The following is a 59,273-nucleotide window of genomic DNA, read 5'->3' as shown; positions in this document are numbered from 1 at the left end:
GTGTGGCCTGGCCTCCGCCGCTCCCTTCGGGTCGGGTTGTTTCCCGGGGTTCTGCCTCTGGAGGGCAGGGGCCCTTCCCCTGCGCTCTGTCTGGCCGGTGTAGCTGCTCGTGCCGCGGAGCTGGGAGTGGGGTGAAGCTGCCAGGTGAGGTCATACGGCCCACAGCGGGGTTTTTACCAAGGCCCCTTAGGCCTGCTCTCTGTGGGGAAAAATCTGCTGGCCTAGTTCCTCCACTCCCTGTTTCAGCGCTGTCGGGATAAAGGTGCTTGGGATGGGGGCAGGTTCCACAGCGAAAGTGAAGTCTTGTGGCATTCCAAAACCGTAACTGTACCTCAACTTATAAGTCATAGTTTTCTCCAATACTGGTGTTATAGACAGAAGAGCATCATCTATGTGTGAATTTGCCGAGATCAAGATTGGAAAGCATTCCATGTTATTGGCCACTAGTGATAGAAACAAGTATAAATTTCAGTTAAAACACTGCAGGTCTGTTTGTGCATTCTTGATGTTGCACATCTGCGAGTACAAGCAAGTAAGTGTAAGTGCAGGTTTCTGTGTATCACCTGGGGAAAGTTGTATCAGGAACTATCTGCTTCAGTGCCCTGTGCATTACGAGAGCTGCTGAGTATGTCAGAAGCAGAATAGGAACTTCAGTCTTGAGGTAAAATAACATCTTTCTTAATATTTTATGTTTCTCTTTTATCTATTTGATAGGTATATATCCTGTCACTTTACTTAACACATTAAGTTTTTGATGTTTAAGTGGAAACAGAGAAGAAATTCTGTTGTTGACCTTTACGTACATTTCTGTTCTTTAATGTCTTTATATGTATTTATATCAAGAATAATTGAGTGAGTTGTAACTGCTTTTCCAGTGTTTCCTTTTCTTTAATTATAAATTGTACATCCTGTTCATTCTTTATCCGCCCTCAGGAAGGGTCTTATTTTATATAGCTGTGCCAGAAGCTAGATCCAGTCTTTAAAGGCTCAGTAAATAAATATGTTCTTGATCCTTTTGATGTTTGGTGATCCCAAAGTGCCGAGGGTGAAAATGGAAACTTTTTTTTCTTCCTACATTCTTTTAATTTAGTGTTCTGATGGCATATTATTTGTATTAACTCCAGGTATAAGAAGCATGAGAAAATGATCTTAATTTGTTCAGAGCCCCTGAGAAAAGACTACCTGACCCTGACAGCTAAAAAAAAAACCTAGCTAGGTAGGAAAAATCCAGAGCAGCTGTAATGCAAAGAATCTGTGTTGTTTTCAGACTTGTCTTTTGAGTGTTGGCTTATATTAGTAGTGCATTCCTCAGATGCCAATAAACTTGAGTGGTGGCATCTTACTTGTACATTACTTGTTGTCTCATTTATTAGGTAAGTGATTATGTTGGATTTCTTCAAAGGTACAACTGAAATACTCTGGGAAAATAAGTATAGATTCTGTTTGGTCTCTGCTAACTTGTGAGAGAACAGATTGACTAAAATTATTTATGTTCCCACAGGTGAAAATTAACTACTTCAAACAACCTGAAGTTCTTGCAAGGAATACCAACTGGGTGACCAGTATGGTGCTTGTCTGGCTTGTTGACCTGTAGTGCTCTCTCTGTTACTGTCAGTAAACTTGTATTTTGAAACCCATCAATAATGTTAACAAGGAAACTGAATGAGGCTTTCCTTAGCAAATACCATCCATTTTTTTTATTAACTAGTCTTCATCTTCTTCCTCTTGCCAGATTCTGACCACACACAGTGTCATGCATCTGGTTTTTTTATATTTTGAATGAAGATTCTCTTTCAGATTCTGCTGCCAAGTACTGAACTAGATTACATAAAGAAAAAATTGTATTTACAGGCTTTCTGATGACAGCTTGAGAAGAAACTTTGTTACTTACAGTGCACATAATTCCCATGTGAATCATCTTACTACCTTGCTACTTGCTGAAGTGAGGCAGTGATCATAGTTTTCACACTAGTCAAACACTGTTGATATAACAGAGGCCTTCTTGGAAGCTTACTTTTGCAAAACCTTTATAACAAACTTGCTGCTTAGTGACCCATAGTGGAATTCATTCATGGCTGCATATAATTTCTGTGACATCATGGGTAGTAGATCCTTATTAAGTGGTGATGTATGCTTTCAATTTTGGTGTATCAAGTAAGTTACAGTTAGGAGGAGCTTTTCTTACAGAGATTGTGGGGAAACATTAGAACAACATGAAATTGGAATGATGTAAAATCTAAGTAGTTGTTTTCTAAAGCCGTTGTATGATTGCCTTATCAAACAAGCTAATTGCCGAGTGGCTAGGTAACACATGAGCACATTATAGTGAAGTATCTTAAGGAGCAGCTATGTGGGGAAAAAAAAAAAGGAAGAAAAAAAAGCAACTGTGATGTTAAACTTAGATAGGAGAGTGAAAGGGACCAAGAGGACTGCTCCTGTATGTAGTATCAAAAGAAAGGAGTGTAAAGAGGAATGAGAGTAGATAGGGGTGTCATAAAGGTAGGTGATCTGCTATCAATACAGAAAGGGAAAGATTGGTACCTGGCTTCATGATCTTCAAAACCAGGCCTGAATGTTGCCAAGTCCGTGGGCAGCACAAATCAGGTTTGGTTTGATGCTGGGCCTTCTGTATGGAGATGATCCATTATCCATATTTAAATAAATGTAAACAGAAATCATAAGGTATGAAAGGTCAACACTTTGTGCCATGTGGCTTCACAGAATCCTTGATATGATTGTTGATGTGGAGCCCTAATACTCAGTTGTCATATTGAATGTCAGTTCTGTCAGACCACAGGGCTGTGCTTATTGGTGGGACATGCAAGCTAGGAGAGATGAGGTGGTGTCAGCAATTCATGCGTCAGAAACAGGAGGTGCCTGAACAAGTGGATTAATTAGATGCACAAGGTCACTTGAACTGGATAATGGAAGTCTAATAATTCTGAAGAAATTTTGAAATAAAGCAGTTCAGCTGCCCCAGTGGTAGCATACAGGCTTACTGAAATGACCTGTTGTCATCTCAGATGCAGGAAAATGGCTGAAAAGTCTTCCTGCAAATGGAGCTGAAACATCTAAATGAACCTGATACATTGCAGGCTGACTGCATAACTTCTGAACTTAACTGCAGAGTCAGGCCATCTTCTGACACAGAACCTTACAAAATGCTGCTGGGAAGTCAAAGTAATTGAGGCCTTAGAACTAAAATACTGTTCTAGAATGAGGACATGGTAGAGAAAGGGAAATCTTAAAACAAGAGCAGATGGCAAACAGGGTGATGGTAGAGGCAGGACAGACATCTCCTGAGTATGTACCCTGATTGCTAGCTGTTGCTGTAGAAATAGATAGTACTGTGTGCAGTTGGGTTAAGCTACTGTGGGCATGTCTAGCTGGACTGCAATGCCAGCTTTGTTTTGTTTTGATGTCCCTTATTGGTAAGACAAGTATTTGTGCTTAGGAAGGATTGTGACATTGGCTGCGATGGTCCCAATGTCATGTTGCCTTGGATAGTAACAAGTGTTCTGGCATTGACCTTTTCATGGTGTAGTAAGGCCAGTAGGTTGTGAATTTAGCTACATGGCTGGTGGTGTGTTAACTGTTACAACTTCTTACGGAAGCTCTGAAGAGAATTTAGCCCTGTGCTTTCTTCTCGTGCAGTGTTTTCCAATCTGTCCTTTATTTCTGGGCCCTTTAACATTTTCTAATGAGAGTATGGATGCTTGTGTAGTAAATGCAAGCCTGCTGGCAGTCTTGCTTAGTTACCTTTGCAAACATTTCGGACTGTGAGTTGATCTGTTAATTGACTACTGTGACCATGCATGGGGTATGGGATGTAGCCACTGCTCTCCTGCTTCTGGCTTTGTCTGCAGTTGAACTTTGCGGCTTTGTCTGCAGTTGAACTTTGCCGTATTCTTGTCACCTGATGATTTTCATTATGCAAAGTGGGTTATCTCTGTTCTAGATGATAGTTTTTTTAGAAAGGGAGGCCAGGCTGATCTCATGAGAAGCTTTCCATGTCATGGCAGAGACTTGAAAGAGTTACAGAGTTAATTGCAGAGAGCAGAGCTTGGCAGTGTTGTGTCCAGTGACTTGTGCTGGCAAACCAGGGGTATGCTGTGTTATGCATCAGTCCTAGCATTTTGTAATACAGGGTTTGTAGACTTGAATTTTAAGAATAACGTAAGTTTCTGAATAGGTGCTCATGATATTTGCTAGATTTTAGTGTATTTCTGATCTGCTATAGATGGAGAGGGGACACATTTTTGCCACTGTAATTTAACTAACATTTAATGAACTAAATTCAGAGTGTACATTAGTAAACACAGTTTTGTTGCAACTCTGAACTTGCCTTTCAGGAGCCGGAATGGGTTTATTAATTATTAAACTTTGTAATAAGAGATTTTATACAAACAAATCTCTCTATTTTCTACTCCCCTCCTTTATTTAACCTGAGAAATAGGAAGAATACTGCATCTGGTTTGCCTGATCTTTCTGGAGAGTGTGTCTTGGAAGCAGTGTGGACTCAGGATGTTTAGTAAAAGCTGTCACTGAGTAGTTTAAGCAGATTTACTTTTTGTATTAAAGCCTGCTGTTTCCCGATAGGTGCCAATGAAAACCAGACAGAAAACACCTCAAAACCTTAATTAGTTTGTTCCATAACATGTTTGCTGCAGGTTCCCACCTTTATGCTTTCCTATCAAGTACCAAGGAGAGTGTCTGTCAAATAGTGACCTCAACTTCATGGCAATTCTTACTCTGCTGCAGTTTAAGATTGTCCTTTTCCACAGAAGGCTCAATCATTCATTGATTGTGTTAATTTAGGGAGAAATTATTTGGCCCTGTTCAGCATGGCAAGGACTCCCTGTCTCCAAAGTAATGAGATTATGAGCTATGATCTTTGGGTCAGCAGAATTGATTTAATTTTGAGCAAACTAAAAAAAATGTTACTCTCTTTCTGCAGGTGAAGTTCTAAAAAACTTAAATAAGTTCTACAAAAGAAAAGAAATTCAAAGACTAGGAGCAGAAAATGGATTAGATGGTAAGAAAATATTACAAGATGGTTTTTTTAATGCAAAATTGCTTTTATTTGCATACGGTATTAGGTAGATTGGATCTTTTATGGGTCTCATGACACTGTTTGTTTAGATTGTCTGTGTAACTCGGTTCAGATAACCTTTATATTTACTTGTAATATCTCATATTAAGGGATAGGTTTCTAATGGACTACATCAGTGTTTTGTCGGGTGTTTACAAATACAGCAGATACAGTTTTGTGATCCCAGTCGCATTCACTTTGTTCCTTTTTTTTCTTGCAGCTCGCCTGTTTCACCAAGCATTTATAAGCTTTAGGAAGTATATCATGGAATCCAGTTCTGTGAGTGCTGATTTGCATATTATTCTCAATGATATATGCTGTGATGCAGGCAAGTATCTAGAGTGCTTGTAAAATAAAATATGCATTTTTTTCTTGTTTTTGATCTATATGCTTACTTACATACCTGTGGACCCTCCTACTATGCTGTAAAAGAGATTAAAAATTACTGCTTCCCCTTCAGAAACATTTGTGCCTATCCTGTGGAGTGTTCTGTCCTTAAATCTTCTGAAGTGGAAACAAAAGAGATGGAGGTCTTAGCAAGAAACAGCCTGTTTTATAGCATCTGTTCATTGCTGAAGTGAAAACAGTACTGTTCAGTTTATACCTTTCTTAAAAATCCAGTAGTCACTAGGGGGCACTTTGAGAGCTTTCTCCTGGCCAGGTGGCTTAAGGTATTTGGGAATACAGCTCTGTGACTGTGCTCTGTCTCCGTGTGGCACTGATAGAAACGAGCGTTGTTTGCTTCCGTACTGCATCGTGTGTTGTAATCAACGGCATGTAACTAAGTGGTGATGCTAGCTGGTAACAGCAGAACCAGCCTTCTCCACAGTTTGAGCTGCGGAACTTTTGCGCGTTTTAGTAATGGTGTTTTAAAGGTTACAGTGGCCGTTCATTAAAATGTAAATGTGTAGATTTTAAATGTTTACTATCTTGCGAAATTTAAAGTGTCTTTTTGTATTAGTTGTGGATAAAATCTTCCACGTGATTTCCTCACTTCCACTCCTTATTCACTTATATATGAGCATTGTTTATGTATGCCTTAAAACTCACATATATAGGAGTGTAAAAGGTTGTTTATTGTTGGAGTTTTGAAGTTTTTTAGTTGAGTTTTGCTTGTCCAAAGAGGATAATTTAAAATACTACAGTTTTTAATTTCTTTAAATTTTTCACAATAATTTTGATTCATTAAATACTAATTCTCAATTTAAAACCAAACAGTGCTTTTTTCCTGTGTGTGTGTGTGTGTGTGTGTGTATTTGATAGTAACAGTTTTTTAGATCCACATAGTTCTTTGAAATTCTATGAGAGCTGGACATTTAGAGTGTGACCTGAAATGACACCTTTAAGGCCACATGTCTACTCTGCAAATATTTAGAAGAGTGAACCTGTGTGTCTCTTCTGAGTCGATTTGTCAGGTTTTGTTTTCTTACCTAGCAATTCTAGCAATTGTAGGATTACAATTTTGACCCAGGATCCCAAGTCTTAGTAGCTTAGGGAAGCTGCAAACTGTTCTGTTTTTATCTGTTTATTTATAAAAGCATTTTAGAAGCTTTTATTTTACTTTATTTGAAGGAAGCACATGAATTTAAGATCAAAAGGCTAAAGTCTTGAGACAGAAAAGCCATTTCTCATTCAGCTTTTCCATAGCTTCTCATTTTATTTAGAAGTTCTCTAGACATGTAGGCTAACCAGAGTGAATATAGTGAAATGAGATATATTTTTTTCATACTATTGTGTTTGTATTACATTTCTTAATGAGTCCGTGTACTCAAGTTAGTTTACCTTTCTGCCATTGAGATAATTACTGAATTTTGTAGAGAGCCAGAAGTTGAAAGAATTGCATAAGTGTGTGATGGAAGTAGTAAAAATTTTTTAAAAAGTTTATTATGAAGACACACACCTTCAGACAAGCATGCAAACTTTCTTAAAAGGGTTTGTCTTCTAGGTCACGTGGATGATCTCTTTCCATTTTTCCTGAGACATGCAAAGCAAATCTTTCCGATGCTGGACTGTATGGATGATCTGCGCAAGATCAGTGATCTGAGGTTGCCACCCAACTGGTCAGTGTGCTTACATGGTTGCAGTGTTTTCTTTTCTTAGTGTCATAGAATTTTGTAGTCTGTGGACTTAAGCTTTATAATGTATAATTGCACTATGTTTTAAGTTTAATTTATCTGTTTTTACAATAATTTGTGTCAGGAATTCTTATCTTTGTAACAAAGATATTTTGCAATCAATTAAAAGGAAAATAAAATTATATCAGCTATGAAAGTCGCTGAGTTGGTATTGCCTTGCCAGAAAGCTGTCTTCTGGCTGTATCAGTTTGGGAGGTGGCATGCCAGAATATTAAAAAGTTAATATACTCAAGGAGAGAGACCACAGTAATGAGAGTTATTTAAAACACAATGTGTGAATTCCACTCTAAATCTTTGAAAGCCTTGTATGATGTAGAAGGTGAATGTGTAAGACACAGTAACCTCTTTATACTGTCTCTATTTAAGAACATGGTGTCCTGGTTTTGCTGTGTAGAAAAGCAAGCAAAAAGGGTGAATCCACCCAAACCACCACACGTGGTCTTTCTGCTTTCAACACATATGAAAAAGCCTATTAATAAGTAAATATTTAAGATAATTTGCAATTTCCCCTGAATCAGTACCCAGAACACTAGATAAAGGTTCAACAGATCTGATTTGTTGTGTATGTTTTAGGTATCCAGATGCCAGGGCTATTCAGAGAAAGATAATATTCCATGCTGGTCCTACAAACAGTGGAAAAACTTACCATGCTATCCAGAGATTTTTGTCAGCAAAATCTGGAATATACTGCGGTCCACTAAAACTTCTGGCTCATGAGATCTTCCAAAAGAGTAATGATGCTGTCAGTATGTTATATTACTTACCTACATCCTTAGTGCTGGAACAGTGTCATGAATGCATGTTTGTAAAGTACCGTAGTTGCTTGAATGGGTGCCTTTGCTGTGCAGTAGTGTCAGCTCATGTGAATACCAGTCGTGGATTTCTGCTTTAGGTGTGTGGAATGGAACATTGTTTCCCCAAATGAAGCTTCACTTTCCCCAAAGCACATGCTGTGCAATCATCCCTGTAACCTACCTCAATTTTCCTGTAGCTTTTCTCTCCCTGGGTTTAGCCAGATTCTACTATTAGCTTTTTCAGTGTGGAAACTGTGGCTTCTTTTGCCCATGACTTTAATTATTGTAGCTTGTATGCAAGAAATTACCCTTGCTTAACTCCCCTCAGCCTTCTGCATCAATGTTTAAATATATTTCACTCAACCATCTAATAAAAAGCTCTGCAGCTTCAGATGTGTTGAGTTGAAAGCAGTGCCCTATATCAGGTCCCCAGAGGAAGCTTTCATTAGTACTTTTCTCATTGCTTTCAGCATCTTTTTGAAGGTTCCTCACCAGTGTGTTTCCAGCTGCACAGAACTACACCAGTTCTGAAGCATTACAATAACACATCACGTTAGTGCAGCATAGTGTGTATGTACAGTAGAGTTTACCAAATGATCTTGTGATTTCTCTTTTTTTTTTTTTTTTGCTAAGTCTATCATGCAGAACTTCTAATTCTTATCATTGGTTTATCAAAGCAACACGTAAGAAAGACTGGCTTGTCCTAGGAGACAGGAGATTCACTGCATAGTGAACGTGGATACCGTGTAGTGATGTTCCTTGTTCATAAAGTTACTGCACTGTTTTTCCCATGTGTTTAGTGTGTGTGAGGGCTTTTCATGTGGCAGTGATGGATCACTTGGCTACTCATGGATCATACGTACCCCTGGAGGCTTAAACAGGGCTTCCTGCATGGCTCTACAGCTGGCTGTAGATAGGCAAGGAGTAGCCATCTGCCTGAGATTCAGTGAATGTAGAGCTGTCAGAGGGTGGTGGCCCCTGCTTTCTCTCACAGCTAGTCCTCATGAACTCTTGCTGTGTGAACGTAAGGCAGCAGGTGAGACACCCATCAGGGCCATCACCTGATGAACTGGAGGAGGCTGGAGCTTGCAAAGCTCCTTCACTGCTGGGCCTTGCTTTATGAGCCCCTTATACTACAGCTCTTCTGACAGTTCTTTTGTTGCAGATGTGACAGCTCTGAAATGCTCAGTGGAAGATGTAATCTCCTGCAGGAGTATGAGAGGGTGTCTAATTATTCAGTCTGATGGGACTTAAATACAGGGCACAAGTCACAAAAGGCTGAGTAGTTATTCTCTGGGTAGCTTCCATTATACTGTCTTAGAAGCTACTTTAAGAAATTGATTTTTTTTCCTGTTTGGAAAGGGGATTCTGTTACATTAAAGAAACTTAACATGAGTTTTCTGAATTCCTTTAGAATGTGCCGTGTGACTTGGTGACAGGAGAAGAGCGTGTATATGCCAATGAAGATGCCAGACAAGCTCCTCATATTGCTTGCACCATTGAAATGTGCAGCACTAACACACCTTGTATGTATACATAATTGTTTCTGTCATATCTGTAGTATCTTTATGTGTGTTATTGCTTGGGCTCTGAAGTAGATGAGCTATTCCTTTTCATTTTTATTTGAACAATTTCTGAACTATGTTAGAACAATTAATAAAACCTGGGTCATCTTAGAATAGCTTATTGGTGGTAGAGGATTAACTTGATTTGAGCAACCTGTTCTAGAAAGCCTTTGAGTTCCTTCCTGTGTTGTATTGCTGTTCTAGGTGCTCTTACTTGGTGCATCATATTTTTCTTTTTTGTTTTAAGATGAAGTTGCTGTGATTGATGAAATTCAGATGATCAGAGATCCTGCCAGAGGCTGGGCTTGGACAAGAGCCCTTCTAGGTAAGCTTGTTTGTGATGTCTCTTCATATGTCTTCTCACAGTGAGTTAGAGAATTACTCTGCCTCAAAGGATTTGCCTGTATGGCAGCAAGTTACCTGTCAGGTTTTACTTAGTGTTTTTAAAAATTTTTATTCTCTTAAGTTATACATATGCCTCTTTTAGTTTTGCCTCTTTGGATAATACAGAGTCTTGGTGTTGTTACTGTGCTCTGTCCTTTTACACTGATTATTTTCTAGAAATATGCTTTTTTTGTTCAATTAAAACAACACAATTTTTCAGAGATTTTGTTATGAAGAGATATTGTTAAATGTATGGCAACATGGCAAACATTAAATGTTTTATAGTGTTAATTTCAAATGGCTCGTTTATAGAGCTACACTGATCTGTTAAATTCTCAGGAGAATGCTTCTTTTGATAATTTTAGAATTTTTCAAGAGGAATTTTCGAAATCCATTTTTCCTCAGATTTTGAACAGAAGTTTAGAATCCAGTTTCTCACCTTTGCCCTTCCCTTCACTACTTTTGATGCTAAGGTTAACAGGATGATTTATTACACTTTCCCTATCTCCTATTTTTTTCTTTTCTATTCTTTTTCCTTTTTCTCTTCTGACTGCATTAGAGACGTATTAATAATTTTAGAAGGTCATGAAGAAAACAAAGCTCTTCAGTTCTGCTGTGATTTGAGAGTCAGTAAAACATTAGTAGTAAACAAAACATACTCAAAGCTTTGCACCATTTTGTTCAGTGGTTGAGGTTACCACTTGTTTGGCTGACGGGATGCAACAAGGTATTAGCTGCTCTACTTTCCAAGCATCAGTTGCTGATGGGAGATCAAGAGCAGCTCTAGGGAAGTAGAGCTGTATTGTGGGAGAGGCTTTAGGTACTGATTTGAGATGCTGAGGAGGTGAAATACAGTCCTCATTGATGTGTTTAGCAAGAAAAATGTAATTTTTGGGTACCTTAAGAGTCAGCTAAAGCTACTGTTGTCTAAAATATGTAACATTTTGCATTTTATTTCATTGGATCTTGTGCAGGACTCTGTGCGGAAGAAATCCACATTTGTGGAGAAGCTGCTGCTATTGACTTGGTGACAGAGCTCATGTATACTACAGGGGAGGAAGTTGAAGTAAGCTTTTTAATTCTGTAAGGTTACTGACAGAACATCAGGTTCTCCTTGATGGAAAACAGGCAAAAAATTAGTGGGGATATCACTGACAGAAGTTACTCTTGCAGGAGTTCTTGTTAAAATGTTCTCAGTTCCTGTAAACCAAAGGAGATGTTGCAAGGCTGTTTAGTTTTGTTTGGGTTTTTTATAGTGGTACTGTTTTGCTTAAAGAAGTTAAGTGCTTTGCTGACTTCCCATCAGGGTGTGCTATGTCTCTTTAGGAGCTTTCTTTACAGTTCTGTTCTTCCTGGGGGACATAGTTCCCTCCCTGAAGTTACTGAATCTTGATAGTTTTTCTCCATATGGTGAGGAAAGAAGTTAAAAGAGCTAACGCCTGCAGAAGAAAGTGATTGAAAGATCTCCGAAACTCAACTTTACTGTCATAAATATTTCATTTTCTTGGGAAGATTCCTTTTTGAAAAGTATTTAAAAGCATAAAATTTGGTCCTAAGAAAGTCCAGCCTGCATGATTTCCTGGTGAATTAGCTGTAGCTTTATATATCTGTGTGCGGTGGGGCGTGTGATTCTGAAAGGGGAGCAGTTACAGCATTCAGATGACTGAGTGAAAACAAGATTCTCAGTTCTTGATAGTATTGCTGCATAGCCTGAATACTTATTTATTTGAATCTAGTTTACATGTGAAAATATAGAGTTCTTCTTGAAGAACTTGAAAAGGCCATATAGTTCTCAGCTTGAAAAGGCCATATAGTTCTCAGCTTGAAAAGGCCATATAGTTCTCAGCTTGGGAAGTGCTGCACGTACGCAAGTGCATAAGGTGTGTATCACCTTCTACCCAGTAATTTTCCTTTCAGGACTGTGAAAGGTCCCTCAGTGTTACAATCAATTGTGATAATAACCATACTGACTGATATTCCACAGGAAATTTTTATTAAAAATAAATAAATAAATAAATAAATAAATAAATCTTTGACAACTCCTTTGATTCTAGGTCCGGAACTACGAGAGACTCACTCCTCTTGCTGTGCTGGATTATGCTTTAGAATCTTTAGATAACCTGCGGCCTGGGGACTGCATTGTCTGTTTCAGTAAGAATGACATTTACTCTGTGAGTCGACAGATTGAAGCCAGAGGATTAGAATGTGCTGTCATATATGGCAGTCTGCCACCAGGTAAAGCACTCTTCCTTATATTTTTAAGGGAACCTTCTGCTTCTTGCTACTTTCTTAGAAAAACTTTAAAAATTAAGCAGTACAAGTTTTCCTAGTTTTGCATCTCTGTATAGTTAGAGAAAGTAATCAACTTTTGCTGACTGATGTTTTAATCTTGGGATTAGACCTTTGTTATGTACTTAATGTTTATCTTCAGACAGATGTAATTAAATGAGGTCTATCCACAGCTCTGGGAATGATTTAAATCTCTCCTGCCTCCTTCCCCCAACAATAGCCAAATACCAATCAAATAGCATTTTTTTTCCCCTTAGCCTATCATAAAGGCATTGGACTTAGTAATACTTTCTGTCTTTGTTTTCTAAGAATTTACTATATGAAGTGTTTTGTTACTCTGTTAGGAACAAAACTTGAACAGGCAAAGAAATTCAATGATCCTGATGATCCATGCAAAATTTTAGTTGCTACAGATGCAATTGGAATGGGACTAAATTTGTAAGTACTTGGAGCAGCTTACGGTATGACTTTTTTGGGGGGGGTGGGGGGAGCGGGGGGGGTTTTGATACATGCATTAATTCTCCCCAGCTTAACTAATTTGGCTAGATATTTGCGATGTCTAGATAACAGTACATACATTTTGATTCTGAAACAGTGATGAATTTGATTGTGTAGAACTAACTTTAATTTTAAAACTGATTTAAGTGGCTCTCTTGGCCTAATTCTGTGTGATAACAGGCACTGTTAAGATCCTTTTGATTCACTGGAGTCAGATGTGCTAGCTTGTCAGAGTATCAGTCTCTGTGTTTCTGTTCAGTCCAGTTTCAGAAATATTTTGTTGCTGAGGGCAATGCAGTCACATTGCTATAAACTACTGAGGCAGGTGATGATGAATGAATTGGGACCCTGTTAGAACATGATTGAAGTGTGTAAGGATGATGATTCTCCTGCAACTAACCAATAATCTTATGCTGCCCTTTTGAATACACTGTGTCCATAACTGGTATCTGTGGTCACTTATTGTATAAAGGGGGGAAAAGCTCAAAAAACCCCAACAAAACAAAACAAACACCTTTCCTTCTTCTGTAGTAAAAGTTGTATTTTGGAAATAATTTGCAAAAAAGGATTCCTCTTTGTTTTTGTTCAAATATTTCAGGTGTATAAAGAGAATAATTTTTAACTCTATAGTAAAGCCAAGTGTCAATGAGAAGGGAGAAAAGGAAATAGACTCCATTACAACCTCTCAGGCTCTACAAATCGCGGGCAGAGCTGGGCGTTATGGCTCATCCTTCAAACAAGGAGAAGTCACTACAATGCATCGTGGTGACCTTATGCAGCTGAAGGAAATTTTGAGTGAGCCTGTGCGCCCTGTGAAGGTGAGAGGCTCAGTACCCAGTTTGTACACGTGTGCCCTGGTGCTGTTTTATTATGTCCTGATCTCAAATTATTTTTTCCTTTTGTCTGTTTACAACTTATTAATAAAAATGGATTGTGTCATGCTGGAGTGACTTTGCATGTATGTCCCATTTGGAGGCTTGCAATATTTCATTTATATTGAAGCTGCTCTTTTAAGAATTAAAAGCTCAAACACAGAAGTTCTTAAGTTCCAGATAAGTGTTCTAAATAAACTGCACTCTATAGTGTGCTTAGGTTTCTTGTGTTTTGTCTTTCCAGATTTTGTTTCTGATGCACTAACTTAAGAAAAATATTGAGAATTAATGGAAATATTTTTCTTTATTTTCCCTTTAGGCAGCTGGCCTGCATCCGACTCCTGAGCAGATAGAAATGTTTGCTTATCATCTCCCTGATGCCACTCTCTCCAATCTAATTGTAAGAATGGTTTAGGGCTTCTACTTTAAAAATCGAGCATTGCTTTTAGTCACTGTTTTTGCATGAACACAGGCTTTGGGAACCCAAGAGACAGCCTTGTGTGTATCTTTTATCAGCTGGATTCTTCTCTACCACAGTGACTGCAAATATATTTAGACTGCTAAACTTTTCTGTGTTATAATAAACTTGAAAGCTGTTTAAGTGTGTAAATATGTTTACATGTGTTGAAGTGTGTACAACAACCTTTTCATGTCACCTTTCCTGTATTTTAAATGTAGACTTTTTGCTCTGAGCCTGAAAATACTAGAGATTTAAATTTTGATAAATTTATGTTAAAATTCCTGGGAAACTGGGCTGGTCGTGTCAGACTTCTGTACATCTGAGAGCTACCTGATTTTTTTTCTGGTTCTTTGGACTTCATGGTAAAACGGTATCTGCTTAACTTTGAGAAAACGTATTCTGTGGGATCTATGTGATCTCATCATTAGCTGGATAGTAGAATTTTTGGAAGTGCCTAAAGCTTTCAAAGTAGAAATAAAGCTTCCAATGCTGTATAATTATCTTTAGTGCACTAAGAAATTCTTAGCAGCTTTCATGGATTTAAATGTGTATTATTGTTCTCTGCTGATGTGCTGTTATGTAGCAAAGTCTATGATTTCTAACCTCGAGGTAAAAGATTAGACTTGGCGACCTCCCTGAAAGATGTAGGCTAGTAGGGTAACAGCACATCTTTAAAATTTTACTACTGAGAATTTCTGAGTTAGCATAGAAGTATTAAGATAAAAAAAATCATGTTATTGGTCTCTTAACTATTCAGTCACATATCTAGTTAAGAAACTCAGTGTTTCTTTAAAGATATTTAAAAAAAAAATAAATCTTTCAGACATCTACACTAGACAATTTTTGGGGCCCATAAAAATCTCCCCTGCAATACGCAGTGGCATTTCCTGTTTCTCCAAACCGTGGATGTGTTTTAGGTGTTCTTTGAACTCCTCTATTTCAATACCGTATTTATCTTGTGATTTCTTTCTTCCTAAAATAGATCTGTTCCTGACATTGGGCTAAAATTACCTGAATTAATTGAATTTTATGCTGTAGAGTTAGCCTTTTGGGTCATGCTAAGTGACAAACCTGGAACAAGTTCTAAATGTAGTAGTTAACTGGTTCCTGTGGTGGTGTTCTTTGTAGCTAAAATGTACACTTGCAGAACACTATTTCTTAGTTAGGGGACTAATTGAAAATGCTTAAATAAAGCATAGTGTGTGTTATGTCTTCTCCTCTTATCCTGTGTTAGAGAATTTAATGAAAATCCTGTTAAAAGAGTAGAGGGAGCTCCCTTGCCCCCTTTATTACTGTGATCGAATTTGATATTTTTAACTGTTCTTTCAGTATAACTAGCCTTTGAAACACTAATTCATTTTTTGATTGGATAATACAAAGTTTAATAACCCTCTCCTGTAGTAATATCCTTTTCATTTGGTTATATTTTCACAGGATATTTTTGTGAGTCTCTCACAAGTCGATGGGCTTTACTTTGTCTGCAATATTGATGACTTTAAATTTCTAGCAGATATGATTCAGCACATTCCACTAAATTTGCGATCACGATATGTGTTCTGCACTGCACCCTTGAACAGAAAAGAGCCATTTGTGTGTACCACGTTGTTGAAGGTCAGTTATTTTTTTCCTCAAAAAAAAAAAAAGAGTGATATTTAAGTTGGAGGGAGTGGATCTTGGTGCATTGAGACTGTATCTAGCTGATATATTTATTGTAGGTTTTGTTGTTAGGTCATCATTTGAGACCATTCTTAAAAAGTGCTCACAGGTAGTAATATAAAATAGCTGGAGATTTTTTTTTTAATTGCATTCTTCACCATTTATTGGCCAAAGCTTTTTATATCTGAGAACTGATTCTCATTTTGTGATGTAAATTAAAATTTGGATAGCTTTTCTGCTGTTTCCCTCAGAGAATCCTACTGCTTGCCTTGCAGGTGGTCTTTGAACTGAGAGATCAGAATTGTGTTATGTAGTCACTTGTGCACTGTTAAGCTTTGTGCTGCAGTGTGTCTAGAAGTAGTCCTTAAAAACCAAGATACTGTTGCTTCTAGTTGTTAGCTTGTCAACAAAAGAAAATAATGTGATTGCTGATGTTATAATACAGTTACATAGAATTTAAACCCCAGAAAATACAGCACTGTAAGTTGCTCTCAGAATTACGTCATTTCACTTTTCAGGACTGAATGAACTGTTTTCCACTGTGCCCCCAGAGTGATTATTTTGAGGAATTTGTAGTCAGCTGATTTCAGTTTTTCAGGATTAATAATTTTGTTTGGGACTGCTACTTTGTTAGACAGTATCGCCTTTGTCCTCTTTTAGAGACTGCATTAAACATTTTAAATGAAGCAGTGTAAAAATGAAACTGATGTGGTGCCCACATGTCACAGATATTACACCTATGCTTTTCATAAATGGCTAATAATATTCTTTAAAATTTGAGCAATTGATTTAAAGAGTTGGAGGGGCGGGGGTGGGGGGAAGTGTGTTATTAAGAAAATGCTGAGCATTTGGATCCCAAGCAATGAAGGTGCAGAGGGGCATAACGTGGTGTTGAGGGAGGTAGGCTGCTGTGAGTGCCTGTGTGAATTTTAGTCCCGTTCCTTGGCAAAAAACCCCAGACAACCAACCTTTTGGTATCAGTGAGTTAGAAAACAGTTATTCCAAGTCATCAATGCTCTTGAAAAATTTAAATGTAAACCTTATTTGGCTTGTTTATCTGTCAGTAAAAGAGCTGAGATGTCTAGGTTTCAGAAGGACTGATTTCTAGGGCAGATTAGTCTGTTTGGGTTGCGAGTACTGTGTTTCCAAAGTCAGGGAACAATTCTAACATTTTCTCAACCCTGGAGATTGTGAAACAAGGTAGTTTCACTCTGTGCGTGGGGAGAAGAAAAAAAGACAAAGTCCATCTGCTTTGCTAGATGAAATTATATGCCTTTAGTGTTATGCTTTTCTGGATAGCTCTATACTTTTGTTGCTTAACTCTGTGCGTGACCCGTGGACAAATTGTGTTAATGAGGCCCTGGAAAGGAGGGGTGACTCCTGCTTTGAGTAATTAAGTAAAAGAATGTGTGGCATTTTGGCGGTGTAAAACAAAGCAGGTATTTTCTGGAGTATTCTATGTATATAGACTCAAGGGAATTTAACTCATTTGGGATTTCCTCTTTCCTGACTTAACTGAGGACTTCACTGAACCTATTTGTTTTTCAGTTTGCAAGACAGTTCAGTAGAAATGAGCCCCTGACGTTTGACTGGCTCTGTCGGCACACCAAATGGCCGTTAGCTGCTCCAAAGAACATCAAAGAACTTGTGCACCTTGAAGCTGTTCATGATGTTTTTGACCTCTATCTGTGGTTAAGGTATTGTCTTTTGTGCTTCAAAATGATTTTTATTTTTTTCCTAATGTTTATGACTTGCAGTCCTAGAAAAGCACTGTCTTCGAGCCTGTGTATGTGGCGCAGTATGGGCTCCTTTGGCCCTTTAGCGGATCTTGACAAATGCAAACTAGCTATGTTGTGGGAGCAAGTCATGGGTTCTACAGAGAACAGTTTGTGACTGACAGAGAGAGAAGGTTAGAAACAAGGTGATCCTGGACTGGAGCAGCTGAAATGCCACTTAAAATACAGTGGCCTTCCGATGCAACACGTAATAATTTTTTTTTTTTTTACTTTACATAGTGTGTATCTTATTTTTGTCCCAGTCAGCAGTCCTTTAGTGAAAAGGTTTAATTGTGTGTTGTTTTACCTCTCTTCAGTTACCGCTTCATGGATATGTTCCCTGATGCTGTCCTTGTAAGGGATATTCAGAAAAAACTAGACGACATTATACAAGTTGGTGTCTGCAACATCACAAAGCTTATCCGAGCTTCACAGTCTACAGTTGCTCCTGGCACAGCAGAAGTTGTGTCAGAAGACTTTCCTCTTTCAAGGACTAAGAGGGATACCAGGGTGGTTCCAGACCGTCATGGTGCAAAATCCACAGAGGCTCTCTCTATTGCGGTGGAGGTTCCAGGAGAAAGAAGAGCAAAGAACTTGAAAGCCTATCGGTCTGGTACAAGGCAGGAGGATCTGAAAAGCCATGGACGTGGATCTCTTGCCAACAGATTGCTGCGTGAAGGACTTCTGACACAAGAAATGCTGAGACAGCTGGAGAGTGAGTGGCAGGATCAGCACAGGAATGGTAGATACGGCTTTGGTTCAAAAAGAAATGATCAGAATAGCTCAAAGGAAATGGGGAAAAAGAAGAAATAGAACCATGTCCTAATTCTGTTTAGTTTTTATTCATAAAATAAAATACTATTTTAATAACTTCTTTGGCATTTCATGTTTACAGTGCTGCAACTCCTTGATGTTTTTCCTTCTTCTGTGACCAGTTACGTGAAGCACTCAGAAATGGACTCTTAAAAGCCAAAGGCCATAAGTTTGCTTTTACCACTCAGCTGTACACTTTTTCAATCATGGTGTTCAGCCTAAGTGTATAATCCACTGCAATGTCAAGATTTGAACTTGATGTCTTCTTGCAAGATATCCTCACGTCGTTAATAAACATCAGATATTTCACTAGTAATGAATTAGCTACTCATTCCATCCCTTCCCAAAGGGCAGAGTTTAACAGATAACGAGCAAGTAGTGAGCAACCTGGCAGGAAACTGGGTCAGAATAGTGATAGGAGTCATGCGCCTCTAACCTTTGTGTCCTGTGTAATGTGGAAGGAGGTGAAAAGCATTTCTGTTAGTGTGTTTGGGAATGATGAAATTCTGGCCACAGGAATTTTTGAGTAAATTCTAATTCTGTCATCTGAGGGGTAGTTACTGAAACAAAGTAAAATCTGCCCTTGCTCTTTAAATTGTATTCTTTCTACTAGGAAGAGCTCATCATACTGATTCAGGCAAAGTTTGGAGGGAGAAAAAAAGAGAAAAATTGGAGTATTATTTTTGGGGTCAAGGAGGAGAAGTTAGAGGCATAAGTATAATTTATTAACTTTTGGAAAATTCAGATGTCTGTTTCTCCTTAACTTTTCTAATTCAGTTTCATGCAAATTATTTTGTTCTCTTGCACTTCATAAATGTTTGGGGTTTTTTTTGCTTCACATGCGTGTTTGTTTGTGATATCTGAATTTTGAGAGGAGACATAAAATATTTTACTTAAGCTCACTTAACAGCTTATAGTTCAAGTAACAGCTTGTGGGTTGATATTTGTGCCAGTATTATTTCCAAATACCTGTTTTGTTGTGGCTATCATAAACTGGAAAAGTTAGGTGCTCACCACTTGGAGGAAGGTTTAATTTGTTGGAACTAAGTTCTCAGGGAAAAGGACTTTTTTTTTCCTGATGCAGTGTCACTGAATAATGTTTAAGGCAGTGCACCACCAGGCTATGCCTCTTTAATACACATACAAATGCTCTGTCATTTGTTTTTGGTGTGAGCAGCTTTAGGGTACGCTTTTGAGCTCCCAGTAGGGATACTGGAGAGAATCAGATGCTGAAACTGCTGTGTGCTCACAGAAATGGGTTTCAGCGCTAGGACATGTTGCTAGGACTGCCTGAAGAGAATAGTGCTGCAGCAACTGTGTTTCTGGGGTTGGCTACATACAAGTCTGCAGAGCCTGCTTGTGTTAATGTTGGGATACTGGTAAAAGCCAGGTTGAATTTCACTACATGAAATACTTTTTAAAATAATATCACATATTTCTGCATGTTGAAAGTTTGCTCTGAATCCCCTTTGCTTCCTCCTAGTATCAATCCTTTAAGCTGCTGTTCAGAAACAAGTCTGCAGGAGTTTGAATAATGTTTTTAACAGCTGATTTCAGTGTAGTTCGTGTACTCTTTCCCCATTATTTACTAATAAGCAAGCAGTGCGTAAATATTTCTAACCCACATGATCTCCTGCTGATTGCAGTACCAGACTGGTGGGGAAGGAAAGTTTTAGGTCCTTCCCCTGCAAATCCCCATCTTTCTTTCCTCCCTCAAGAAAAAAACAATATATGCGTTGCAACGGCCACGTGAATGATGTGAATTTTCTGCTTTGCGGATGAGTAATTCCGCTTTGCTTTCCCAGAGCCCTGGCAGCCTCTGCTTAACAGCAACATGACTTGCACAGAATGTGAGTTCGTAATTAACCCTTACAAATGTATCCCATTTGATACTATTCAAACAGCTTGTGTGATATGGATTACGTGACTGAGTGGTATCCATTGCCTCCTTGTGTCCTTTGTACTTGACAGACTCAAAGGGAAGCTGTAGTTGCTCAAGCCTGCAGACACATTTTTACAGCATGCATTTGCCCACTTACCTCTTGGACTGCAAACTCCTTGCTGATTCTGCAAACCACTGTTTAAAACCACACTTATGCAAGGACTACTCCTCTCTCTCCCCGAATGCGTGTGGGATGGAGACCCACATTGCTACTGTACTTTGCTTCTAGACTGTTTTGATGAATTTATCCTTTAATTGTATGCTAAGCTGCACACTAGTGTGTATTTTTGAGCAAGGAAAGAGCGACTGGGACTTCTGAGTATAAGCCAACCTTATGTTTGAGCAGCAAGCCTTGCAATAAGGAAGCTAAATGACTATAAGCATTCTTTTTTTGTATTTTACTGAGATTAGCACTTGGCTTAACTCATTGCTTGTTTCCATAGTGACTCCATAGTAACTGTTTTAAAAGCTCTGAAGTTTATTCAGGCGTTTCCAGGCTGACTTTTTTATGAAAGTTTTCTTTTCTTCTGAGCTAATGATGTGGCTGTCATTGACTCCCATTAGAATGGCTGCCAAATTGGTCCCATACGGTACAATCTGGACTGGTGTGGTGCAGAGCTATGGCAGCTGCACATTTTTAACATGCCCTGTGCAAGCAAACCCCTGGGGAGGATTGAGTGGCCTCTTGCTCTTCTTCACGTGGCTGTGCCAAAACTTCCTTTTAAACAACATTAACAACATTGTTCACTTGATCTGGGAATCACATTTGCAAAACTGTTCATGGCAGGTGTTCAGATTTCCAGACTAATTTCAGGCATTCATGTTACAGATGTTTGGAAATGTATTGATTTCACAATTTTTTTGTGTGTGTTTGTTACGCTTCAAATGTAAAATGCTGCTTGTAACAGCACTACTTGGTAAAAGCCTTCTTTCTCTTCAGGCAAAATGTTCTTTTCTGTCTGTGCTGTCTCCATCTTTTCTAAATAGCGTCTGTCCTTGGAGTGAATTTTCCAGTAAGTCCCCTCAGGTGTTCCACTTTATTTTGCAGCCTGATGTTGCCCTAGCAGGGGCATATGCAGGACGAGTGTGGGGACCCCTTTCTATTCTGAGTTTTGATGAACTTGTGGGAATATAATGGGGAACAAAGCTGCTGCTACTGGCAGGGGAAATGTCTTCTGAGGGTCGGTCTTGGAAACATAAACTACAGTGAAGAAGGATTTCTCCTGATGACTCACTTGTAGCCTTGTCCACTGTCTCCTTGTTAACCTGGGTGCCAAACTCAGCAATGTTGCTGCTGCCTCTGATACCTCACCAAAGATATTGGCGTTTTTGCAGCAATAAAGTGCTTATTACTGTGGTACCTCTTTCTCGAGGTAACGGCTGCATGTTTAGCTGATGCACTCTGGCATTTATCTGAATCGCTCCATTGTAGCTATGAGCTCCTTTTCTCTGCAGGCCTTTGACTGCAAGGCTGTGGGAGGTGGATGGGCTACCTGAGCACCAGCCTCTTCAGGATTCTCTGCTATGCCTTGAGACAGGGTTTCGAGGGAGAACTGCAGGAGAAGAAAGTAGAGAGAGGGGTATTAAAACTTGCAAAGGGGGAAGGGAGGTTTTGTGACTAGCTTTTATTGGGTGCAGCTCTAACAAAGGGAAAAAACAACATTACCTCAAGCTTCCAAGCTGCGTGCAATTGGAGCTGATCTGTTCACTTGGTCCTGGATTATTTGCCCTGTACTGGCCAGAGTACGTACAAAATGACTGTAACATATTTGGGTATCAGGCCCTTAGTGCATTGAACTGCTGTCTGCATGGAAATGAGATAATGTCTTTTCTTTTCTTGCACAACAGCCTGCCTGAAGCTAGGATGCACCAGGGACGAGTGAACAAGTTACGCAGTGATTCTGACATGTCAGGTATTTAACAGAGCTTGCTGCCAGTTTAGTAGTGTTTAGATCTTTGAGACCCTTTTCCAGTGGCATCCGTTAGAGAAAGAAAGAAAAGAGAGAATGAAAAATAAATCTACTGTATTACAGACACAATGAGCTCTGGATCAAAGTGGGATGGAGCTTGAAAGGTGATGTTTTCAATTTTGCTGGCCAGAGGGGTTGTGACTCGGATGGCATGGGTAAACAATGAGGAAAGCGACAGTCCCTCTGGGAGTCAGTGTCTGACTTAACGAGCCAGCAGTTATTAAAAGATGAATACAGGATAAGTGAACCGTGCTTTCTGGCTGGTAGTGTGGCTTTTTTCTTCTTTCTTTTCTCCCTTTCTCTTGAAGATCAAAGGCCTAATTTTAGAACAAGACCTATTTATGGACTGTTCAGCCACTCTGCTTTACTCTTGTTCTAGAATAGTGAAAAATAAATAGAGCTGGCAGAATCTCCCAGTGTCCAGAGCTCATCCCTGATGTAAGGCAGGAGGGGGAGAAAAAAAAAAACCCAAACCAAAAACAACCCCCAAAAAACCCCCTCAACCTTTCTTAGCAGAGGTTCTGTATAATTTGTCTCTGCAGAGGGAGTTCCCCTCCCTCAGCTCTTTCAGTCTTTCCTCGTGATCAGAGGCTGAAAGAATGTAACCTGTGACTGCTGCTGATGTTCAGCAGAGCTATCTCCTTCTGATCCATCCCTTTTGACGTGCTGTAGCTGCCAGGACTGGGCAGAGTCCTCTTCCCGAGACTGGTGCCGAGTATAGAGTTGAGTGTTTTGTGTGTCTGTGGATTATACTCCTGTTCATGCAGCCCAGTATCATGATCAATCATACTTTTTTTTACAGTATGTTGGGTCCACTTTAGGCTATGAATTGATACAGCTTGAGATCCTTTTCTGCAAATTGTCTGCTTCTGCCCTGCTCCTGATCTGTGTAGACAATTTCTGTTGCTGCTCAGTAGTTCTTTGTATTTCCTCCCATTACTTGGTACCCTCCCCCACCCCTTGCTTTCCATCTTGCTCTTTTCCCTCTGCCCCGAGGCTGTTATTCTAATTATCAAAATAATTGATACAGAAATAGAGTGAGCCTCTAATTACCTCATGAGAATGCCTTTTTTTTTTCTTTCTTTGTTGTTTCTCTCCTTTGTGTCAATATCTCACCCAGTTTTCTTTGGATGATGTTTCTGTGGTCCATATTACTTGATACGACGACAAAATCCTGGAAACACTTGTGTATTCAGAATGAACTTTCGAGAATAATAGTTAAGGGCTGTGTCAGATTCAGCTCTAATGGTGCGAGGAATGGTGTAGGCACTCCGTGCTGCCAGTTAAAGGCATTTATCCAGTGAGGCAGTCTGTTATCAGCACTGTTGGCTGCCAGGTAAATCTGTCCCCTCCCCAGGTTTTGCAATACCAAGGATCTGCATTGGTCTGAAACTTTGTCTTCACGAGGGGTGAAGGGAGAAAAATCTGTACAAAACCTCTCTGCTGGAAACTGCGCAAGAGGTATTTCAGCCGGGGCCAGGGGTCTGTGTGTCACTTCGCTCCTTTACACGGCTCAAGCTTAATTGTAAAAAAGCCGCAGATAAGGGTGCACTGTGTGGAACTAGAGCGGAGTTAATTCGTGCAGAAGAGCTTGTCTTGCAAGTGGGAGCGCTGAGCAGAGGGAAGGAACCTCCTAAAATCCTCTAACTTTGTAGATTTCCTGCAGCACTTCATTGCACGCTGTGCTGGTGGGAGCTTGTCAGCCCCCTCCGGGAATGAAGCGGGGTGAAGCAGGGCAGGCTGCGTAGCAACTACACTGCGAAGTGGTAACAATTCCCAAGTAGGGCAGTAACAAAATCGATTTTTCTCCCCTTCAGCTTGGCAGCTCTCCAGGTGCCTGCTCTGGCACAATGAAGTGTGTAGCTGGGGAGGGAGGGACTTCGGGTTGATGTGAGGGGGTGATACAAAGAGACAGAAGTTTAATCATTGAACCGATCACACTGGATGGATTTATTTCTGGACTCAATTTCCCAGGAACTCCACTATCTCACCCTGGGAGAAATGCCTCAGCTGAAGTTTCTCTAGCTCCAGCTTCGTGATTAAAGACCTGTTGCTTTGGAGTAACTCACAGCAGCTCTGTCACTACTGACTCATCCATCTGCTTCAGGAAAATGTTTGCCATCCACTTGCTAGCTTTTCATTTCACAAAGCTAAAAGAAGATCAAATAAAAAAGGTAAGATGCAGCGTTAGCCGATTCCTATTTTGAGAACTGTGTTACTCAGATACTGTGGGGTCTGCAGTACGTAATACAGACTAGATGATAGTGTTAACTACTAAAGCCATACAGCCAAATGGGGTAAGAGGTATTTGGACCCTAAGCCATCTGACGAGTGTGAAAATAGGTCTGGTTAGTGCTTTTCCCTGTGCAGGTGTAAGTTCTGTTCCAGTAATGGAGCAATTGATCTTCAATAAGGAAAAGTGGTGCTTAAACATTATCTGACATGATGTGGCATAATCCAGAGTGCAGAATGGAACCTCTTGCTGAATCACTTTGCAACTGTAGCGTGAAGGATGGAATTTCTAAAGCTGAGTAGGAATCAGAGTAACTCACATTGTAGCAGGGGTAGGGAAAAATCCTGGGGTCTTTGGGCCGGGTCTTCTGGGACTCAACAGACAGTTCCAGCTAGTGCTGGTGTGGGAGAAGTGCCTGTGCCTCCTCTCTCGTTGTCCAAACCTGGCTGATCATTTTGATGTTTATAGATGTGAACTTCAATTACAATCAGAGAAGCTCAAGATGGCCCAGATCTGAAGCCATCAGTACTGGGAGTGAGCTGCCTAATGGTTGCTCTTCCCTAATTTACTTTCATGGCCATGCTGTAATGGGGTTTCTGGCTCTCCATCATAAGACCACATGGGGCCTGTAAGCTTCTTGGGTCAGAGGTCCTCTGATTTCTAGACATGTCCCCTGCGGGTCCTCTGTTCTGCTGGCGTCTCCATTGAGTGCTTTCTAGTGGCCATTGCTGCCAGGCTCTATCCTCTTGTTTTCCAGCCAGCTGGAGGCAAGGCTGGCTGCAGACGCGTGGCAGTGCAGGAGAGCCAAGGTCCCAGTGGGCAGATCTGCCTGCACTGCTGAGCTCATCAGCAAAGCGAGCAACACTGGGTTATCTTCTCTGTGCCCTTGCTTAAACATGGAGTGGCTTGTTCTTAGGGCAGCTTCTACTAATTCTGCCTTGAAGAGAAGCATTCCAAGAGCAGTCCTGGTATCTCAACAGTCAGATGTCTCTGATTCTCAGTCATAGCTCTTTTATCCCCAGGGTTTAATATGATCAGAAGGGGCCCCTAATGCCCTTTCCTTGTGTGAGGATCTAAACAAAGGTCTCTCATCTAGACAGCACTATTTCATCTTACTTTTTTACTAAGAAAGAGAGAGACCTTATGGAGCAGTGCTTGGGTAGAGTGGGCTCTTCAGAGAAACATCCAGAGTGTAGCTGAGGAAGGATGTCCCTGAAGTGAAGACAGTGGAGGGGAGGGGGCAGAGGGATACTGGCAAAGCTGTTTAAAAAATTAAATCTTTCTGCTAGGCGCAAACTAGCCCTGCCTGAAGGCAAGAAACCACCTGTTCTTTAAAGTTCTCTTTTAAGAAGCCCAGAGTAGGCTGTATGGAGCAGAGCTGATTTGTCACTAATTAGAAGGAAGGAATGTCTTCCCACCTCTCCCTTCCCAGACTTATTTGCTCCCTGGTGGCAAGAACAAGAGCCTCCCTGCCATGAAAACAATGCTGTTCCCATAATTGAGGCAAGACACTTAAAAACAAGGACTTGTGTGGTGGGAGAGAGGCAACAAAAGGGAGTTTGGTGTTGCACAGCCTGGCCAGTCCTGTGTTTACAAGCAAATCGTATATGAGCAGGCCCTTGCTCTGGTAAATCGGGCTAGAGAGTTAGCAGGGTTTCCTGAGCTGTGCCTTCTCTGGTTCCTAAGAAAGGACTGTCTCCTCCTATGGTTGTATGTGAACAGTGGGGAATGCAATTTCTGTGGGGAGCGGGCAGCTAGTGCATGTTCTCTGCAAACAGACGTGGATATTTTTATTACTGTTTAGTTTTTTTTTCCACAAGGACTTTGTCACCAGGTTATTTGGATCTGTGTGAGTGCTGTATATCTCCATTCATTGTATTTTTTTTTTTTTGTATGCCCAAAAAAAGCAGTGCTGGTTCTTGGGCTAAGATGGTGGATCCTACACAGTGATGGGGCCTCAAAAAACCTTGGAAGAAATCAAGTGCTTGTGCAAACAAGGACTACAAAGAAAGATCTAAATAATGGCCTTTTCGAGGTACAGCTGTATCCAAAGGCAGCTGCTGCTCCTTGCCAATTACATCTTGTAGTTTAGGACTTTCTCCTCTATGTGTGTATGTTTTGCTGTTAGGTAAGTGCTGGAGTTACTTTCAGGGTCCTGGCTCTTTCAGGTGGGTCATTGCTGGCCATGAGTTTAAAATGGGACTGTGAATAGGTAATTAGTCTGTGTCTCATTAATATAGGTGGCAAATTTATCTACAACCTGCATTCTCCTGTGTTTAAACAATGCTTTTAAATCCTGCCTTGTTGCTGGAGTGACTTGTTTTGTGCATGTTCCCTCAACCTTCCAGACCTCCCTGTGTAAATGGGACTGGTGAAATGCTCTGAACAGATGAAGCAGTGTAATAATATAATAATATAGTAATATAATATAGGTGCAAGAGCTGAGTGTTTGTACTAGCGAAGCATTGGAAGCTGTCCCCCCCCCCTCCACTGCCCCTGGCCCTGAGTTTCATGTTGTGAGGAGTAGGATGTTAACGTGGATTACCATCCAGCTGTTTGGAGCACAGAATTATTATGCCTGCATCATGTTTGTTCGTACAGCACCAAAGTCTGGCTCCCCCATGGAAAAGCATTTGGATGTTAACAGATGCTTATTTTGTTGCATTAATCCTTTGTTGTACTCAGCTATATAGTTTCTAGGCCACCTTACAGCTATGTATCCAGCCCTGCAGGTAAGTGTCAGTCCAAGTGGTGTGTGGTCCTGGAGAAGAAAACTTGAAGCTTTTCCCTGATGAAGCTGTACAGAAACACTGATTTAACTTCTCTACCAGTTTATCTGAATGAGTGTCTGCTACTTCATAGATGCTGTTGATTCGAGTTCAGGTGGCTTTTATTTTGATGTATGTTGCGAGCTATAGACCCTTAAGAAAAGATACTGATTGCACCCAAAAATGTGTTTTAGATATAATCCTAGAATCACAAGACGGTGGAGAGCAGAGCTGGAGTGAGAAAAAGGCTTTGAGCTCCAGCCTGGCATGCCAACAAAGTAATTGTCTGTGGATGAACCAGTAGCTGAATAGATGTTTTCAGGTTGTGGATGACATGCTTGGGTACTGATGGCATTTTCTGGACCTGACTTAGAGAGGCCAAATTGTCACCTAGTTGAAACACTTGGCAATTCTAGTTCCTTGCATAGGAGGAGAGAATGGTGTAAAAACAGCTGTCAGGGTCTCAAGCAGGTCTCATGGGCTTATGTACGTTACTGAGACATCAGAAAAGGTGGGTAACTTTTAAACAGTAATTCACCAAGGCTGCATTAAACATTTTCAAAACAAAGTTTTTATAAGAGTAAATGTTCTGATGGTGTCCTGGAGTTTGCTTGCACTGATGATCATGGGAATTTAGGTGCTGAGGTCAAAAATGAAATGAATTTGTAGAATCAGAGACCTCTGGTATGCACACCTTCAGTCTGTTACATGTGTGAAACTAATTCTTTTGTCTCCTTAGAGTCTGTTTAGCTTCAATTTCATCAAGCAGGTGGGAATGAGCAAAGTATTTATTGTTCAGCAATATGCAGGGGTATTGCTGTGACTGGAGTTCTGGATTTTCAGATCCTTCATGCGTGGCTAGAAAACTAGCACAAATGGCTAGGAAGTTCCTGTGTTTTCTCTGCTTGCAGGAAGCTTCCCAGGTACACATAGGGCAGTCCTTCTGTAGTGTGAAAGCAGTGCTCATCCTAGCCAGCTGCCAAGCACTGAGGAGCATGGATGCCTCCTGGGTAACACCTGTCTTCTTTCCAGGTCGACAGGTACCTGTATCACATGCGTCTCTCTGATGATGTCTTGCTGGACGTGATGGCTCGCTTCCAGGCTGAGATGGTGAAGGGCCTGGGGAGAGACACGAACCCCACGGCAACAGTAAAAATGCTGCCGTCGTTTGTGCGCTCGCTTCCTGATGGCTCAGGTGAGTTCCCCCTGCTCCATCACAGCAGTGCTGGTTTAGGAAGATGATGGGTTGCTGCCAGTACTCAAGGACAGCACAGCAAAGACACAGGACAGCTGGTGGCTTCGGGTTACTGCCTATCTCATGTTGAGAAAGCAGGTGTGTATTGAGGAGACAACAGCTTGGGGGAGTGCTGGCAGAGGGCTTTTTTTCCGTGCAACTGGTAGGTTTTGACCTAGTGCTGCTTGTTTGAGGAAAGGACCTAGTAAGTGCCCAGAAAACAGCCTCTTTCATCGGCAAATGTGTCTGTCCTTAGTGCAGGCCTTGCTGCCAGAGCTGTGGCTGGACACGGCAAGGGCAGCCTCTACAGCCCAGACCCGGCAGTGCAGCGTGCTGCAGGTACGGGGATGCGGGCAATGCCGGGACTCTGGCGTTCACCGAGCTGCAGGGAAGGCAAGGTGCTGCGAAGTGGCAGCAAGGTTGGATTCTCGAAGCTGTGATCCCTCCTGGCTTCTGACAGCAAATTCAGCGCTGCTTTCTCTGTTGCCCCAAAAAGTGATCCCCTCCTGCCCTTCCTTGCCTTCTGCATTGGGAAAATTGCTTCTGGGTGAGGTCTACCAGGAAACAGCCTGCTGTGCTGCTGCAGCTGGATCCTTGTTTCCAGCTTCCACTGAACAGAGAGGCAGGAAGTGCAGTGGTATCCTCTGGGACAATGTGAGGTAGGATCCGAAAGCCTGTCGTGTTTGGAGAAGTGTGCACACCCAAAATAACTCTCCTGGTTCAGCTGGCTCCTGGCACTGCACGCTGACAAAAAATGATGTTTTTCCCAGGTTTAACCAAGTCTCTGAATTTGTGCAGGACTCTCTCTGGCCTAGGTCAGGACTCGGTGTATAACAGCTGTTCATGCAAAAAACTTAAGAGAAATGTTTGCATTGTATCTAATTTCTGCAGGACTTTATTCCCTTTGAAGGTAATTTTCCTGCAATTAGATGAGAAATAATGGCTTTAATGGCATAAAGGGAACATTTGGAGGCTATTCCCTTGAAATGAGGGATGTCTGAGAGAAATTCTGTACAATCCCCTTAGACTGCTTGGCTCAAACTAGGCACTCTTCCTTTTACTATTACCTTCATCCAAAAAAAAAAAAAAAAAAATTAGCTTAACCCTGGCTATCTCAGTGCCTGTCACTGATTATGGAGTCTTACATGACACTGACTCTGTCCTGAAATAGCAGGGAGCCCCTGAGGTCAGGAGACTTGGAAAATTGGATGTAGTGTCATCACTGTTGCAAGACTTCATGTTCCTCAAGGCCAACTTTACACAATGCTTTCCTGACCTGCGTAACCTTTCCGCTGTGTCAAGGACATGCTGCAGAATCAAGCGGGGCTGTCTTATTGACACACTGCCTATTTTAAGTATCACATTGATTTTTCTATTTTTGCTCTCTTGCAAAATCCTTATTGGTTATTTTGCTTCTAGACAAAACTTGCAGCAGATTTAAACACCTCAGACTTGGATGGATTTTCCCATTTGCAATAACAACGAACTTCCAGATTTTTCAGTGCCCTCAGTGTTTGTACCTGAAATAACCCATATGGAGCATCATTAGTTTTTAATCATTTAGACAGTAATGGTCTGACTGATGTCACAGTTTACTGAGTAACCCAATTTGCCTCCTCACCTTTGTGATATCTGACCATTGTATTACAGCTTGAATTTCCTGCTTCCTTCCCTTTCAGGGACAGATTTGATAAAATTTAGTCAGATGTTTGGACTGTGGAACAAAGATCACACAAGGCTACGCACATGCCACTGCATTTTCCTGTGGGGAAGGGCTTTCTCCTGTGCGTGGGATGAATAGATTATTGCTTTATTGTAGCAGTGAGGTCAAACTGTCCTGTCTAAAGTCTCCTGCTAGAAAAGACTGTATTTGAGCTAAGAGTGCTGCCAACTGAGAAACAGAATGGTACTTTTACCTTTAACTTTTTTACGAACACCTAGAGGCATTTGGAATTGCTTGTGTTGGTTGACTTTGGCAAATTAGTCTTGCCCCACTTGGAAGTTGGCTTCTGCGGTAGGGCCAGGTCTTAACATGGGGCTGCAAATCCCGCATCCTTTACTGGATGTAGGTGATGCTCTCACACGCCCATTTACCCATATTTCAGATGTATGGTGCTCTGGTTGACTTCACAGTTGCTTTGGGCCCTTTGCAGATTGAAAACCTGCTGCTGTGGAAGGAGAAGGGCAGACTGCTAAATAAAAATGAAATTATCTGCCATGTAGCCAGCTAACAGGAAGGACCTGATACTGTTGCTTAGGGTTGCCAGCTCTCTTCGTCCCTGGTGATGCTTCCAGGCCCATAGGATAAGGACCTGCCATGATGGAGCGGGAGAGCCTGTGGCCGTGGTGAGGCAGGGGCTCTGGGCTGTGGCCTTCAGCATGGCATCTGGGCCGTGCTTCTTGGCCATCACCGGTGACAGTTGCCCGCTTGTGTTGCAGAGAAGGGTGACTTCCTTGCTGTTGACCTGGGTGGCTCCCAGTTTCGTGCCCACCAGGTGAAGGTGTTTGATGACGGGAAGCAGAGCAGCCAGCTGGAGAGCAAGTTTTACCCCACACCCAAGGATATCATACAGGGGAACGGAGCCGAGGTAGGGCATGCAGGGTCTTCTGTGGTAGTGCTGTGCCTGAGCGTGTGCCTGCCCTATGCAGCCTGACTCTGTCCTCTCCTTTCTCATGCAGCTCTTTGATTACGTTGCTGACTGTCTGTTAGACTTCATGGAGACCAAAAACCTGAAGCATAAGAAGTTACCTCTTGGCTTTACCTTTTCTTTTCCATGCAAACAGACCAAACTGGACGAGGTAAGATGCAAAACCAAATATTTGCAAGCCGAGCTCCTTGCAGAACCTGGAGAAGCTATTGCATGGGACTGTTACCCTGTGGCTTTTTTGTGGAGTCATGTTAACATAACTCTCTGAAGAAGGTGTGGATGATCATTTGCATTTAACTAGACTTGATTACCATTCAAACACTCATTTCCGATCCCAAGGCAAAATGATCTTTAAGCTGAAGTTATTCTTTTACTTAATCAGTATTTGATTCCATAGTAACCATATGCCCTTGTATGAAGACTGTTAGACTGTAAAACAAATATGTTTTTGCCCTGAAGCATGTTTCTTTTTTAATCACTCTCATTTAATTTCTTTTTTACAGTTGAATCTAAATAGGAAAGGCCTGTAGCTGAGCTGTTTGAGAGGCTGTATGGGGAAATGAAGGGCTGGTTGCAGTTATTTTGTGGCCTCTTATTCTAGCCTCTCTTTTTTTCTTTCTAGGGGTCTGTGCTTTGGGTCTCAGTCCTCCAAATGCTTTGTGCTTAATGCTGTTAGTTTGTGATGAGCATCAGTAAAGCCACACATGCTTTAAACAAAGCACAGGGAGAAGCATTTGCAGGATTGGGACTTTATTACTGTACTTGTTTAGTTGTGTTTGTACTGACAGGCACTCCAAGGTGAGATGTTCTGCTGTGACTTATTTTGTCCCAAATTTTACTGGGCTTCTCCACAGACTTTGGTCTTGACTGTCTTTGTGGCAGGTTTGTATGCTAAAGTTGGAGCTTTTGGGTCACTGGACTGTTACTTTGCAGGGTGTTCTTCTTGCCTGGACAAAACACTTCAAGGTCCGAGGAGTTCTGGACACAGATGTAGTCAGCTCTCTGCGGAAGGCCCTTCAGAAGCATAAGGCAAGTTTTGTACCTGCAGGAGATGAACCTGAGTGATCCCAGATTGTCCTCCTGGGAGATCAACTCTTGGTGTGTAGGTTGTTTTGGGAGTTATCAGATGTCCTTCAAGCACAACCAGTAACAAATGTCCAGCATGGCTGTATATCTAGTAGATCTGTGTCTCCCTTGGAGGTGGAGCCATGGAAGGGGACATGCAGCTGCAACTCAGGCTGCCCCAGATCAATCTAATAGTGATGCCAACTGCACATTGATTAACCATGTTGGCCATGAGGGCGGACCAGTGAGGCCTCACTGTCTATCTGAGCTAAAGGGAGTCTTGTCAACCTGTTTGGTAAGATGTGGATACACACTGTTTTGTAATCTGGCTTGTGGGATGAAGGTTGGGAGGGGGAAGCTATCATCTCAGATTGGCACACCTAACTCTACCAGGCTCGTCCACTTCAACCTGTGGGCTGGAGTATTTGATGGTAATTTTTAAGGTCAGCAGTAAGACATGATTAAATCTGCCCTTGAACTAGCGTATGTCTTTGAATAATATGTTTTAGTATTTTGGAAAGCCTTGATTTTCATGTTTGGTGCTGTTGGTAACATCATCTAAGAAATACTAAGCATCTTTACATATCTTGACATCTTTGTAGTAAAGAGGAAATTCTTCTGTTTTCTCACACAGTAAAAATCCAGCCTTGATTTTGGTTCACTTCTTTCTCTGCATCAGTCTTGCTGTGGTTAGCAGGAAAAAAGAATCGGAGACTTCCTGGGTGAAGTCTGGCCCCCTGCTGATGTTGGTATCTGAGTTACAAGAATCCTTTGATAACTTTAATTTTTACTTTATCAAATTACCTCAGTGTGAAAGGAAAACTGCACAGCTTTGATGAAAAGGCTTTTTACTTGAGTGCGATATTGGTGCACAGCCTTGTGTTGAATAGCTGCATTTATGTATGTATGTATGTGTGTATGTATGTATATTTTCTGCCTCATTTGTTTGGATCTGCCTGGGGGGTAGGACGTTATCCCGTCAAGCAGCCCATAGGGATAGATACACAGGTGCTAGCATATCACAAAATTCAAACCAATAAGATATTACTTTTCTGGCAAACAAAGTTGGATTGGGGAAAAACAAATCCTGCAAGCACAGATCCTGGCTGGCCAAGCACTTGAGAATTCAGAGATGTTTGTTACTTTACAGGGTTGTGGGGTTAGTGTTATAAAAGGAAGTAGTGTATCTTTCAGCTGAAAAGCTTTCCTGAACCAGGCCTTCAAAGAACAACCTGGGAAGTATGTCTGCACACTGTTGCTTTAACATGCAGGAGACTCTCTAGGCTTTTTTTCTGTTAATCACCCATCTTTATGCTATTAGGACATAGAAGTTGATGTTTTGGCACTGGTCAATGACACCGTGGGAACCATGATGACTTGCGGGTATGATGACCAGCGCTGTGAAGTTGGACTTATAATTGGTAATTTTTTCTGTTCACTGAGTAGTTTTTTTTCCCCTCATTTGTTTGAATCTAACAAATCGGGAGTAGAAGGGAGTGTCCCGGTACAGGAAAGAGCAGGAAGAAAATGGGAAAAACAATGGTCAGATTTTCAAGCCTGGCTGCCTTCTGTAAAGCAGCTGTTTTTATGCTGATCACATTGCCATCAAATACCACAGTCCCCATTTTGTCTGGGTTCAGTTGTGACCAGCATACTAAACTTTTCTGCTGACTCTATAGAAAATTACTGCCTGTCTGTCCAGAGAAAGCTGAATTCCTCTCACGTCTGGTAGTTAGGATCAGCTACACTTTCCACAATGTCTCCACTTCATGCACTGTGCTGGCTGTTTTAATAGCCATAGGAGTATGGCTTCTAAGAATATGCATAGAAATATATTTGAAAAAGAAAAAATATTTTAAAATCAGTCAAACCTTAGATTAACTTCTAATACTTTCACTTACTGTGAAATGATTATTTAACAAATGCAGATGGCTTGATATTAGCATCCCGTACCACAGGGTTATGTATTTATATTTTCTTCCAAAGACAATATATTGACTTATTCCCAAATGTGTAGACTTAAAACAAATAAAAAACAAACCTAGGACAAAAAGGTGATTTATCTGCACTGGCTCCAACACGCACAGGGACTGGCACCAATGCATGCTACATGGAGGAAATGAGGCACATTGATCTGGTGGAAGGTGATGAAGGGAGGATGTGCATTAACACAGAGTGGGGTGCCTTTGGAGATGATGGTGCTTTGGATGACCTCCGCACAGAATTTGATCGGGAGCTTGATCTAGGATCTCTGAATCCTGGAAAACAATTGTAAGTGATTCCCTGACTGATTTGCCTTGGCAATCTGAGTTCTGTGAGTGCGTTTCCAGAGTATGCCAGGACCCCCTTCAGAAGAGGAATAGGGTTGAGTGAAGCTGAGTTGACTTGATCCTGGTCCTGTCCTGTCCAGACCTTTCCCTTTTGGGAAAAGTGGGTACCTTTCACACCTCCCTGCAGCGGGTGAAACGACCAACACCAAGATCTATTCAGGCATCAGCACTTTATTAAAGCTTTGCACCGCTTATATATCTTTTTTCCGCCCCATGCCCCAAGCACGCACCTACACAATTGACATGACTGGATAATTCTGCTTGTCCACGAGCCATTCTTTTACTTCTGACTGGTTACTGCTTACAGAGCACAAGTCATCGCTCATCCTGTCTCATGTACATTCTTGCTTCTGTTGTTCCACTTTGTTGTTATCTTGTCTTCACTTAAGGTCAGGAATAAATTGCTCAAGGTCAAGGCCACCTGCAGCCTCGGCCCTTAACTCACCAACACCTCCCTGCCTCACAGACCAAACGGTTGCTGCTGCAATTGCTAATTTGTCATTAAAAATAGATGGCTCCTCTGTTGTGGTGCTGCGGGGGGGTAAAGAAGGAGGAGGAAGGTAAACAAAGGGTATATTTAGAGACTGGTTCATCAAAACTACTTCTGCTGGCTGAGCTGCTTGCAAGCCTTTTGAATATTCTCTTCAGTCACTCAGTTAACCTGAGGGGCTGTTGTTGGGTCCCAGGACCTCAGGATGGCATCCCATTTACAACTTGACTCCCAAACCCCTTTTGTACGTGGGTAAATGTGATCAACCTGTGTAAGAACATAAAATGCTCAAACTTCTAATGGGTCTGGCAAGCTGGTGAATACCTGTAATCCTTCCTGTGCCTCTTTCAGGTTTGAAAAGATGATCAGCAGCCTGTATTTGGGGGAACTTGTAAGACTCATTCTCCTAAAAATGACAAAGGAAGGTCTCCTCTTCAATGGGAAAGTGTCAACAGCTCTGCTTACTAAGGGCAAGATTGAAATGAAACATGTGTCTGCAATGGAAAAGTAAGAACCTGCAATATGCTGGTTTACGGTGGCTGTTAGTCTTTCACAAGCACAGCAGTGATAATTAACATGTAATTGTAATCTGTGAGTACTGGGAACAAACCTGAACTGTTCAACTTGATTTTGCTTTTGCCTAGGAGAAAAGTTGATCTTTCTGTAAGTAGGAATTGGTGGACTAGAAAGTTTTAGCAAAATACCACAGTAGCAGATGTATTGTTAACCATCAGGTTAACTGTTCTGGTTGTTGAAATAACTTATTTGGAGACCTGAGCACATGACACGACTGTTGCAGTTTTCAGATTCTGTGATGTGGGAATACTGGGGTTGTGGAGATGTAGTACAGACTCTGGATCACCTAATGGATGACTACGTGGAAAACTGACTGATTGTGCTGTTTTGAAGAGGAATCCTGGTCTGCATTGTTACTCCAGGAATAATTTCTTGTGTTTTACTGAGTGAAGCTGTACATCTATTTCTGCGCTGTCCTTCTATGGACTGAATATTTTATCCTGTTCTTTTCTTGTCCAGCTAATTGGTATGTCTCACCAAAAACTGAACCCTAGGAAGCAGCCTCTTAAAAGTCTGGTGTCTCCAGCGGGTACTTTTGGGAATTGTGTGGGAGAGACATTACTGGTTTATGGGAACCAATTGTGATGCTGCCTGATAGGTTGTGCCTTGGTCTGCTCTCGTTTAATTTTGAGCCAACGTGCAGATATTGATTTATGTGCTTTCTTAATATCCTTGCATTAGATGATGTATTCTTTTGTGTTGGGGTAGATATAAGGAAGGTCTGAGCAACACAAAAGAGATCCTTACTGAGCTGAACCTGTTTCCCTCTGAAGAGGACTGCATCGCTGTTCAGCATGTCTGCACCATCGTTTCCTTCCGCTCGGCCAACCTCTGTGCTGCCGCCTTAGCAGCCATACTGACCCGACTGAGAGAGAATAAAAAACTGTTAAGGATGCGAACCACTGTTGGGATTGATGGGGGACTCTATAAAACCCACCCCCAGTAAGTAACTAAAGAGGATTTGGTAGTTGCTGGCCATGTGGTGATGTTGCAGAGAGGCTTCGTATGCATATATGTGGGGTTTTTCAGAACACTGATAGTTTTGCTGCAGAGTTGGGATGTGATCTGGTGGACTGTGGAGGATCAGACTGGCTTAGTTATTGCAAAGCTGTCTCCGGAGCTTTAGGACTTGGAGTGGGGTGGAAACAACATGACACATGGGATAATGGTGTCTGAGGAAGAGCAATTCTTTAAGTGACTCCAGAGACTCTCACCCTCTGTTTGTGATTGTGACTCTTCACTGCTGCCTGGCTTTTCTACAGTGTCCCTCTCTGTTGGCACTGACACTTGTTTAGAGGTATCTTCATGTTCCCGTAAGTGTACAGGTTCTACAGAATAGCCAGAAATCAGGAGCATTGTCCCCGTCTCCTAGACCGGTTTCTGACCTTGTGCTCCTCTGGCTTTGCTCCAGCGCTTTTGCTGTTGGATGTGTGCATGTATTAGAAGTGTATATAAAGGAAACCATGCATGAAATGCCTGTGAAAGACTAAAGAAACACTTTGTTCCTATAGATATGCCAAACGTCTGCACAAGGTGGTGAGAAGGCTGGTCCCAAACTGTGATGTTCGGTTCCTCCTCTCTGTGAGTGGCAGTGGGAAGGGGGCTGCCATGGTCACAGCGGTGGCATACAGGCTGGCCGCTCAGCGCAAGCAAATTGATGCTGCTCTTGCACCATTTCTGCTGTCCCTGGAGACCCTCAGAGAAGTTAAGAACAAAATGAGGACCGAGCTGGAATACGGTCTAAAGCGAGAGACACAAGCCAGTGCCACAGTGAAGATGTTGCCCACATATGTCTGTGGGACACCAGATGGAACAGGTGAAGTCATTTCGTGATCACCTGGAGGTGGTGCAGGAAAGTTGCTTGTCTGTTTTCTGGGGGGAATATACCAAATATTCTGGCAAATGCCAGCGTGATTTATGTTGGCAAACTGGTGCTGCCTGCAATGTTATCTGGCTGGGCCTTCAGCCCCATCCTAGCAGACTGATGGGATAAATGCCACAGGGAGCAATGTGCTGTCATTGGCCCAGATGAAGTTTCTTGGTGATGTGTGGCAGAGTATGCCATTCTGACTGGGAAATGTGCTATGAGAAGCACCAAAATGAAATATCTTCCTTCTCTTACAGAGAAAGGAAAGTTCCTTGCCCTTGATCTTGGTGGGACAAATTTCAGGGTTCTGCTGGTCAAAATCAGAAGTGGGAGGAGAAGATCGGTGCAAATGTATAACAAAATCTTTGCAATTCCTCTGGAGATCATGCAAGGGACAGGGGAAGAGGTAATCTCTAATGAACGTTTAACTGATCCAGCCAAGGCCCATTGCGTGGGATTACTGTGAGATTTATATGCTTTTTCTGTCCTTCCAGCTCTTTGACCATATTGTCCAGTGCATAGCAGACTTTCTGGAATATATGGGGATTAAAGGCGCTCGACTGCCTCTGGGTTTCACCTTCTCCTTCCCGTGCAGGCAAGCCAGCATTGACAAGGTAAGAACTGCAACGCAGGTGGGTCAAGTGGCAGCCATACATCATCTTGGTAAATGACATAATTTTGGGTGAGGGGGATTTGTTGGTTTGGTGATTGGTAGCAAAAAGCTATTCTTCTGTTTTCTTCCAAGTAGGACTTTACAAGGTTGAAAAGATATAGATATATATAAGTACATAAATGTATACATATATGCGTGCAAATTAGTCTTCGGAGAGAATATTTAACCTGTTTTATGGGGCTTTTATTACTCTACTGTGCAAATTAGTTGTTTCATGAGGAAGTTATCATCCTATATGCATATGGGAGGTAGAACTTTCACCTCTTGTATATGATAAGAGATGTATGTTACTTGCTTTGATTCCATAAAGATTAAGCCTTTATGATAGCAAAATGACTACATATTTTTAATAGCCAAGGCATCTATTATGCTGCCTTAACTCTTCAATGGCAATGAGCCAGCAGTGTGCCCTTGTGGCCAGGAAGGCCAATGGCATCCTGGGGTGCATTAGAAGGGGTGTGGTTAGTAGGTCAAGAGAGGTTCTCCTCCCCCTCTACTCTGCCCTGGTGAGGCCGCACCTGGAATATTGTGTCCAGTTCTGGGCCCCACAGTTCAAGAAGGACAGGGAACTGCTTGAGAGAGTCCAGCACAGAGCCACCAAGATGATTAAGGGAGTGGAGCATCTCCCTTATGAGGAAAGGCTGAGGGAGCTGGGGCTCTTTAGCTTGGAGAAGAGGAGACTGAGGGGTGACCTCATTAATGTTTATAAATATGTTAAGGGCAAATGTCAGGAGGATGGAGCCAGGCTCTTCTCAGTGATGCCCAATGGTAGGACAAGGGGCAATGGGTGTAAGCTGGAACACAGGAGGTTCCGCTTAAACTTGAGAAGGAACTTCTTTACAGTGAGGGTGACGGAGCCCTGGGACAGGCTGCCCAGGGAGGTTGTGGAGTCTCCTTCTCTGGAGACATTCAAGACCCGCCTGGATGCCTTCCTGTGTGATGTCATCTAGGTGTTCCTGCTATGGTAGGGGGATTGGACTGGATGATCTTCGAGGTCCCTTCCAATCCCTAACATTCAGTGATTCTGTGTGATTCTGTGAAGAGATAACAGATGCCTCCTTTTACTTGCTCAGCTACAATCTCAGGGTGTTTTTCTAACTCTGCTGCACAGCAGCGACTGTGTAATTTCTGCACTGCATTAGTTTCTTTTTGTTGAGTGTCAGTGGGCAGAATTGAGCTTGCTTGTTCAGCTTGGAAGGGTTGGAATGCTTAGGTGTGTTAATTGTTATATGGCTTACTGACAGATATAATATCTTCATCTTTCCAGATCTGATGTAAGAAAAAAAATAGAATAAAAAAATCAAATTTAGGAAGAATTAATCCTCAGTTATTTTGGTGCATTTCCAAAGAGGGGCAGAGGAGGTTGTGCTGTTTAATCCTAGTCAAATATGTAGCATATTGGGGAAATGAGACACTGCTATTTTTTTGAAAGTTTTTATGTCCTGGTGGTTTTCATAATAGCTTCTAATTTTTGTATCATAGTTGAGAGTATAGCAGTAGGACTTGGCTATTTGTGGGGAAGATCGTTCAATATGCCTTACAAACCTACAGCATATTATTTAGATCTTAACAAATGATGAGGAAACAAATTCCATAGCAGTGGTGGTAAACCAAGACACATCTTTGTCAGGGTCCCATATTATGTCACACTGTGTATTTGATCTCTTACTTTTGCTAGAACTTGAGGGTTTTTTAAAAGCAGCTTTTTTTTACCAGTTGTCCTCTTTTTTTTTTGTTATTTGGACAGACAGTCCAGAGCCAGTTAGCAAGTGGAAGGTTTCATGTAACCTGGAAAACTACTTCTGCCAGGCCAGGTCACTCTCCAAAAAGAAACAAATTAGTGTTGCCTGGAGCAGTAGGATCATATCAAATGTCCCTCAGTAAACAAGCCAAAAATTAACAGTGGGTGTTCATTAATGTTTAATCACTTACTGCAAAAGCATTTTTTACAGTCTTTCCCATCCAGATAATGCAAGGGCTATGTGCACAGAAAAAGGTGAGATGGGAAGGTTTCCCAAATGAGAAAAGAGCATTAGAAGGCAATGAGTTGGCAGTGTCTTTATGAATAGCTGAGTAAATCTGGAGTCACTACAATCAGCAGCTGAGGAACAAAGATACACGTACATACGCTCTGCACTAGTCACAGTAACCTGTCCAGGGAAATAAATTATATAAAAAAACCCCAAGTGTGGACAGGGGGGTGGAGACAAGAGAAGACTGTTCCTTGGAACTTTCACTCTTCTCTCTATCTTCATCTTCACATACAATTTTCTTCCTCTTCTGTTTCAGGGAACACTTGTGGGATGGACAAAAGGTTTCAAGGCAACAGACTGTGAGGGGGAAGATGTTGTTGATATGCTGAGAGAGGCCATCAGGAGAAGAAACGTGAGCTTTTCTTTTCTGCTCTTTTTCATGTATTTAATGCACACTCCATCTTCCTCTGGGACCCCACTGTGATTGTGACTTGTGTTTTAGGAGTTTGATTTGGACATTGTAGCAGTGGTGAACGACACTGTTGGGACAATGATGACATGTGGATATGAGGATCCAAACTGTGAGATTGGCCTTATTGCAGGTACAGTGATATTGGAGTGAGAAGAAGAAAGCATATATGCAGGCGGTAGGCTTTGCACCCTATTATGGTATTTGTAAAATGACATCTTTTATTTCAGTTTGATACATGGTGTTACTAGTCATTTGGAGTTCTTGGCAGATTTCTATGGTATTCAAAAGAGAACATAACAGCACCTGTAGCAGATAGGATCCTGAATCTATTGGACTTTTGTTCATATCTCTGATGATGCCTATCAAGTGGGAGCCTGGTAGAAGAATATGGGAACAGCATGAATCCTCATTTTGGCAAGTGTATTGATATTTTCTGTGTAGCAAGATCATAGGCCTTGGAACAAGAGAATATTTTTAAAAATTTGAGTAAATGCTTTTGGGGCTTTCTAGATGAATTTCCCCAGTAGATCCTTCTAGGTTTTCAGCCAGGAATACATCTAAGCATGTAAGATCTGAAGCCTCAGTTGGAAAATAGACTCTTCTTGCTGGCTAAGTGCACCAGCTATCTCATTTTGTTTGGAGAACTGGTCATTATATTAATTAATGTAACCCATGTTTCAAGTGGCCCTGTTCACCAGATCATTTCAGACTTGGTAGCTGCTTGACTGGCTGCTAGGCTCTTGGCAAGGTTTGCTTTTGGGAGCACGCTGTCATGCAAGATGCCTTGTGGTGCATTACAACCAGACTGGCAGCAATGATTGATCAGTGCTTGCCAATGGCTGCCAAAGCCAGTTCTGCCCTGTAACAGAGAGTCTTCATTCCTCTATGCTGGGAATTTTTCGCACAGGACCCATTTTACTTGGTAACATTCTGTTGTGATAAATTACAGCATTCTTAGCATTACTGGCTAAGTGCTTGCTTCTCTAAGGTATGGAGGGATCTTTGAAATTTAGGATATGGAGAAGAGAGCTTTTAAGATGATTGCTGCAATCGTTTTCCATATATTTCAGCTGCTACTTCACTTTTCTGTCTGAAGCCTTGTCATTTCTTTCCTCCTAGGAACAGGCAGCAATGTGTGCTACATGGAGGACATGAAAAACATAGAAATAGTGGAAGGAAATGAAGGAAAAATGTGCATTAATACAGAATGGGGAGGATTTGGTGACAATGGCTGCATTGACAACATCAGAACAAAATATGATAAAGAAGTAGATGAAGGCTCACTAAACCCAGGAAAACAGAGGTAAATGTGATAATCCTGATGCTAAGAGCCTTATTAAATCAGTCTTTGGGGCACACTGGCTGCTTTTAAAAATGTGCTGAATGAATGAATAATCAGAAAAGAAATTTTAATATTACATTTCATTTGTTATATGGTAAGTAATGCAGATATCCAGACAAAAAATAAAGACATACATTGTTTCTGTTATCACAGCACTATTTTCACCTCATGACAGTTACCAAACATTGCAGCTCTTAAGATTTCCTTGTGAATTGTTGGCCTTGCTCCGTTCCTCCTCTTGAAGTGTTTTTAGAAAGGTAAAATACAAGTCGTGCAAGAGGATAAACTGAACTTGACTGTTCTTTGTTTGGTAAAGAGAGCATTGATTACGTATGACTCACTGGTGAATGCATGGAGGGACAGGGAAATGTTTTGCTTTAGTGTGGACTCTGGCTTTAACACTATCTTCTTTTTAATATTGCAAGGTTTTTTCCTCTAAGTTCTGTTACCTTTTAACATAGGCAAATATATTGTAATTAGTGTTTGCACTTGAAGTCACTGCAACAGTTTTTTGATGATTGAAAGATGGAGTTCAGTGGCGATTGCTCCGCAAGCTTTTAATGCTTTTTTGAGAGTGGATGGTGCACGTACAAACCACACATGTTAAACAGAGCTAACATGCCATCTCTTTAAAAGCATATTTTTTTTTCTTTTGTGACATAACAGGTATGAAAAAATGACCAGTGGAATGTACCTAGGTGAAATAGTAAGGCAAATTTTGATCGACTTAACTAAACAAGGGCTGCTGTTCAGAGGACAGATTTCAGAATCACTCAGGAAAAGAGGCATATTTGAAACAAAATTCCTGTCTCAGATTGAGAGGTAAAGTTGCTAGATTTACATGGTTTAAAGTCTTAAGATCTTCTGGGACCTTTAGAAAATAATCTTCTGCAACTGGGTGGAGCCCTTTCTTTCAAGAAGTCGGTTATAGTTTTCTTATTTGCACACCTTTCCCTCACCCAGCCCCAGAATAAAAGCCAAAAATGAGGAACTGGTGGAGTTCCAGAATTATTCTGTAATCATATGAATTACCATTTCCTGTCCACACAGCTGTGTTATCTTGGATACCTTAACCATCAAGCATGATTATACTTGGAGTGTTTCTTGTAGGACTTAAAATAGTACTTACTTAAAAACCAAAAAGTCAGTGATAGATGAATATCCCATGAATATTTGCTCACCTACATATCTGTGCATGATTGCAGTGGTCTTACACACAACCTGAAACCCTTTCTACTGTTGAAAACCTTGGAAGGTAGTGTCTAAGCTTTGAGATCAAAAATAACAGAGTCAGGTGACTGATCTGGCTCAGCTCCCTCATGACTTTGGGAGTCAGGTGAATAACTACTGTTTGTGCCTTCTGGAAATACAGTCTAACATAGCAAAGGGCATGCCAGGAGCAAATTTTGGGGCTTTTTTGAATTAAGACTGGAATCTGCCTTAGACTAATTGGAAAGTGTTAGAGTTGGAGAAGTGGTCCCATTTCCTTTGAATCATGGAAGAGTCTCAGCTGTTAGACTTTCGTTTTCATGCTTGCTGAAGCTTCCCCTAATGCCTTGCTGCTGCATGTGTTTCCCTCTGTGCAGTGACCGGCTTGCCCTCCTCCAAGTCCGGCGAATTCTGCAGCAGCTTGGCTTGGACAGCACATGTGAAGACAGCATCATTGTGAAAGAAGTGTGTGGAACCGTTTCAAAAAGAGCTGCCCAGCTCTGTGGGGCAGGACTGGCAGCTATTGTAGAGAAGAAGAGAGAAAACCAAGGTGTGGAGCACTTGCAAATCACTGTTGGAGTAGATGGGACTTTGTACAAGCTCCATCCACAGTGAGTACCGTGGTACCACTTAGCTTTGCTGTTTGCTCATTCCCACTGTGAAAATGTACTGAACTGTACCAGCTTTGAGAAAAAATGAGAGAGGGGATAAAGATCTAACATGTTTCCCTGCATCCTGTCATTTTCCTTGCCTAGCCAAAGGATCAAAAATTGCAAAGTCAAATCCACTTACCACTAGGAGGCTCTTTTCTCTGGGATGTTGAGTGAACTCACTCTTTTAATATTTATTTTCCAATGTTTTGGGGGATTTCTGTAATATCTGGGTGTCCCATATGGAAAGCTGTGTTGAGTTTTTGGAGTTGGGTCGTTACTTTGTGAGCAAGGCCTAGAAACAGGTGTGTTAGCTTTTGAGTTGGGAGAAGAGAGCCTCCTCTGTGATCTCTAAAGGCAACGTGAGTCTCTAACATAATGCTGAACAAAATTGAAGTGGAGAAATGGAAATTAAAATCTGTTTGTGTACAGAAACTTGTGTGTTTCATGAATAAGAGGACAAACAGACAGAAAGGGACACTGTGGAGAACTGGTGGAAGATGTTGGTTGAGGTTATGGTTCCTTGTTAACAGATAAGTGTAAAGATCTCAGACCAGAAAGCAACTGCTAAAATGTTCTGTCCTTCTCTCCCTCTCCTTTCAGTTTTTCCAGGATACTGCGGGAAACAGTGAAGGAACTGGCACCTCGGTGTGATGTGACTTTCATGCTCTCGGAAGATGGAAGCGGGAAGGGAGCTGCCCTCATTACTGCAGTAGCAAAAAGGTTGCATAATGTTGGACAGAAGTAAAAATGAGAGGTCAAGTTATTTTGGCACTGCTAGGCGTGTGCACTAGAGATTTTCTGGGCAGTGATTCCAGATAGCTTTGCCAGACACCAGTACACAGGTACCTGTTTTCAGGGAGTAACTGGTTTTTGATCAACCAGGATTGTGGATTTTTGTCCTTTGATAATTTGCCTCAAGTGTTTCTGCTTCCCACCAGCATTATGTCTTGGCATACTGCAGTCTACTCAGTTCTGTACTTCCTGCAATGCATCTGTAATGCACATGGGAGAGTGAAAACAAAACAAACAAACAAAATCAACCCCAAAAGTGTCTTTTAGCAATGGCTTTATTAAGCTGCACCACAACTGCGTTTATGACCAGTTTCTTAGGATTTGTGTGTGGTTTAGTTTTTGGCTTGGCCTGGCTCAAGGAATATTGAGATCCTGGTGTTGCACCTATCCTAGTGGACATATTTGTTCAATACTTCGCAGGTTTTACAATAGATCTGCAGGTGAAATAAATTAATGGACTTTGGTCAGTGATGCTCCCCCCTTCACTACATTGGTTGCAAATGTATTGTAATGTAATACAGGAATACGGGAGTCATGTTTAATAAATGAATGTAAAGGAAAAAAATATGATTCCACAAAATATCAGTTCGTGTCAAAATATATTAACACTCATAAACCTAAACCAGCTCTGTATCAATTCTGACTGTGGCTGATTCTTTTGATACTGGGGGAGAGAGAGGATGTAGAAGTAACCACAGGGTCTTCTGTGTCTGTCAGAGCTATGTAAAGAGTACCAAATCTGTTCATCTTTGAACCACCCAAATGGTTGCGTAGAGAGGAAAAAAAAAATTCACTTGAATTTCTGAAATTCTCCTCTTTGTTTTTCTTCAGTTATCTCCTTGCCTGTTCATGAGAGGATAGTTTCCATTTTGTGGAAAGGAGTTTATCCTTGTTTTTCATTTTCTGTTGCCTGCTGCTCTGCCTGTCTCTAATCTGTTGTAAATAAATCTGTGGTGCAGTGAGCCTTTGCTTCTCTGTCTAGTGCCTATTCTGAGTTGTGGGAAGAACATGCAGGCAAGTGGAAGCTTTCTTGAAGCCTATCTGTAACAGTACTTAGCAGCAATGCTGTTATTATGAAGGTGACTTGTGGATAGGACCCATGCCCTTGTGTGACCGAATGTCCCTCACCTGATTTACTCATCTCAAAATAAACCAAAACAATAATATGGCATAGAGAAGCAGCAACTCTGTAGCCTGCTATTCTCTGTTCTCAAGTATTCTGTATCTCCTTTAATCCTCTCTTCTTGGATATTTGCTTCCTTTCAGGCTCGCAGCAGAAAGTGGGGCCAAGAAATGTGCTTTAAGCCTAGTTAGGTCAAAAGTAACTATCCTGCAGGGGGATAAGCAGTTGGGTTTACGTAATAATCTGTAACAAAGCCGATGGGTTTAACAGTGGCAAATTCAAAATTTGAAGCTACAGACCTTTCCTGTTTTGTTGTTTTTAAAAGAAACATGTCAACAGCTCTGTGTCTGTGTTGGAGTCACTGGGTGGGTAAGAAATAGTACTAGGAAATAATTTTCACTTTGAAGGAATTCCTCATGTTGCTGAGCTAACTACAGAGTAACTTGGAAGAGACAAGTTGTGAACTTGTATTACATTTAATGATTTCCTCCTTTTGTCCAGAAACTTAATATTTTACTTTTTCTTTGTATTTCAGAATCCACAGAGCTACGGAAACCAAAGCTTGATATGTAGTGGGGACAGAGTTATTTGGAAATGTTTTTTTTTTTTCCTTGTGATGAACAGGCTGAATTTGGAGGGGCTGGGTGTAGAAAGGAAAAAACCATCAGGGCTTGGGTCTGTGTAGGCCGGGAATAGCTCTTCTGCATTGGCTGTTTCTCCCCTTGGCACTCAGAAATCTTGTTCTGTGTACTTTTTGGGTCCTCTTGGGGGAGTGGATTGTGCTAACCTGCAAAAGTGCATCTGTGGATGACATGTGTCTGCATGGTTGGAATGAGGTGATGTGGACTTGCCCCAGGATGGCCATGTGAGTATGGTGCACAGAATCCTTTGGGCTTTTATTCTAAAGTCTGTTCTGCACAATTAGAATGCAAATCAGTAACAGAACAAGGTAAACACCTTGAACGAATCCTTGCTTTAAATTTAGAAAGAAATGCTATATTGCTTTGATTTGTCTTTTTAATCTTTTTTGGAAATTAAATATTTGCACAGAACCAGTTTACACCTCAGTTGCAGTTATTCCTTTTCTGCAGTGGATTAGATCCACACAATAATATTTTTTTGCATCTGCAGTTTTTTTCCACTGAGTCTGTGGGTGTTGTGGAATCTGATCACATGAACCTGAAACTGCTCACAAAGTGCTCAGCGACCTACGGCTCTTGTCGAGGTCCCTAAGGCCCAGGACACGCATGCTCTTGCCTTTTCTGCAGGCTGCTGGCTTGCTCTGAAGCCAGGCAGCTCCTACGCGGATCTGATGCACGTCTGCCAGGCAGGGAGATGGCATCCAAGCTGGGAATGCTACTGCTTTCTGAAAGGGAATGAGCAAGGATTTGCTGGGCAGCCCTGGAGAAGGGGAGGATTTTACCAGGGGTACAAACTTCACTAGTAGTTTCCCAGGGATCCCATAAACACACTGATGCTTTCGGATGACTCTAAACCAGAACATTCTCCATCTGGGTAATGATGCAGCATCATGTTCCTGGTGATGTCGACATGTGGAAACTCAAGGACTGTTGCAAACTTGCAATCTCCTTTGTATAAATTTTTAAGCCACTGAACCAAAACCCTTCTCTGCACTTCGTATGTCGTGATTCAGTTGAAAGCCCTAGCTTGAAATAAAAATAGAGGCCTTCCGTTAAATGTAACACAGCATACCGTATGCTGAAAAATATGTAGTACATTAAGTTGTTGGTCATTTAAAATAAAATGAGATTCTTACGGTTTCACATCTTAGATGGGCTTTTCTACTGCTTTTTGGATAGCTTTGTGATGCTTCATTTCTGTGTGTTTTCTGGGTCTTCCCTCTAGTCAATGTGTTTAGTACTTCTTGAATTTACTGAATTTGTTTTGATGCTTCTGGAAGACATGAACATCCTTTTTTGTGATCTAGGTAATACATTTGATTTGGAAAGTTGAAAGATCTTTAAATCACAGATGAGATAGAAGTAATATTGGGTGGGGGTACTAAGGTTTGTGCTTTTCAGAAACTCGCAGTAGATGGTTGCAGTTACCCTTTCATCTGTGGGGAAAAAATGATTGTAAATATGTTGGTTTGCCTGCTAGAGAGACATTTTGGTGGCTATAGATTTGGACAGCGCTGGTGCTTGACTCATAATCCAGAGAAAATGCACTAACAGCTTGGTGGTGACGTATTCCCTTTGTCATTCTGACAAAGTTCAAAAGTAAATATAGGATCATGTGTAAATCCTTCAGAAATCCTGATTAGCATAATCTCCCTTCTTGCCAAGTCAATATTGTATAGGATTAGCAAGATTAGTGTAAGGGACTTGGAGGCAAAAATGTAGGTAATGCCAAAAGGAGAGTATTGTGATTTGTTTCTTTGGGTTTGGTGGAATAAGCTGCCTTTTGTTTGGGGGTCTCGGATATAATGTCACCATAGCAGTAGGTGGAGAGGGAGAGAGGCAGGGAGAGGAGGAGACTCGGTGAATGTTGTCTAGCTATAAGTAAACTGACACTTTCTCTAGAAAGGATCTCCACTGCCCTGGACTGTCACTGGGGGCTTATCCAGAGCATTTCTCAGACTTGTCAAGTGGGTAGCTTGTCAAGTGAGATATATATATAATTTTATTTTATTTTTTTTAAATAATAAAAAAGACCTATTCGTGTACATGACTGTGAATGCCCTTCTGGGGTGAGAGTGGGAAGAGAAATCAGAAGTATGCTTTGTCCCAGCTCTGCATCCACTCTGTAAAGCAAGATATAAAACCACCAAAAGTTTAATAAATGTTTTCACCTCTCTCATCGATGCTATCGCATTGCAGGTGCACGCTGAAGGTGCTGTAAACATGATGGGTCATGTCTATCTGAGAGGGGAATGCCAAAATAATTTTGATCTTGTTGCATGCTTTTTAAGTCTTCCAGATGCCAGCCCCTTCCCTACCCAGCCTTACACTTCATCTGCACTCTGTGTCTGAGGGCCTTGCACAGCCCAGGCACCTCCAGAGACAGTAAAAGCTGCGTGCTGTGAAGAGGGAACAGATTTGGTAAGAAACCTGATAAACGTGGGTTCCTCCAGAAAACCACTGCCACTGGCACAAGAAGTTGGCTACAGGAAAATGGACAAAGGGCTCCAGGCTGGAAGTTTCTCGTGGAGCAGTTCAAGACCCAAATGCTGGGGAACCTCAGGAAGCAGGAGCTTTCAGGAAGGAGTGAAAGAAGGTCCTTTTACCCTTGATCTTTCTTGACTGCTTATTAAAAAAACCCAACCAAACAACAAAAAAACTCCCCAAATCCCCCAAACTCAAAATTCTTTTTTTTTATCTAGAAAAGCATAAGTTAAAACCAAACAAACACAAAACCAAAGCTATATTTAAAAAAAAAAAAAAAAAAGAAAGAAAGAAAGGGGGTGAGGGGAGACCGAGACTGTTTTACTGCCACTATATTTTCTTTTCTCCTTTTGTTGGGAAGGATAAAAGCTGTTTGAAGAATAGGGGAGAGATGTGTGAAGAGTATGGCATACCAACAATCGAAGCTTCCCCAAAAATTTGTTATTGCAGATTGGAACAGCTTTAAAGTAAGTCATAATAGTGGGGAAAGGGATAACAGCACTGGAAGGTGTGATGTATTAAAAGCAGTGAATTACAAGGACTATTCAAGAATGTAACTGAGTTAAGTGGTTGATTTTTTTATTGTTCTGTGGGCAGGATAAAAGGGAAGGGAGGCAGTGAGGTTGGTACTGTACCAGCATCCATTTCCTTTGGACTTGGAGGTGAGATGTAGCTCTCAGCCCCAGCCTCAGGCATTTCAGAAATACCAGAGTTCAGTTCTCAAAACCACCAGTGCTCTTGATTCTATTTACTTTTCTGGAGGGCTGTTTTTGTTGTTCTTAATTTGCTGCTTGCTATTTGGATGTTTGGCTTGCCAAAGGTTTCTGCTCAGCTGGGAAGTCCCTGTTCCTATGGGGCTGGCTTGGCCAGTGCCAAACCATACGGTGATGCTGGGCCATCTGTTCAGCTGGGGGACTGGGACCTCTGTGTGCCAGGCCAACTGTCCTCATGTTGTAGGCTGTGGCCCCTCCTGGGAGCGAAAAAAGGCTGTCCTCTGCTGCCACGGAGAGTTGGAGAGCAGGGAGATGTGGAGGGGTTGGGATCTGCGGGGCTGAGTTTAGCACAGACTTTCTCTCAGTGTGGAAGAAAGGCACCTTATGGGGTGAGCTGAGATCCTGGGGCAGCAGCCCCAGCAGCAATCTCTGGCTGCGGTTGCATGAAAGCATAAATAAAGCACGGTTAGGATGACAAGCGCGGTTATTGGAACGTAAGCGGTTAACGGAGCAGATTAGCTGTTGATGGACAACTTTGCCCTAGAGGGGAGCTCTCTGCAGGAGGAGAAAATGGATGGCGGAAGGGCAGGGAGGGAAAGTCTGTGAGGGTCTGAGCAGGTAAACAAGGAAGATGCTTTCCCAGCAGGCGTGTCCTGAACACTTCAAAGCGGAAAGTTACGGACGCTGATCTGGGAGCTGCGGCTGATTCTGGAAACAAATGGGATAAATACTGGCATGAGAAAAAAAAAAAAAAAAAAAGTTGAAATGCCTGAAGGGCACATCTGCTGTGGCCAGCGATTCTGCAGGAAATGCACTGAAACCAGAGAGAGGCGAGGAAGCCGGACATAAACACGGTTCCCAGTGAAGCCAAATGAAAGCCATGGGCCTGAGAAGCGCCTGCGATAGCGTGCTGAGGATTTGGCTTTCTTTCCTTGGTTCTCCAATGAAGTAGCTGTGTTTAACGTGGGCCAGAGTCCGGCTGTGCTGAATGAATTGCAAAGGTGTTCTGCGTTCTGAACTCGGAAATTCTGCTCTAGAGACTTTTCTGTTGCTTTCAAGTGTGTGTTTTCAGAGCAAGGGAGCAGCGCTGTAGGTCTAAAGCCCAGTCTGTTAGTCTGAAATTTGAATAATTGCATGGTCATTAAGTTTTGCACAAAAAGGAATTGACTCTAAAAGCAGCTGATATGTTATCACGATTAGAGCAATAGCAATGCCTTCTTTCATCACAATGAAGTTACATTGTTAGAGAGCATAATTGACATTTTTTATTGAAAGATTAAGAAGACTTTGTTTACAGCTTGCAAACAAAGAGGTTTTAATTCAACAAACTGCAGCAGGAATAAGCAGTAAGTGGCATTTTCATCTGCTGGCCGGCTCGTGCTTTAGCTGCAGAATGCTGTGGATAGAGAAGTATGAAGGAATTTGCAGCTCAATATCTGACCAGTAAAGCGTGCACCACGCTGGCAAATGCCAGAAAGCTGACAGGGAGAAACCTTGAGTGCAAAGAAACAAAGGGCTATAGTTAATATTAGCACCTTTTGGGAAGACGCTACAGTTTTTTGGAGATCAGCTTCATGCCGCCTATTGTGCAAAGGTCAAGGTATGGCATTTCTGAGGATGCTTTTGCCACGGAGCCCTCGGGATAACACCTGTCAACTCAACTGGGTGCTAAAGTAGGTATCTGGGTTATTTTTGTTTCTCTGGGTTTATTGCTTCACGGTCTAATAGACTCAGGAGCTAAGTGGTACTGGCATTTCAAAGTGGCATGTTGTGATTGGAAGGGGGTGCTGTGTTAAGTGTTTGGAAAGCAGATCCAAATGAAGCACCATTGTCACCTGACTGCAGAGAGGCTCTTTTGCTCTTTAAATATATTTGTGATCCTGTTTGTGCTGGTGGTTGTGTCTTACTGTCCAGATTGCTCATTGGATAAAGCCAAGGGTGTGTGAAAAATTCAGTTTTATTTTTAAGCAAATTCCTCTTTTGCGGTTGGAAATTGTTTGGATTTATTGTCCCAGCTCTTGTCAAAGTTTAAGAAGTCCAAGTTGAACCCTATTGTTCTGAATATGCAGCACTGCAGAGAGGCAAAAATCCACTTAAGAGTCCTTGGGGGGCTGATGAAGCTCTGCAAGGAGGATGCTTGTCCCACCACCCAGGACAGCATCTGTTAAACCACGTGCAATGACAGTGCTGTGCAGGGGGAAGGAAGGGGTGGACCAGACTGATACTGAAAAGCATTGAGACCTCCTTACCTGCATCCCTGCAGATTCATGCTGGAGACCTGAATAGGCACCTGAATTTAGCATCTGATATTAAGGGCAGGTGATAAAACAACTGAGGGTATTTTCTGGGTCTCAAATATTGACTGATAGCCACAGACTTTTGTTGCCATTATTAGTGCACAACATGGTTATAGATAAAAATTGGGATTAAAACATTTGTTTGTATTGATGTCAAATGTCAGAGCAGAAATACCTGTGACCCTGCTGGGAGGCAGACATGCCCTGAGTGAGACCATGGGTCTGTTGATGCTGGGTCAGGTCCCAGACAGGACTGGTGAACTCATGACAGCTGTCAAAGGAGCTAGCAGGGGACAAGTTGTAGTGGCCTAAGATATCAGGGCTTTTGTGAGGATGCTTTTGCTTTGCCAAAAATTTTATCTTCCTCAGGGAAGGGAGGGCAAGACAAGTAGGATGGTGCTATTCCCCCTCTACTTTTTTTTTTGTGTATGAAAATCTGAGAATGAAAATAGGGGCCCAGAATCTCTTCTAGGCTTGTATTTGACCTGGTGTGGCAGGTTGACCATGGCTGGCTGCCTAATGTGCACCCAGCCGCTCTCACTCCACTTCCTCAGCAGGGTGTGGGGGAAATAAGAGGAAGGAGCTGGTAGATGGAGACAAGGACAGGAGATCACTCACAGGTCACCATCACAGGCAAAACAGACTCCACTTGGGGAAAATTAATTAAAATAGATTTGGATGGTAAGAAACAAAGACAAAATTAAAACACCTTCTCCAGTGTAGAAGAGTTACTAGTGTGCACCAGTATCTACCAGTATGGATATTTGCCCCACCACAGTGTCTTTGTGGGCTGCAGGGGAGTCCAGCCTGGGGCAGTGCCAGCTCCTCCTCATAGTGACCCTCAGCCGTTGCTGCCACTCCTGGGCTAGGGCAACCCATACACCTGAGAGAGCCAGAGCAGCTTGAGGGAATGTTGGGGTGGAGAGGAGGAACCCCATGTGGACTCCCTGGGACCTGGCTGGGGCTGACCTTGTTGGGGTTTTGAACCTACCCTAGAATGTTCTGTGACAACAGCCTGTAAAATCACAGAAGCCAGAATTTTGCTTGGAGGTTCCATTTGCATGTGCCTCCAGTCTCTGGTGATACAGATTTGGACTTTGATCAAAAAAAGGTATTGCCAAATAATCGCAGAGCAGCTCAAAATCTGTGGTTCCTGGATGATGCTCAGCTGCAAGTCCAGCATCCGTGGCCATCTTCCTGATTTTTTAGCATGAATATTTTGTATTTTCAAGGCACAGTGGGTTCTAATTAGGATAACAAACGGTTAGCAGGACTCAGGTGTTTTATTGCACAACATTTGCTTGCTAAGCCCTATTTCCCTGTGCGTGGGAGGAATCCCATGGCACCACTGTAGCTTGGAGCAATGCAAGGGCCAATGCTTTGCCAACACATTCCCCATTTCCACTGTTGTTCTGGGCCACACTTGTGGCCTGTAGCCCACATGCCCCCCATTTACCCTCTATCTCAGGGTGATGCTAACTATGGGTCTGCATCTGCTGTATCCCAGCTGCTGGACTGGTTTTTAAGAGACCACCTGTCTGTGGGGTATATGGTTTTCAACGGCATCCTGAGGTTGGGAGGGAAGATGTGAAAACCTACAGTTCTTCCTCCTTTCTTGTTGACAGCCCCCTGTGATGACGATGTGACATGGCAAGAGGTGCTCCTGCTATGGCCACATGGGAGGAGACGAACACCCTGGAAGTGACTAGCTACTGCTGCTCCCCATTGTGCAAAGTAAGTACCTGCTTTGCACCTTCTGAGCTAATGGGTGGGGGTCATAAACTTGGTATTGGGGAAAGCTACGTATCATGAGGCCTGGGAGGAGAGTTTCTTACACGGGGTCTTGCCGGAAAAGGAGCACGAACTTAAAGCCTCTGCAATTAATGACTGCACCACTGCGGGTTTGGGACTCACGATACGGACTGATTTTTGCTAGTGTCAAATGCTGGATCAAGGAGAAAGGTGTATCCTTAGTGGAAACTGGTCTCTTAAACTGGGCTGAGAGGGACTGCCTTGTTTTGTATTAGTGGATAGCCAAAAGAGAGGGGCAGGTCCTGTTCTCTGAGCTGTAGAGTACAAGCTCTTTGTTATAGCTTTTCTGCTCGCATAGCAGGGCACGCTACACTTAAAAGGCACCAATTTGGACTGTGCCATTCAAACCTTCTTGGGATGGTACAGACCAGTGCACAGAAACTGGCTATTTGCTGGAGGTTAACTGCTTTTTGCAAGGATGAAGGATTGGCTTTGCTTTTGTAAGTCTTCCCAAACAGTGGGTGTTTTTGAGCTAAACTTTGATGAATGAACTCTATGATCTGTGAGGACCTGAAAGCAGATTTAAGAAAGCTCTTTCTATATAGTACAATAAATTATTTTCCTTCATTAAAGTAATTCTAACTGGTTGTGCAGACATCCTTTAATTGGTATGGAACTGCTTCTTCTCAAAAGAAAAGGTTTGAATTGAACTGCTAATACTTTAAACTTATCTCTTGACTTCTGAAATTTTAAACCAGTTTGCACTCTATATTTTACTCATTTTTCAGTGTCATTACTTTTAACGTTTTTTTTCTAGCATTGGAGATTTAGTAGAGTATCAGAAATCTGCATTTCTGCTCATTTCAATTTGCTGGAGTCAAGAGATGTTTTATGAAGTGAAACAAATTCTTCACCTCCTGGTGAGGGAAGACAACTAAGTGACATTAGGTTTGTCACCATAACACCACTGCCCTTCTGTTGCCCTATAAACTGAGTTTGTTGATATGCTTCTGTATGCACATATATATGTGTGTTTGTGTATGTATCATCTGCTTTATATGTATACACTCTACAATAATTACTTAAGAAGCAATGCACTAGAAAAAGTGTTTGCTTGATGCAGCAGTTCTCACTGCAATGCAAAAAATGTTAAATTGATGCAGAGCCTCAAGTTGAGTCAGAAAACTGGTGTGGTTATTGCTTTCCTTTGCAGAGATGTAAAATGAGTTGTAATTCTGGCACTAGGGAGAGAGGAGTTGCTGTGGAGAATACTCAGGACTGGAGGGGAAAGAAGAAAGAGATGAGCTTGGGTGGATTACACTTGTATTTTATTTTTAGTGTGTAAGGGAAGAGCAAAGCGAATAGACTTGCTTGCAAAGTGACCGGGAATGTGAGCAGTCTGGATCTATGTTGGGAAACCACAGTGAGCTGGAAAAAACCCGTTGACTTAATTAATTGTAACTTGCATTAATACATGACCCAGCACCTTGTGTGGCCAGGAATGCATTGTGTTCTGTGTTAGCTGCTTACTTTTAACCTAACATTGCTTTAACCACACGCTTCCTTGGCTGGGATTAATGAGTAACAGCAGCATGGCTGTTGGCAATGTGGTGGACAGGGACTTATGCCTGCGCTCCCTAGAGCTGTCACTGAGCCAGACATGTAGTCATGGCTGGAGACTCTTCTCTGAGGGGCAAGATGCCTGTAATCATCCACAAAGCATTTTAGCACAACAGTGACTTCACTTTCTCTGCTGGGGATTGAAAGCTTTTGGTTCTCTGTTTTATCCATCAGCCCTCCATCAAAAGGGGCTGTCTCTTCCAGTTAGTCCCCATGCTGCTTTTCGGGATGCCTGCGGCACAAGGGAGATGGTGCTGTGAGAAAGGTGCCCCTCTGCTATTGCTGATGCACGTTGGAGCTATCTGGTACACTGCTATGGGAAAGGAATGCATCATGGGACAGTATTTGAGGTTTTAAGTTGCTTTTTAATGTTATGAAATAGCAGAGAATAGGCTCCTTTCGATACAGTAGGGAAACACCTCTCCTCGTCACACTTCGCCCCTAGCCAGCAAGGGAGGCTTGGATGCAAACAGTGCTCCTCATCCTCCCTGTAAGTCCTGACCCTTCAGCTGTGCTGCATTTAGTGCCCGTGCATGTGCATTGGGGTTTTTTTCTCTCTTGAAACACTGTACCAGAAAACACTAAATAACTTTGAATTTTTATCAGCTTCCTCGGCTGCACAGAGTAGCTCTGCTGTGCAATGCAAGAGCTAGAGGTTAAGTTTTGTGGCAGTGTGGCTCTGGGGAACTTTTTCCTCTTTTTCCCCATGTATGTGAGGAATTGGGTAGAGGAGTCCTTTGCAGTATAGCACGTGCAGCCCATAGCTTTTGGAAGTATCAGTTAACTAATGATGGGGTACTCATGCTTGCCCCCAGTTTAATGAAGCTTGCCATCACTAAAAGGTTTTAAAAGAAATTGTCAGCCAGGCTTCCCAAATAGTGGGGCTTTATCATAAGCTGTGGGTTTTGGGCTCGTATGTATCTGCTTTCTGGTTTGCACCTCTTGGTTTTGTGGGGGTCATACTCTCTGCATCTCTATGATGCTGAAGAACAGCAACTACTTTAAAGAAATAAAAGCAAACACAGCTCTCTGATCTCCAGATATGGGGAACTGAGACGTTAAACATCTCTCTGCCCCAGGAGCCTCTGTTCCCATGTGAACCAGTAGACAATGCTCTTCCTTTGCTGGATTTGCTTCCTTCTCCACTCTCCCCTCATCATGGCTCTTTGTGGTCCTTAGTTGTGAAGAATGCAGCTCACAGGAATACTGCCTCATCTTTGGAGCTCACTGAGATTTAAGTCACGAAAGCTGTAGCCCTGCATAGTGCCATTTGGCCCTTGAACGCTCAGCTCAGAGAACGGTGCTAAAATCTTTCCAAAGTCTCTTCTAAAGGGACTTTATTAGAAAATGGCTCGCCCTCTTCCTGGTGCAACTCAAACAAAACAGGGCAGAATCCCTTTGTGCCTAAAGTACGGCTGAGTATGGTGGCAACCTTCTTGAGAGGCAGAGGATGAAGTACGCGGGATGATTTCTTGCATTATCCCCAACATCGCACAGACTCTGCACCCTGTTCCCTCCCTGGGGGACCTGATGAGGACAGTGTTGTGACTGAGCACAGACCTGTGCCTGCTGTGCCCCTGCCAGCTGCTGCAGCATGCGATGACAGTGGCATGTGTATGGTGACAATGCTGCCCAACAGTCCCTATGCATGGCCAAGCATGGACAATACTGTTAGCTTTTTAATTAAATTATTTTAATTTAATAATTATAAATTATAATTTCAGACTATATTATGATATATTTATTTGTATATCACATGTGTAAAATAAGTATGAAATGTTATAAATTTAAAAAACTCCCAACTGTTAGGCAGTCCTTAGCACTAGCAGTCCTCGGCCTTTGTCACTGGAGGGCTGGAGAGGGAGGTTCTGCTTTCCTGGGACTGAAGGTGGTCGTTCCCTCTCTGACCACATTTGCTAGAGCAGGGCCTGGCAATTTCCTGCAGTCCCTGGCTTCAAGCCTGGCCAGTGTTTGGGTGCAGGTAGACCCATGGTGGTTAGCTTGGTAAGACACGCTGAGCCCGTCCTGGCCCTTTGTTATCTAGTGCCTGGCTCCATGTTTCCCAGGGGAAGTGCTCATCTTTTGGAAGCATACTCCTCCTGTGCTGTACCAGGAGCATAAAAACCACTTTGTAAGTGTGTGCTGCTCTGTCTGCATGTGGCACAGCCTTTCCTGTGCATGGAATGAGCTCCCCTTGAGGTGTACCTACCTAATCTTGTTTCTTAATAGGTGAAACATGAGATAAAGCATCGTGGCTAGCTATGTGGTAGTGCTTGCTTGCTCTGTCTCCTGGCAAGGTGCAATTGCATAATGCATTTAACCTTGTTCGGAGGAATTGCTTATCTAATTGATATCTCTGCTGCTTTTAGATTTTCTTAGTAGCTTCTGCACCAGGTTCAGCACAAATGAACAATGATTTCTTCTGTGTGAACACGTAGTTTCCTACCCTGAAACAGGAGCTTCAAAGGCTACTTAAAATTTCCCTTGTTAGTCAGAGGTGCTGTCACGAACTGGGAACTTACTGTTTCTTAGAGATGTTTTCTTTAACTTTGCTTTAAGTATTGTGAAAGGAAAATGCAGTGTGGGGCAAAGTGAATTGGTCATTTTCCAGACATTGAAAAAAAGAACAGCAAACACAACTACAACTTCATAGTTCTCTTACAAAAGTAGAAAGCATGTAGCAACTGTGTACATCAAAACTACCTGATAGACAGGATTAAAACCAAAATCCCTTCATTGTATAGGCACCAAATCTAAATGCAGACTTGTATAGAGCAGTAAACATTTAATGAATAAATAGGCAAAGCAGAAAAAACCCCACATTCAGGAGACCTGATGCACTGAATTACTTCTGTCAGTTGAAACACTTCAGTACAGTTAAATCTGGACAATACGATTAGAGCACAATCAAAATAGCTGCATGTCATCAGGTGTTGTGCTCAGCCTCCAGTAATTTGTCTTAAAGGATGGTGGCTTTCAAAATAGCCTGCTGGATGCCTGGCAGCGTTCATTAGGTGCTGGTAATTAATTGGCTTGCTGAATTGATCTCTTCCAGTAAAGCGGAAGGGAAAACCCAGGGCTAGACGGTAAGGAGGTATGAGAGACTAACAGAGGTAGAGATGAAGAGCTGTTTGGTTATGCTGAGCAGCCTGTGCACAGCTCCTACTGCCCCCCCCAAAATAACACCTGTGCACTCACACTGCTTGCCTGGCAATGCAAGAGGGCTTGCAAATGGTTTGGGTGTCCACAGGGATTTTTAGCTGCACTTCTAGCTCTACAGTAGGAGGAAAGCTCATTCATCCCAGTGCTGGTTAAAGCATCAAAGCTGGTCCTCCACTCTTACTTATCCTTGCAAGGGGCAGTTTAAAAATACTACAGTTTAAACACTGCAGCTGCTTTGCCTTGGATGGACTGTTACTTTTTCTCTAATGGCTTTAAGGTTGTCAAGTTTATTTTTTCCTGAATGCCACACTTGGCAACTGAAGGCAAACCAAATTATTTGCAATATTTGTTTAACCATCCTTTAAATGCTTTCGACTTTGCACATGAACCACCTCCTGCTTAAGTGTATACCTTATTCTTTGCCACATGAACCACCTCCTGCTTAAGTATATACTTTATTCTTTAATTTATTTGGGGTTTTTTAATATGTTTGAGTTTTATTTTTATTGCACAGAACCAAGAGGGCTTCAGTGTAGTGATGTCTTGAATTTACTTCTTGCTTTTTGTAGCTTAAAGGAAACCTGAGGCAGTTGTTTCCGGTGAGTTTTGAAACATGCTGTAATACAAATGGCCAGTGGAGCCAAAAGCCACCTTAATGATCTGTGACTTTTTCAATTCACTTCTAAGTCGCAGTTTTGGCAGATGAAGAAAACAAACTTGTCCTCCTCTTGCAGTTCTTAAGACAGGTGTGTGTTAAAGAGAAGACCATTCTTATTCATAACTGCTTTGAATATCTCAGACTTCCCAAACTCTTAGCTGGCTGATTCAAATTCCTTGAGAGCCAGAGGGCATGGTTTGAATTGCTTTCATTTGGTCAAAGATTAGTTAAAAACAGCTTGAGCTTGTGTTCA

General features: G+C 41.9%; 2 protein-coding genes across 4 annotated transcripts; both read left to right on the top strand.

Moving 5' to 3' along the window:
* Positions 1–4,963: 4,963 nt before the first annotated feature.
* SUPV3L1 (Suv3 like RNA helicase) lies at positions 4,964–18,649 on the top strand. Its single transcript, XM_010172521.2, has 14 exons — positions 4,964–5,035; positions 5,313–5,420; positions 7,038–7,152; positions 7,801–7,969; positions 9,436–9,547; positions 9,834–9,911; positions 10,945–11,036; positions 12,025–12,205; positions 12,604–12,697; positions 13,356–13,575; positions 13,949–14,029; positions 15,524–15,700; positions 17,294–17,442; positions 17,838–18,649. The coding sequence occupies exons 2-14, from the start codon at positions 5,357–5,359 to the stop codon at positions 18,331–18,333; spliced, it is 2,028 nt and encodes a 675-aa protein (XP_010170823.1). The 5' UTR covers positions 4,964–5,035; positions 5,313–5,356; the 3' UTR covers positions 18,334–18,649.
* A 5,707-nt stretch (positions 18,650–24,356) lies between these two features.
* LOC104528495 (putative hexokinase HKDC1) lies at positions 24,357–48,198 on the top strand. 3 transcript variants are annotated; one of them, XM_029086093.1, is made up of 19 exons: positions 24,357–24,419; positions 28,279–28,441; positions 30,920–31,068; positions 31,160–31,279; positions 32,062–32,161; positions 33,522–33,614; positions 34,281–34,464; positions 35,365–35,520; positions 36,298–36,531; positions 37,101–37,405; positions 37,714–37,862; positions 37,951–38,070; positions 40,419–40,514; positions 40,605–40,704; positions 41,694–41,877; positions 42,583–42,738; positions 43,503–43,736; positions 44,379–44,508; positions 48,172–48,198. In XM_029086093.1, exons 1-19 carry the CDS (start codon positions 24,357–24,359, stop codon positions 48,196–48,198), a joined length of 2,763 nt encoding a protein of 920 aa, XP_028941926.1. The 3 variants fall into 3 exon arrangements, with proteins under 3 accessions (XP_028941926.1, XP_010170822.1, XP_028941927.1); XM_010172520.2 differs by lacking the exon at positions 48,172–48,198 and having other exon boundaries at positions 32,062–32,157; positions 33,515–33,614; positions 44,379–45,010; XM_029086094.1 differs by lacking the exons at positions 32,062–32,161; positions 48,172–48,198 and having other exon boundaries at positions 33,515–33,614; positions 44,379–45,010.
* The last annotated feature ends 11,075 nt before the right edge of the window (positions 48,199–59,273 follow it).

This window comes from Antrostomus carolinensis, unplaced genomic scaffold, assembly GCF_000700745.2.
Source record: "Antrostomus carolinensis isolate BGI_N321 unplaced genomic scaffold, ASM70074v2 scaffold5277, whole genome shotgun sequence".
NCBI lineage: Eukaryota > Metazoa > Chordata > Aves > Caprimulgiformes > Caprimulgidae > Antrostomus > Antrostomus carolinensis.
This window is presented reverse-complemented; position numbering and strand designations above follow the sequence as displayed.

Coding starts and splice junctions, on each gene's coding strand:
- SUPV3L1 (XM_010172521.2), top strand. CDS start 5,357: ATGGAATCCAGTTCTGTGAGTGCTGATTTGCATATTATTCTCAATGAT. Junction 12,698..13,355: donor ATTGGAATGGGACTAAATTT/GTAAGTACTTGG, acceptor CAAATATTTCAG/GTGTATAAAGAGAATAATTT. Junction 17,443..17,837: donor GACCTCTATCTGTGGTTAAG/GTATTGTCTTTT, acceptor ACCTCTCTTCAG/TTACCGCTTCATGGATATGT.
- LOC104528495 (XM_029086093.1), top strand. CDS start 24,357: ATGTTTGCCATCCACTTGCTAGCTTTTCATTTCACAAAGCTAAAAGAA. Junction 35,521..36,297: donor CATGTGTCTGCAATGGAAAA/GTAAGAACCTGC, acceptor GTGTTGGGGTAG/ATATAAGGAAGGTCTGAGCA. Junction 44,509..48,171: donor TAGCAAAAAGGTTGCATAAT/GTTGGACAGAAG, acceptor GGAGAGGGAGAG/AGGCAGGGAGAGGAGGAGAC.